This window comes from Meriones unguiculatus, chromosome 15 (assembly GCF_030254825.1).
Source record: "Meriones unguiculatus strain TT.TT164.6M chromosome 15, Bangor_MerUng_6.1, whole genome shotgun sequence".
In the NCBI taxonomy this organism is placed as follows: Eukaryota; Metazoa; Chordata; class Mammalia; order Rodentia; family Muridae; genus Meriones; species Meriones unguiculatus.
This window is the reverse complement of record NC_083362.1, coordinates 45,506,702-45,578,309: the sequence shown is the minus strand read 5'-3', so window position 1 is coordinate 45,578,309 and position 71,608 is coordinate 45,506,702. Positions and strand designations below refer to the sequence as shown.

The window sequence follows — 71,608 nt, the reverse complement described above, 5'->3', positions numbered from 1 at the left end:
AACCAGCTAAGTGTTTTCACATGTGCCCTTGCATTTCATTCCTAACATAATCTTGTGTGCTGCTGTTATGAGGAGGACTGAGAGGGGGTGGCTAAGGCTTAGACAGGAAAGCCGATACCGTCACCTGGTTTACATGGGTTGGGGAGCCCTCTTGCTGCCCAGTCTCTGTACTAGTGGGTGGGTAGGCAAAGAGTCTCACAGCAGTGCGTACTCCAGTCAGCACAGGGTCCTGGGGTCTGTGGCCTGGCTCAAATGCCAAAGTTTACCTAGACAAGTTTGTAAGTCATCCCATGCCTCTGTTTCCCTCTCCGTGAAACGAGGAGGAGGATGAGCCCTCTGGAAGGGTGGTTGGAAATCTAGAAGTCCCTTGAGCACTGTGGGCACTTGGTGAATGCTCACTACGATTATGGCACAATTTTGCTCCCTAGTGCTGGAAAAAGAGAAGTCTCCATGCCACCCAAAGGGGCACAAGGGCAACGCAGAGTCATTCAGCAAAGTAATTTCTCTTTTTAAAAACAGGATGTCACTTTCCTGAGCCGTCTTTCTTCAGTCTAAAGGGACTCAGCCAGTTCTAAAGGAAGAAACGGGGATCTTGAAATACCACTAGCTGGAACATTTGTGTGGTCCGTGTCACCTAAACGTGGCATGCATGGCGTTCAGCTTCTCAAGGGGCAGTATGTGTCGTTCTCTTAGAGAAGGTTGCCCCGGCAGGAGGTGGGGGAGGGGATTATGTTTTAAATAGCACTAGAAATGAGAATAAAAGGATGGAGCTGATGATTTAATTGTTTGAATGAGGGATAAATATTATTTCTAAGCATTTACGTGTTTAGCAAGCCCAACACATTTTCATGTGAAATAGGGAAAGACTTCGATAATAAAAGACCTTGTATGCTAATTAAGGATCAAAGGAACCTGCGCTCTGTCCGCAGATGTTATTTTTCTATTCGGACATCAAGAAAAAAGTGTAACTTCAGACATGGTGATGAGGGAGATAATTATAAAATGGGCACATTTGGCGGAATGGTTAAGCGACTGTAAGAGGGTTAGGAACCAGGCAGTAAAAGGGGGACATGCTTGTTAGGATGGATTCTGAGTAGTGTGCATTTTGAAGATTTGGTTAAAAGGAAATTACTCAATAAGTGGCAATCACAGAGCCAAACAGGAAAAAAAAAAAAAAAAAAAAAAAGGTCTGTGCCAGGATCCAAACCCAGCTAACCAACACACTCAGACAGAATGACTTCTGTCTTTTATCCCTGAAGTAGGCAGTGACTGTCCCATCACATTGGTGAAAACTAGTCTTCACTAAAGCTTCTGGCCAGCTCGAGCATGGCAGACCTTGCCCTCTCTGCCTTGCTAAAAACTGTTAGATTACATTCCTGAAGCTAGCCAACTAGGGTCTATTCCCATATTTGGCCACTTCCTCACCCCAAGGCTGACTACCAAGGTGCAGCTATCAAAGTAATAAAGTCCAGAAGTCTAAAGGCCCCTCTGGCTCACCTCATTAACATGCCCAATTATGATGAAATGCCTCATCCTAACACGGGGCTTCCCATATTTCCTTTGTAAACTGTCATTTGTCTATGGGCCATGTCTGTCTCCTCTCTATCCAGAGATAGTCTTTGTCCTCACTCCAGGACAAATACCCTTTATGCCTCTTCCTTGTTCCTTTCCCCTTCTTCCTCTTCTTCTAGCTCCTTATCCATGCCCTCTGTCTCTCTGGAGCAAATAAATCTCCTTTGTGCTGAGAATTTGGTCTTGGGGTGTCCTGGGTCAATACTTTTTCTCACTTCAGAGTCAGGCATAGTTGTTTAATTGCTGCTAAGAGGAAGGGGGAGGTTGAGGAAATATGGGCCCTTGTTGGGGCCGACTACCTCTGATAGTCTCTCACATCAACACCACAACAACAGCTAACGGTTCAGATACATGCTTCTTAACATTTAGTGTTGTCCTCATGTTTTGGTTGTTCCTAGAAAGGCAAGACTCTAAGGGTCAAAGGCAAGAACACTCTTAAATATTCTACAGTGTACAAGGTTATATTCAGGAATTTCTCTCTTTTCCTTTTTCTATCTTTCTTTCTCAGATAAGGAGAAAAGGGGTTAAAAAGAAAACAGTATACAGTATCTTATAGGAATAAGACAAAAGGTCTTATTCAATAATCTTATTGAATCTACTCAACTTAGGGTTTTATTTGTTATTTTCAAATAAGGTTAATTTTAACTCTGGCATAGGAATTTGCATATTGATGCAAAAATAAGTATTTTTGATACATTGGAATAAGCTTTAGGATATTGATACAAATTCAAGGTTACTTCTAATACTTTTAAACAGATATTAAAAACAGGTTAGGGTATCAGGTAATGCAAATTAATTGCTAGTTATTCAACTCATAGTCATGTCAAACACTAGTCTATTTTATCAGAGGAGTATACATCCTAGGTTTAACAGATAGATATGATTTTGTGGACAGATCAATTACTTAAAGATAGGTAGTCCTCAAAAAATTCAGAGACCTGAGGAATATGGCATTTAAAAGTGTCTTTATTGTTTCAAAGATTCTTTGACAATGTCATCTCCTGCCAGCACCCTGCCTACCTCAAAGAAGATAATGAGCATCAAAGAATCTCCATATGGAGATGGCTTCAAATGTGGTAAACAAGCCACTTGGGTAAAGAAAATACCCTTGCTTCACGACAGACAAATTCTTCCAAAAATGGGCAAACTTAAATGCAGGACAAGTCGACTGCTGAACTCTGCCAAGACAGGGTAAGCAAGTCCTAAAAAGTTCCTGTTTCACATATATGTCTGTCAAATATTCTGAGCCGGAAGGCTAAGATGATGCTCCAATGTTGTAAAGAGTTATGGGTGAACTGTTCAGGCAGCAAACTGTCTCTGTCAAGTTTTTATTTTTTTGGAAGCTGCTAACATGCACTTTCTATTTACTCAAATAACTAATTTATTCCTTCTCAAGTCTCTGATGGGGTTGAAAAACAAATAGTTATACTGTCACAATCAGGCTTGAGTTGTTTAGAAGTTAAGAAATCCTTTCATATAGGTAATACCAATAAGGATAAAAGTTAATTTAGGCATAGAACTTTTAACTTGTCAAGATAGATAGGATAATCAGATACTTTCTCCTAAGTTGCTAAATACACATGGACTGGACATTGTACATGTAGATTTTACCTAACAGTTTTCATAATTTCATAATTATTGTATTGAAAGAAAGGGAGCCTTTTATTGGACTTAAAGAGGGAAATGTTGGTATAATGTTCTTTTGAAATGTATACACCTTACCCTTGTTCATTCAAATGCTGATTTCTCCCCCCAACTCTCTGGTTTCAATTCAGATATTGCATTGTGATACTTATTTTAAGCATCCTGTCTCAACTTTGTGTATACAGGCCAAAATAAAGCAACTAGCCACAATGTTGAGCAATGGGAAGAGCCAGAGGACAGGAAAGAGGGGAGAAGCCAGAGGGCAGAAAATGAGTGGAAGGAGAAAGGGTGAGAGAGAGTGAGGAGAGCCAAGCTGGGAGGAGATCTTGGAACTACATGGAGAATTAACCAGACCTAAGATTTCACAAAAAGCAAGTATAATAGGTAAAATCTATATGTTAGGAAACTATGAGGGCTTGGAGGTTTAAGAGGGAGTAACTATTGCCCAGCATTGTGTTCCAGGTTAACTAAATAAACCCAGTCTCTGTGTGGTAATTTGGTTATACAGCTGTTTAGGATTAACAGCATCTTTACTAAAAGATAATTATTAGTAAATATTAATTAAAGCTTACAACACATCTTTTCATAGTGTCCTTGATTTCTTGAATGTTTTGTGCTAGGATTTTTTTTTTTAGATTTAATTTTTTTTTTAGATTTTTTAATTTTCTTTGATGTATGTATTGATTTCTTCAACTGTATCTTCTACCCTTGAGATTCTTTTCTCCATCTCTTGTATTCTGTTTGCAATGCTTACCTCTGTGGTTCCTGTTTTCCTTCCTAAGTTTTCCATCTCCAGGATTTTCTCAGTTTGTTTTGTTTTGTTTTTCTTTCTTGCTTGCTTTTACTTCTATTTTCAGGTCTTGAACAGTTTTATCCATTTCCTTTACTGTTTAATTGTGTTTCCCTGTATTTAAGGGATTTATTCAGCTCCTCTTTAAAGGTCTCTATCATTTAAGGCCATCCTCCTGTGCTTCAACTGTGTCGGCATACACAGGGCTTGCTGTGGTAGAATAGCTGGGCTGGTGGTGCCGTATTGCTCTGGCCCTTATTGATTGTGTTTTTATGCTGGCCTTTAGCCATCTGGCTGGCCTTGGTATTGGCTGTGCCTCAGGTAAACCTGAATGTTTCTGGGGTCCCAAACACCTCTGCTGGTTATGTTGGGTATGTTCCTCTGCTGGCTCTGGTGGCTGTGCCTAGGGTGGGTCAGGCAGATCAGGAGTTCGTGGAGAGGGCTCTAAGCTGAATGTTGCCGGAGAGGGGGAGACAGGCCTCCTCTGGATGGTGAACAATGGGGGTTGGGCCACCATACAGCTCATCTCTGCTGGCTCTGGTGGCTGTGCCCCAGGTGGGTCAGGCAGATTAGGAGTTGGTGGAAAGGGCTCTAAGCTATACCACTCCCAGGCATATACCCAAAAGACGTTCCACCATACCACGAGGACACTAGATCAACTATATTCACAGTGGCTTTATTTGTAATAGCCAGAAACTGGAAACAATCAATCAGATGTCCCTCAACCAAAAAAAAAAAAAAAAAAAAAAAAAAAAAAAAAAAGATAGAAAAATTGTGGTACATTTACACAATGGAATTCTACTCAACTATTGGAAACAAGGAAATCATACAATTTGCAGGCAAATAGATGGAACTAGAAAAGTGTGGAGAGCCGAGACTCAGACGCCACTAGGTGGCGCTGACATCTCGCCCTCAAAACTGTAAACCTCCAGAGCGCATGCGTAGATTGCATAAGCATGCTAAGAATTGCGTAAGCACGCCGGATAAGAGTGAGCAGCCAATCAGGGTATTGATACGTCACAAGCCCGCTAAGCATGATGGGCCCAAGTCATCAGGCGGGGTAAAAGTAAGCAGCCAGTCAGGGTATTCACACGTCACTCAGGTGCGACCCGGGCTTATATAAACAGCGCCACTTTGGGGCCTGCCCTCTCCTCCGCTCTCCTCCGCTCTCCTCCCCTCTCCTCCCCTCTCCTCCCCTCTCCTCCCCTCTCCTCCCCTCTCCTCCCCTCTCCTCCCCTCTCCTCCCCTCTCCTCCCCTCTCCTCCCCTCTCCTCCCCTCTCCTCCCCTCTCCTCCCCTCTCCTCCCCTCTCCTCCCCTCTCCTCCCCTCTCCTCCCCTCTCCTCCCCTCTCCTCCCCTCTCCTCCCCTCTCCTCTTCTCTCTCCTCCCTCCCCGTTTCCCCGCCCGGGGCCGCGGGCCACGGGAAGCCGCCCGTGGCCAGGCGGCCCCTCTCCTCTCCTTTCATTGTGTGACTAATAAAGGTTTTGTTGCGGAAGAATTCCTGTGGTCGCGTGCGTTTCTGCCGGCGAAACGCTCACGCGGCTCCCAACATCTAGTGCCGAAACCCGGGAACAGTGCTGGGTAAGGAGGGCCCCATTAGCGGGGAGGAATTCAGAACCGCAACATTAAGGTTTGTCCTGAAAGACATGTTCGATCTCGACTTATCCCGTTTCTCATTTCGGCTAGCAGAAGCCCTTATGGCCTTCTCTGCTGTGATAGCCGCCATAGCTTTCCTTTTTTTGGTCTCGTGCAAACTCAAGGGCTGCCTCGGGAGAAAAAGGAGTAGCAAAAGGTTAAGGATAGGGGGGATGCAAGACAACATGCCAGAATCAGGACGTGAGACGAGGTTAGGGGCCCCAATGGATAGAGATAGGGACGTCTCTAAGAAAAAAGACCCTTCTGTGGACGTTAAAACCATGGAAGAGAGAGGTCAGGGGAAGAACACCCTGGGATTTGAGCAGCTATATCCCTCTGGCAAAGAGGATTTGTAGGAGGAAGCAGCCTACTATGAGGAAAACCTATACCATCCGGATGAGCAGCCGTCACTATTATATCAAAAGCAAGGTAGTATGAGAAACAGGAAGGGCGCACTTTCTCAATCGGCCGCTCCCGTTGTCTCTAGTGCTCCCCCATCCTACACCGGGAGGCACTGTCCTGATTCCTTCTTTTCAACAGAAGATAGACACAAGATTTTTCAGACTTTTCCAGTATTTGAAGATGTGGAGGGAGGCCGTGTCCACGTGCCTGTAGATTACCCTCTAGTCAAGGAACTGGCAGAGTCAGTTAATAAGTACGGGGTGGATGCTAATTTCACAATTATGCAGCTTGAGAGGCTAGGCTCTACAGCAATGACCCCAAATGATTGGCAGACTGTAGTGAAAGCTGCCCTCCCTAATATGGGAGTATATTTGGAATGGAAAGCCCTATGGTATGATGCCTGTCAATCCCAAGCTAGGGCTAATGCCAATGCAAAAGACAATCAACGACGCTGGACATTTGAGCTACTAACAGGACAAGGTCCGCATGTCCAGCAACAGACAGATTATGATTGGGGAGTGTATGGCCAAATATCTGCTGCTGCCATTAAAGCATGGAAGGCCCTTTCAAAGAAGGGTGGGACCGAGGGCCATTTAACAAAAATTATCCAGGGTCCTCAGGAGTCATTCCCAGAATTTGTGGCCAAAATGACGGATGCAGCAGGCAGGATATTTGGAGACCCGGAAGGGGTCCGGCCAATGATAAAACAGCTGGTGTATGAAAATGCTTCACCAGAATGCAAGGCAGTCATTATCCCCAGAAGGAACAAAGGACTGACAGATTGGATAAAGGTTTGCCGAGGACTCGGAGGCCCGCTTACCAACACCGGGCTGGCGGCAGCTATATTACAGAGCAATAACCGCCCAAGTTCTAAAAACAATAAAGTTTGTTTTAATTGTGGCAAAATGGGTCATTTTAAGAGAGATTGTCATGTGTCTGTGCAAAAGAAAGTTCCTGGGCTTTGCCCTAAGTGTAAAAAAGGCAATCACTGGGCTAATGAATGCCGTTCAATTAGAGATATTCAGGGAAAGCTTATCCAGCATGAGAACCCCCCTGATGAAAGGAATGAAAATATTCCAAAAAACGGATTTCAGGGCCCCAGAAAAAATGGGACACAGACAGACAACAGGAGGGCTTATCCAGCTATAGAGCAACCAGAGGATCAGCAGGCCTGGACCTCCATTCCACCTCCCAATTCTTATTAATGCCACACATGGGAGTGCAACCTGTCCCAGTGGAGTTTAAAGGTCCCCTGCCTGAAGGAAGTGTCGGTCTTATTCTGGGTCACTACTCTTTCACTTTAAAAGGACTTATGGTCCATCCTGGAATTTTAGATCAGGATTTTACGGGACAGCTCCAGGTGCTTTGTTCCTGCCCCCAAGGTATATTTTCTATTTCCCCTGGAGATAGGATTGCTCAATTAGTCTTCCTCCCAAGTCTTCATGACTGTTTCCCATCTACCGAAACACCAAGGGGCATAAGAGGACTCGGTTCCACAGGAACAGATTTTGCTCATTTGGTAGTTGATCTTAAGACCAGACCTACCTTACAATTACAGATAGAAGGAAAAGGTTTTACTGGTATTTTGGACACAGGGGCTGATAAAAGCATTATTTCTTCCACCTGGTGGCCTAAGGCGTGGCCTGTTACACAATCATCCCACTCCTTACAAGGGTTGGGATATGAGGCCAGCCCTGCAGTTAGTTCACGTTCTTTGAGGTGGCAAGCACCGAAAGGTCAAACAGGAAGTTTCATACCATATGTTCTTCCTCTCCCTGTCAATCTCTGGGGAAGAGATATTTTGCAGGATTTAGGATTAGCATTGACCAACGAATACTCTCAACAGGCAATTGATATAATAAAAAGGATGGGTTATAAGGAAGGAAGAGGCCTTGGAAAACAGGAACAAGGGAGATTGCACCCGATTTCACAGGAAAATAATACAGGGAAACAAGGCCTGGGTTTTCATTAACTGCCATTGAGGGTTCCATGCCCATATCTTGGCTCACAGAGGAAGCCGTATGGGTTCCTCAATGGCCCCTTTCCTCTGAAAAGCTAGAAGCCGCTACAAGGCTGGTTAAAGAACAGGTACAGCTTGGTCATTTGGAACCATCTACTTCCCCCTGGAATACACCCATTTTTGTTATAAAAAAGAAATCAGGAAAGTGGAGGCTTCTCCATGACCTGAGGGCTATTAATGCACAGATGCGATTATTTGGAACAGTGCAACTAGGCTTGCCTCTGCTTTCAGCCCTGCCTAAGCAATGGAGAATTATAATAATAGACATCAAGGATTGTTTTTTCTCCATTCCATTGTGCCCATGAGACAGACAGAGATTTGCCTTTACCCTACCTGCTGTTAATTGCCATGAGCCAGACCAGAGATATAAGTGGACAGTCTTACCTCAAGGCATGGCTAATAGCCCCACCATGTGTCAATTGTATGTGCAGATGGCTCTTAAACCAGTTAGACAGCAATTTCCTTCCTTGTTGCTGATTCATTATATGGATGATATTCTCTTGTGCCATGAGGAGTTAGCCATCTTACAAGATGTGTATCCTTTGTTGCAAAAAGCCCTGCAACAATGGGGATTGCATATTGCCACTAAAAAAGTCCAAATTTCAGAAGTGGGCTCCTTTCTAGGGACTGTTATTTATCCGGAACAAATAGTTCCTCAAAAAATAGAAATTCGCAGGGATCATTTACATACCTTAAATGATTTTCAAAAATTATTAGGTGATATAAATTGGCTTAGGCCGTTTTTAAAAATTCCTTCTGCTGAATTAAAGCCCCTATTTGATATTTTGGAAGGGGATGTTAATATTTCTTCACCCAGAGCCTTAACACCGGCTGCAAGCCACGCCCTGCGAGTGGTAGAAAACGCTTTACAGGATGCCCAATTAAAACGTGTAGATGAAACTAAGGCCTTTGACCTGTGTGTCATTAAAACTAAACATTTACCAACTGCTGTATTATGGCAAGATGGGCCCTTAGTGTGGGTTCATCCCAATGCCTCTCCTACAAAAATTGAATGGTATCCGGATGCAGTCGCTGAACTCGCACTTCGTGGGTTAAAAACAGCCATTACATATTTTGGGAAGGAGCCAAAGTCTTTAATAGTGCCTTATATGGCTCACCAAGTTCAGGTATTAACTGCTACCTCTGATATTTGGGCGGTGCTGGTTACCTCTTTTAGTGGTTCAATTGATAATCATTATCCAAAACATCCTATTTTGCAATTTGCTTTAACTCAGGAGGTAGTCTTCCTGCATGTAACGTCCCAAAAGCCACTTCGGGATGGACTGGTAGTCTATACAGATGGGTCAAAAACAGGAATAGGAGCTTATGTGGTTAATAATAAAGTTATTTCTAAGCAATATCATGAGACCTCGCCTCAAATTGTGGAATGTTTAGTAGTGTTAAAAGTTTTGGAAAAATTTCCAGGTCCCTTAAATATTGTTTCTGATTCTAGTTATGTGGTAAATGCAACCAAAATCTTAGAGGCTGCTGGATTAATTAAAGCGTCTAGCAAGCTTGCAAAAATTTTTCAAAAGATTCAGTTTGCCTTAATTACCAGAAGATCCCCTGTTTTTATTACACACATCAGGGCTCATTCCGGTCTACCGGGGCCCATGTCCCGTGGAAACGACCTGGCAGATCGAGCCACAAAGATGATTGCATTTGCCCTCCTTTCAAATTTAGAATTGGCTAAGGAGTTTCATAAAAGATTTCATGTTACAGCTGAGACATTGTGTAATCGATTTAACATAACTAGAAAGGAAGCCAGAGATATTGTTACCCAATGTCAAAATTGCTGTCAGTTCTTACCTATGCCTCATGTTGGGATTAATCCCAGAGGAATCTGTCCACTACAAGTGTGGCAGATGGATGTTACCCACATTTCATTTTTTGGTAAACTTCAATATTTGCATGTTTCTGTTGATACTTGCTCTGGAGTCATGTTTGCTTCTCCCCTGACTGGAGAAAAGGCAGCCCATGTTATTCAACATTGCCTAGAGGCATGGAGTGCCTGGGGAAAGCCCAAAATTCTAAAAACTGACAATGGGCCAGCCTATACTTCTCAAAAATTTAAACAGTTTTGTCATCAGATGGAAATAACCCATCTGACAGGTCTCCCCGATAACCCCCAGAGTCAGGGCATCATTAAACGTACTCACTGCACCCTAAAATCCTATTTAATAAAACAAAGGGGAGGAGTCCAGGAGGCTCTGCCCTCAGTGCCACGAGTGATGGTTTCACTGGCACTCTTCACTCTCAATTTTTTAAATTTGGACAGTCAAGGCCATTCGGCTGCTGATCGCCACTGTTCAGGGCCTAACAGGCCCAAGGAAATGATTATATGGAAGGATGTCTTAACTGGACAGTGGAAAGGCCTGGATCCTATTTTAATAAGATCCAGGGGAGCTGTCTGTGTTTTTCCACAGGAAGAAAACAATCCATTCTGGGTACCGGAGCGCCTCACGCAAAAGCTCGTGACAGCTAAAGATGATCTTTCAACAGACACACCTGCTACTGCTTAAAGAATCAAGGACAGTGAGGAGGACCACTAATTCTACTCAAGTGGATTCATTGCCCACAGACTGGCTTTACCCTGGGTTTCTTCTGCCTTTTCTTACTTCAGATTGGGTGGGGGTCGGAATGTTTGGTGTAGCATTGTGTTGTGGCTTAGTGTTTTTTACTCTGGTTGTTCTGCAAACTCAATACCCAAAACAAACGTGACTAGGTCGCAATCGCGCAAGCACTAGCACCCTTGGAACAAGGATCGTCTCCCAAAAATTTGGTTATCCATGTTAAAAAATTAAAACAGACTGTGACACTCAGTCGATGCACCTCAGGGGTTTCACCCATTGCACTGAGTCGATGAGTGATCCAGGTTAATGTTGCCTTTGCCTAAACGGTTATGGTACCTAGATAGGAGGGTGACAGCTCTTGCACTCCCTGGAATTTTATTCCATTGCACGGGAATGAGTGTCACCTCCTTTTTAAAATCTTCTCCCCTAGCCCCTGCACCCAGAGGACTCGTTTCCATTGCACCTGGTGGGGTAAGGGAGTAATCTAAAGCTCTTGATCGCTTACTCCCCAAAGAAGGAGTTCGCTTGATCGAGCTTAGGGCCCTCTTGTACCGTGCTTATAGGATTTTAGGCAGTTTTCATTTATTTATAACAAAAAGGGAGATGTGGAGAGCCGAGACTCAGACGCCACTAGGTGGCACTGACATCTCGCCCTCAAAACTGTAAACCTCCAGGGCGCATGCGTAGATTGCATAAGCACGCTAAGAATTGCGTAAGCACGCCGGATAAGAGTGAGCAGCCAATCAGGGTATTGACACGTCACAAGCCCGCTAAGCATGATGGGCCCAAGTCATCAGGCGGGGTAAAAGTAAGCAGCCAGTCAGGGTATTCACACGTCACTCAGGTGCGACCCGGGCTTATATAAACAGCGCCACTTCGGGGCCCGCCCTCTCCTCCGCTCTCCTCCCCTCTCCTCTTCTCTTTCCTCCCTCCCCGTTTCCCCTCTCCTCCCCTCTCCTCCCCTCTCCTCCCCTCTCCTCTTCCCTCTCCTCTTCCCTCTCCTCCTTCCCCGTTTCCCCTCCCGGGGCCGCGGCCCGCGGGAAGCCGCCCGCGCCCACGAGGTGGCCGGGCGGCCCCTCTCCTCTCCTTTCATCACGTGACTAATAAAGGTTTTGTTGCGGAAGAATTCCTGTGGTCGCGTGCGTTTCTGCCGGCGAAACGCTCACGCGGCTCCCAACAGAAAAGATCATCCTGAGTGAGGTAACCCAGACCCAGAAAGACACACATGGTATGTACTCATTTATAAGCAGATATTAGCCATATAATACAGGATGACCATACTACAATCCACAGACCCAAAGAAGCCAAATAACAAGGAGGGCCCACGAGAAGATACTTGACTCCACCCAGAAGGTTAAATAGAATGGAAGTCAAAAGTGGATAAAGAGAGGGAACTAAGTGGGTGATGGCATGGGGAGGGGAACAAGAGTGAGAAGCAGATGTGGGGTGAGAAGGGGTGAGAGGCGAGAGGTCAGGGAAAGAGAAGAGAAACCAAAGGGACAGGACATCTCTGAGACAAGCTGGAGACCAGAGGCAGAGTAGGATCCGGGAGGTCATGGATGTGACTAGCTGAGACTCCTAATGAGGGAAGGGGGTTGGGCCACATGAAGACTGAAGTGACCATGTCCTAGCCAGGCAGGACTGGTGGAAAGTGGAGAACAACAACCTACCAACAAAATCTTTGATCCAAAAATTACCCTGCCTACAAAGTACAGGGATAAAGAGGGCACAAAGACTGAGCAAATGGCTGACCAATGACTGGTCCAGCCTGAGACCCACCCCACGGGAGAGAGCCAACACCTGACACTATTAATGATCCTCTGCTCTGCATGCAGACAGGAACCTAACAAAACCATCCTCTGAGAGGCTCCGCCCAGTAGCAGAACAAAACATGCTGAGACCCACAGCCAAACTTTAGGCAGAGCTAGGGGAGCCTTGTGGAGGAGTGTGGGGAAGGGTTCTTGTCAACTAACCTAGGCTCATAGGGGCTCACAGAGACTGAAGCACCCACCAAATAGCATACATGGACTGGACCTAGGCCCACGACACGTACTTAACTTATGGGCAGCTTGGTCCTCATGTGGGTCTCCTAGCAACAAGAGGGGCATGGGTTTTATCTGACATGGACTCAGTTGCCTGCTTTTGGATCACTTTCTCCTAGCGGGGCTGCCTGGCCTGGCCTCAGTAGAACAGGATGTACTAAGTCCTGATGCAACTTGATAAACTGGGTGGGTTTGTAAGAGGGGGGAAAGGGGAAGAGAACAGGAGGGTGGGACCAGGAGGGAAGGGGCTGTGATAGGGATGTAAAATGAATAATTTTTTTTAAATGTGGACTTGATATAATTTTAAATTTTTGAAAATATTTTTTCATTGTTTTCATTTTGATTGTTTGTTGGTTTTCTTTAAAAGGCAAGAGTTGGAAATGTTTTTCTTAGCAATGAGCAATAAATCGATTGATAAGGTCAGTTATTGGACTTGGTTGATTCTGGTTTGAGATGAAATCACATTGTTGCTGTTGTTTGGAAGGGGGCTATTCAGATGTTGTAGGATAAGAAGAATGTTAAAAAGAGGAAGGCCCAAACACAGTCCCGTTTGCCTCCTAAAAAGACAGCGCTGTTAAAGCTCCCCAGCTGCCAGTCAGATGGAGTGCTGTAGAACACACTGGAGGCACAGCAAGGCCAGAATGGAGGCCAGAGTGTAGGGCCTGCCCGTGTTCTCTTAGACCCGCCTTTCCCACAGCTGCTGAGCAGCACAAAGACGGCCTGTCGCCACCACGATAAACACCTAAACTGAGAGGAATGACTAACTTTGGGTTGTAATTTTGGAGGTTTCTAACCATTGTCAGCTGCCCATTTCTATTGGCTCTGGGATAAGACAGAACTCACGTATAAGCGAGTGAGAGTACCGGTTTGCTAAGCGAGTAAATGCTAACAGGATGTGCAATACACTGCAGAACAAGGTTTCCTTCTCTGACGATGGAATGTATATCCAGGTTTCTCCAGCAGGGGGTGTGCTTGGTGGGAGCAGCAGATTATGAGCCCTCAGAGCTTTGGCTATTACACTGAGAACATTCCAACAGCTCTAGAAGGAAGAGGCTCTCGTTGGGTACTCTACTTTGTTTTCGTTTTACAAATTACTCGGCTATATTCATGGCTCTTCCCAGACTCTAGCTAGCGGAAGTTACAGGAGCTCTGCAGGTTGCTCTTCGGGAAGCAAGCCCGCCAGCCGTCAGGATCGGCACTGGCGTAGAACCAGCCCAAGGTGCCAGCTGTCTATGTGAGCTATCCGATCGCTCTCACTCCTTCCCCCTCCCTCTTTCCCCCTTCTGGGTGGTGGTAGTGATGTGCGAGGTAAGCAGATGTACAATAAAAGACTACATTTCTCATAACCAACACAAGTCTTCTGTATGACTAATCCCTAGTCAGGAAAATTAAGTAGGTTTTTTGGGGGGTGGTTTCCAGACAGCATCTTGAAAGACAGCTGGTACATATGCCCTTTATCCTTTCTTTTCCTGCCTCTGCACTCCCTGAACTACAGAATTCTGTCTGCTGTGTTGTACTTTGAGGACAGGGATCCTTCCATAAGAAAGGCAGCAGTGACTAGAGGGAGACAGGGTCCATGGGGACTTTGGGACTTGCACTCATACCAGAGAATGACTTCTATGTCACTTAAGTCACCATTGTGTGTGTGTGTGTGTGTGTGTGTTAGTGGTGGTAGTGTATTGAGATCAGGTCTTGCAATATAGCCATGACTGGCCCCAACTTCATTATGTAGTCCAGGGAGATCTTGAAGTCATAGCCATGCTCTTGCCTCAGCCTCCCAATCCCTGGGATTCCAGAAATTCCAGGAATGAACTACCAATCCAGTTTCTTTTGCCAGTTTTAAAAGCTACAGTCACAATTAACACCAAGCTTTTGTTTTGTTTTTTCTTGTTTTTTGTTTGTTCTTTTTGTTTGTTTGTTTGTTTGTTTTGAGACAGGGTTGCTCTCTGTAGCCTTGGCTGTCCTGGACTCACATTGTAGAACAGTCTGGCCTCAAAACTCACAAAGAACTGCCTGGCTCTGCCTCCCTGAGTGCTGAGATTCAAGGTGTGTGCCGCCAAGTCCAGCCAACACCAACCATTTTTATTGCCTGCCCATATTGTGAGGTTAAGTAACCAATGAACAATTTATAGTCACACTGACACTATGTGATGTGTTATACGAACAATTTTGGCATCATGTGGCACTCCATAAACCTAAGGGTGTTTTACTGACCTGGGCACATCTCAATAGACAGGACAGGGATTCAAGCTGTCTGCAGCCTTTTCATCACAGCTTCAGAGTCTTGTAGTGTCCATGAATTACCAGCTGGGGTTACCTAACAGATCTAGAAAGCTTCTTTTGTACCTGAGCCTCCTGCTACCTCTGGCACAGTGGTAACTTCTCAGGAATGTGATAAATTGTTCTTCCCGGATCCTCACGGTTAATGGGGCTGTCCTCTGGCCAGCAAACTTCATACACTGTCCAGTTCAACACCTAATTGCTCATGTGAGAGCCTTTGGAGTGGTATGTTTGGTTTACTGTGGTACCGTGCAGTGACTGTCCATTAGCCTGTGTCCACAGTGGCAGACTAAAGTACATGGGCCCAGGTGTGTCCTCCCAGACATACAGTATGGCCCAAAAATAAACATTTACTTTTGTTTTGATGCACTGGTTTAGGGTTGTTATTATTGTGTGTGTACTGTCCTGACACACTTTCGAATCCACAAACAGCCTTCTGAGATAAGGGGCAATAAGAGAGACAGAACATTTTATTAACTTCCAGCCACCACTGCAGAAATATGAAAAAAGCCTCCGAAGGTCAACCTTTTAACATGAAGTTAGCTTTCATTTTAATAAAACAATTTATTACATCTTCGCTACAAATGTATGTAGGCTTAGATTTTTCACCCAACCTACTTTATTTAGGGTTCTTAAATACTTATACCTCCCTTCCACCCACTGACCAGAGGTAGGGGAGAAAGAAGGTTATTAGGTAAAGGGGATTGTAGATCTTTTTAGAAGTAGTTCCTTGGGACGAGTCTACTCTTCGTTGTCCAGATAGTAGCAATCTAGTCCAAAAGCCAACACCAAGCAGCAATAGGAACCACACAATTCAGAAGACTGGGACAAGTAAGAGAAAGCCTCAAGACTCAGCTGGACTGCCCTGAGACGTTCTCCGGAGCATTTCTCTCTGCTGAAGTCACGTGTCGAAGCATGAAGATCAGTGCAGCGGTCCAAAAAGCGGTGTCTCACTGTCTGTGGGTTTCTGTGTATCTCCTCTCCTCAGTCTTCTCAGCTGACCAAAGTCATGCCTCTTGCATGACATCGTGTGCCCTCTCACAAGCCAGCCTCCAACAAACACAGCACATGCCCTCTCACAAGACAGCATACAGTGAAACAGCACATGACCAAACTGAGTCTTCAAGGAAAACAGAAACTGCCACTTCAAAAGTCTATCCATAGGCGAAGCAATCCTCCATTCTTCAGTGACTTTGGATCCTGCCAAACTTCACGCCAATGCTGACATTTAGATTCCACACAGTTAGCTCCACCATGTGGTCATTTGTAATAGTGACATTTCTTACCAATCATAAAAGCAAAGTCACACAGCCAATACCATATACTCCTTGAGAAGTGATTGTACTTAATTAAACAAAAAAAATCATGTATAGCTTGCTAGGACATCAAAGCAAGAAGGAAGTTCTTCCTCTTGTGTGAATTAGGAAGTTCAAGAGAAGTTCGAGTCACAATTTATTCACTCAACTGGGTTCTGTCGTGTAGGGCCTGGAAACACAGCAGTTTACACATTCCTACCTTTCCATTAACTAGACAACGGGATGGTAAAATCCAGGTTTGAGTGCAGGAATGATGAGTGAGGAACGATTCTAAATAGAGCCAACAGAAATAATGTTAGGCTGTCCACGATTTACTCTCCGTGTGAGCATTCTCTTATGGACGTAAAAGACTTAAAGGCATCAAGATACATACATCTTGGTTTTGAAATGTTATCACACTGAGCAGAATCTAGGACTCATTAGAGAAATCACCTATTCCAGGTCTGTGACAGAAGGACTGAAGGAAAAGGAGAAAGTGGGTTGGGTTGAGCACAGGTATTTCATTGCTCTTGGCTTCTTTGCTGTTCGTTATGTGACCAACTACTTCAAGCGCTCAAAATACCCATGGTTGTGACAAAATATCCTGACAAAAGCAACTGAAGGGAGAAAGGTTTCTTCTTTTCTTTCTTTTTTTTGGGGGGGAGGGGGAAGGCTTCAGGCTTCTGGTTACATTGTGTCCACAGTATAGAAACAGAGTTCCCATCTTTTTTCTCTTTATTCCTTCTGGGACCCCAGTCCAGGGAATATGTCTTCCACCTTTTTTTCTAATCTAGGAACTCCCTCACAGGTCTGTTGCCCTGTGAGTCTAGATCCAATCAAGTTCACTGTCAATATTACCACTGACCAATTTTTATGATGAACTGAGTTGATTAGCTGTTGACTTCACAAGCTAGCAAAAACACACTTGTCTCTGGAAGAAACGGGTCTCAAATACTGCTGTGCTGCAATCTACAAAACCCCTGCTTACACCACTACCCATCTTCCCTAGTAGCATTTCAAGTTGGCTTCTTTGTCTTTTGCACATTATTCTAGGTATCTCTGATGGTGTCTTTCTAACACAAGAATATTTCTTGGGCTAATCTTACTTTCCGCACATGAAGAATTTTATTGGTCCTAAAGAATGCTTTACTTCATTAAAATCACAAAGACCATAACCTGGGCATTACACATGCCCCCAACCCTGCCTTTACATTTACTGAAGCAAAACTGAGAAATAGAACTCTGACTGTAACTCACTTTCCTCATCCATTTTAAGGTCTCTGGGAATGTGTCTTGAAACTTGATAGCAAGTGATAATTGGATGCAATTTTTAGTCCTATCCACTTTAGCTATTATCTTTTCCATTCCATCTAGGTGTACTTCATCTATGATGTATTAAGTGAAATTACATGAAGATCAGATCTAAGTATAGAGGGAATATAGATTAGGTTTTTAATACTTTACAAAAATAGAATCACTTCATCTTAATTTTCTAAAAATTTTTCTAAACTTTAGTTTTAATTTGAACAAACAATATATAGCACAATTCTCCCATTTTAGGCTGACTTTGGTAAGTCATAATTGTGTAATCACTACTAGCTGAAATACACCATTTTTATCATACCCCCAAACCTCCTTTGGATATCTTAGCAATCAAAACTCCCCACTACCTCCAGCTCTGATTTCATAATCCCAGGCACCCAGTGAGTTGTTATTATAGACTTTGCTAAAAGTCCTCAGAAATACAACAGTACAGCTGAGCAAGCAGCCCTTCAGTGTGTTTCCCCATTTGTTGTACACTTCAGGCCTTTCCAGTTTGAAGGTAATCAGGGGATGCGGTGGGGGAAACAACCAAAACCCTGCTATATCCATGTACAAATCCTTAGATAGAAGAGAATTTGCTTTCACCTTTCTTGGGTAAGTGTCTGAGAATAGAACTGAGTGATCCTGCATTACCTTTTGTTGTAATTAATCACCATGACCCAAAGAGACTTACACAAGAGTTTATTTTGGTTTGCAGTTGCAGAGGGAGGGTCCATAATGGTGTGAGAGGGCATGGCAGCAGGGAGGCAGAGCAGGAAGCTGAGAGATTATTTTCAGACATAAAGCGGAGTGACCTGGAAGTGGGACGATGTTATAAACTCTCACACCTGATCCAGGTAACGTGCTTCCTCCAACATGACTCAGCACCTCCCTTTGTTCCACACCTTTCCACACCGACTAGGGATCAAGTGTTTAGTATCTGAACCCATAGGGGAGATTTTTCATTCAAAGTACTGAAGAGCCTTGTAGGACGTCTTAATTTTAGTTACGCTTATAATTATATAAACTTATAAAAATAAATTACAACGTACAATTTTATAAGAAGCTGCCAAATTCTTTTCCAAAGTCTCTGCACTATTTTTGCCTTCTTACCAGCAATGTACAAGAACTCTCCATTTCTTCAACAGTTAGTTTCAGCAATTTTGTTGGTTGGCAATTTGAATGCTTTCATGGGCTGGGCTGTATGTATGATAACCTGATCTCTATTCTCCAGTTCATGAACTATTCTCTAGTTCATGAAGAGAGTGAGGAGGGAGGGAGGGCCTTGAATGTCACTGGGGTGGAATCACCATTGCCTGCTGGCTCGTAAATGATCAGATACATACACTCAGGTGCTCCTGTGTCTGATCCTCAAAGAAGGCCCTCACCAGAGGCAGCCACTGGTTCCTGCAGAACTGACCCAAAAATAAAACCAGAGGACTCACCCGGTGTGGTCACTGTCATCAACAAAAGTAAAGACTAAAGCAGCCGTTGGCACAAGCAAACCTGGCGAGTTTGTAGTGGTTTGTGTCTTATTTGTATTCCCAATGACTAGGTACTGCCTTAACTCTTATAATTTACTTCAGATCTCAGCTTAGCACTTCATTGTTGAACTGTAAGAATTATTTACGACTGGTTATGCCCTTGCAAGATACATGTATTTTATAAGCATTTCCTCACCACCTATGAACTGCATTTTGGTGCTTACTGCTGTCTTTCAAAGAGCAATTTCAACTTTATTAAATTCCAGATTAAAAATTTCTTTCCTGGTTATGTTTACTGTCAGAAAAAAGTTCTACCTATCCCAAGACAGCAAAATTTTCTCCTTTCTTTCTGTTTGGCCTTTAAGTTTATTGTCTTTTTTTTTTTTTTAAACTTGAACTTTGCTCCAAAATTGTGTGAGGCAAGAGCTTAAGCCCCTTTCCTGTCTGAATAGCAACTGTTCCATTTGTTGAAGATTTTGTTCCTTACTGAACTACTTTGATACTTTTGTAAAATCAGTTGTCCAGGTTCTCTAAACTCCATTTTGTCCAATGGTCCTCAACAATCTTGAAACATCTATAACAATTTTGTTCATTTTCTCAACTTCATTATAAAGATAGAGCTCTGTGTCTGTGTTCAAGGATGTTATCCTTGATCTTCCACTTGTAATTTGAGAAAAGAAGCATACATTCACTTTTAGCCTGGCTTCCATGTGTGGAATGTCCATTCCCCAATCCCCAGTTCTTGCATTCTAGATGTAATTGCAATACTGCCTAGATTCCAATTAATTTCATTATGATACCCCATATGAGATTTTTAAAATGCACTACCCCCTACACAATGATGCACAGGCAAGTAATGCTGAGTGGGAAACAGTCTTCCCCAAGGAAGAGCATACCAATTGGTTGTCTAATATCAAATGGTCAGTCCTGGAAACACACATACAAGTAACATTTTACAGACTACATGTAATAATCAATGAAAAAAGGTCATGAATTTGAAAGAGAGCAAGGGGGATATGTATATGGGAGAGTTCAAAGGAAGGAAAGGGAAAGGAAAAATGACATAATTAAATTATAATCTTAAAAGAATTTTTAAAATGTGTTATCTCACTTGTTGAATTTCTTGGCTCTGTTGGTATATAGTTTTGATCAATTAGGAAAATCTTTAGCCCATTTTTTTTTTCTTAACATACTGTTTTTGTCTCCCTGACCCAACTTTTAGGACTACAAATCCAAGCATGTAAGAAGAAACTATCTTCATGCAGCTGGCCGAATCACTGTCCCATTCCTGATCCTTTGTGCTTTTCTATGCTTTAAGTTTTCTTTTTAAGACTAATGTCTTAAGTTATCATACCAAATACCGAGTTTCATTAGGCATTTCCACACATACACGTCATTATACTTTATTCATACTCATCTCTGTCGCCCACTACCCTCCTGTCCCGAGTCCTCTCCCCAACTTCCTTTCAATTTCACATCACATGCATTCTGTTATCCACCTCCACCCAACATCTCTTCCTCCCCTCTTTTAGTTCCCTTTCTACTCTAATGGCCTACTGCAACACACACAAATTTAAATCTAGACTCTGAAATATAAAACATGCAATCTTTGTCTGAGTCTGACTTATTTCACCTAACATAATGGTCTCCAGTTCAGTTCATTTTCTTCAAATGTCATGGTTTCATTCTTCTTTAGAGCTGAATAAAATCCCATTGTGTGTATGTGCCACATTTTCTCATGTATTCAAGTATCAATGGACATCTAAGCTGGCTCATTGTGAACAGTGAACAAACATGGATGTCCTACAGAGACCAAGATGCTATTGTTCTATCCAGTCCTTATCTGGAGAGTGAGTAAAATGAACTAGGCTCAGCAGCTTGTAAAAGAAATCTTACAGAAATGTGGACTGTTAGAGATATATAGTGGTTTCAATAATTCACATCTATATAATTAGTCTGTGACATATATACATATAATCTTGGAATGGACCTATGCAGGGTACCAATGTGGTGCTATAGTTTTGTGTTTTACATATATATATATATATATATGTAGCATTAGAGTGACACAAATATGACACCAATGTGGTGTTGTGGTTTTGTACTTTACCTTGACCTCCTTTAAAGACCACTAGCAATCTGTGGAAAATGCTTTATTGTATCATGTCCATATACTACTGCAAGGAGTATTTCCAAATAATACAATGTAATCCAAAGACTTAATTAAGTGAAAATCAAATCATCCAGAAACTTTTCTTCCTTAGTTTTTCACAGCAATTATTAAGAGTTCACACCCTGATTTTTTTCCAAGTAAGATTATTCTAGTAGTTTTGAGTGTTCAATCCGTGCAATAGTCCAGTCAGGTTTTACTCCTTGTGTAAATTCCCTCTGAAATCTAGGAAAAATATTATAAATAGTGTGATCGTCCATCAACTCAAATATTCTCAGAAAACTGTAACTAGCAAGCATGAATTAAAGCAGTACTAACAAGAATAACAATGGTTAATGGTAGGTCAAAATAAAATGTTTACTCTTTTAATCAGAACAGTATCACAAACACTAAAGAATGCTCAACTCCAGCACTTTTAGTGCCCTGATCTACAGTCAACACCACTAGCCCCTGGCAGAAATTTGGATCTTGTTATTAAACAGTCACTAAAGCACATGTCTAATATGAGCACAAATAAACTGGACTCTGGAAATACAAACAGCACTTTAAATATATACACCAGCATAGAGGAAAGTCTGTTTAACAAATCACACAGTTGCCAATGCAGTGAAAAATAATAAATTTGGTTGAGTTCATATATTAAATCAATTTTTAAAGTATAAGGTTTTAAAAAAGATTTATTTTGTTTTAATTATGTATGCATGTGTGTATGTGTAAATACGTGAGTATGCGCATGTGTATATATGTACATGTGTGTATAAGTATGTGCGTGTGTGTAAATGTGCATGTATAAGTGTGTGTGTGCGTGTGTGCGTACATGCTCATGTGCACATGGATTTGGGTGCTCATGGAGGTCAGAGACTTTAGCTCTCCCTGCAGCTGATCTCAGGTGGTTGTGGGGCCTAGGAACAGAACCTGGATGTCCTGTAAGAGCAGTATGTTCCCTTATCCACTGAACCACCTCCCAGCTCCCAGTATTTTTGAGTTGCCTTGGTCTCATCAGGAATATTAAGAGACAAAATTTATTATAAAGATCTTGCTATAAACAGACATTTTAAAAGAGGCAATTAATAGATTTAAACAAGCATTTAATGTTTAGAGAAAAATTTGGATAATTATAGTCAAAGCATAAAAACAGAACAACAACAAAAACCTTTTTTCAGGCCAGGCACGGTGGCATATTACTTTAATCACACACTCAGGAGACAAAGACAACTGCAGCTCTGTGAGTGGTAGATCAGTCTGGTCTACACAGTAAGCTCTGGACTAGTCACAGTGAGAGTAAATACTGTGAAAACACAGCGAGACCCTGTCTCAAACTAACAAACAAAAAGTCCATGTACACACAAACAAAAAAACTGACACAAGTGAAAAAAAATGAATATACGATTTTTATATAACTTAGTGAAACAGAATATATTTTCTCCTTAGGATATTTTTGTCATTTGTTTTGTTACTTTAAAGCAAAGTTGTATATTATTGACAAAGTAACAGCAGTATTCTCTTAAAGTGTGTCTCTACTAACTTGTTTCAGCTGCCCATCTTTCCAAAAAATTACAAAAAAAAAAAAAAAAAGTCTGTTTTAAATCTCTTTAGATGCAGGCAGTGCCCCTTCTGATCTGTTTTCTGACCTTGCATCTGACCTGGCGTGGTTAGATTCACACACTTTGTGAATGAGGACTGCCTAGGACAATGGCAGATATGAAGTTTTGAAGATGGAGGCACCTTATGTTTTATCCCCCACATACCTCTGCAATGTGACCTCGCTATTTATTGTTCTTCAAAATGGGGAACAGAGGTCTCTAGACACCTTTAAAATCATACAAATTCTGAGACTATCTTGACAGCAAACTATAGCAAAATAATGTTGCTTCACTTCTCTTTACGGGCCCATCAGTTTCCCAGCATCCAGCTGCCTGGCAAATGGTGTCACGAGTTAAACAAGGCTGCAAGCCAAGCTGCAAAAGTCCTAGAGAAAGAGATGCCAGAGATGGCCACAATACCCCACGTGACATCTGAAGCCACTGTGGGAATGACTCCTCCTGTCCCTGAGACCCTAGCTGATGGCAGGTGGGGCAGAGAAGGCCCCGCCGAGCTTCCTGACTCATCAAGCAGTGAACCACAGGCAAAAGCAACCACTACTGAAGCCACTCATGTGGGTTTTTTCTTCATTTGTTTTCTTTCAAAACAGTCTCTAGCCCTGACTGGCCTGGAACTCACTGTGTAGAAGGGGTTGGCTTTGGAATCACAGATCTGCCTGCCTTAAGGGCCACCATGCCCAGGAGAAATTGAAATTTAAATAATCCTATTTCATATTCAGTGTATTTTGTGAAGACTTTTTCCCTTCACAAATAGCTTGTCAAATTTCAATTCTTTTCTTTCTAAAGTTCTCGTTAGTTTTCATACTTTTACACTACCTTCATTTGCTGGACGAGGGAAATGAAATGCAGTCATACTTACTCATAACTTGCACTAAGCAGTTGTTTAGTTTCCACATTCTGATCTCCTAGCTTCACCTGAAACACACTGGCTCCACTTAGAGATTCATTGGGAATGTTGGCACTGGTCAGATACCAAAAGCACATCAGGATGTTAACGAACTTCCTTCCTTAGAGAGAACACACACAAAAGCAAATCAGAATCATCTATCAGCCATGGGCCCAGAATACAATCAGAAACAGGCAGTAACTTGTTACAGATCAGACTATGCACCTCTCCACTGTAGCCTAAACTCCATAAATTAAGGCTGTCTTCTTTTCTGAAAATTCTCTTAGGACTTCTGCCCTCTTTGTAACTCCCTAACCAATCTACTGTGTTGAACATATATTTTACTGAGTGTACCACATGGATTATTCTCAACTTACAACATTTTCTAAAATGAAAATAATCTTAAGGCAAATACCTGTTGCAAAAACAAAAAACAAACAAACAAAAACAACCAACGAAACCAAACCAAAAAGCCATATCTACATTTTGCCCCTACTTCAACTGTCCAAAAGAAAAGCCTTTGTTCTTCTACCCTAATTTACTCTGCTGTGTCTTAAGTCTCATAATGTAACTCAGTTAATAGCCATGGTGCCAAGACAGAATCTGAAATGTTAGACAATATCACCCAAGATACTGCTGAAATATTTTAAGTTAAGTTGCATGTGAAATTATCTATTAAAAGTCCACTACTGTCACTGCCTTAAAGGACGTAAGTAGAGGCTGTCCCCCATGTGCCTGCCTTGTGATACATGCATACAAAAATCTGTAAGCAGATTAATTAATGAATGAACTTCCAGGTGTGCTATTGGAAAATCCATGCACTGGAAAAGAACCAGATAACCACCAAAGTTCCTTCCGTTACTAATTCAACCTGAGCATTTCGTAATCTTTTTTTTTTTTTTTTTTATCTGTCTTTATCTGATACTCTCTGTTCTGGTTTTATTTTGTACTTTTCCTATACTTTAGGAAATTTGAAACACAAATATTTTTATTTAATACATGGGAGTCACCTGTCCTAAACAGCAACATATGTTAGGAATTTCCTTCCTCCCTCCCTCCCTCCTTCCTTCCTTCCTTTTGTGATAGGGTTTCCCCATATAATTCTGGTTGGCCTTGAACTCAGACTTCTTCCCGCCTCTGCTGGGATTAAAGGCCTGAGCCACTGCACCTGAGCTTGAATTTTCCTATTGTATAGTGAACAGTAACTAGGTCAAGATCTAACAAGAATCTACTACCAGGCACCAACTCTTTCAGAATTAGCTCTTTAAACAGCAAATACAATACAGTGTTTTTTTTTCTTTTCAAATTCTTATTTTTTATTTATTATGTATACTGGGATGGTTTTGCAAAGTGATACACACTTTGAAGGGCTATAGACATTTGCTCACAGACGTAAGTAAGTCCTCTATTCTGTGGTACTCACTGCTTTGGTTTATTTCAACAATTATGGGTCATGAAAAGTCGCCTCTGCCAGTGTTACCTTTCTCATCATAGTAAATAGAGATGTCGCCTGTTGATGTGTAGACAATTTCATCTATGTCTGCAGCAAGTGCATTTTTGTGGTTATCAGACAGTGAAGTGACCTTTTCTTTTAATACCTGCAGCACCTGAGTTGGGAAAAGAAAAGCAGCAGTTTATTTAAAGTATTTTAAAAAGTGATTTTTATCATGGAATTTTTTTCAAGACCTATTTTAAAAATACTTTATCTTATTAACTAATCCTCAAAAATAAAACTGAAAGGCACCCAGTTTTTCAACTAGGTAATTCCTAATAGAACATTACATATAAGAACAACTGGAATGCATAACAATTACCTATCTACGCTGTTAAGCGGCAGGAGTCATTTCAACTTTTATGACCCAAAGCACCATAGGACAGGCACTCTCTGATGCCACATATACTATTTGAAAGCGTAAGTGAAACTATGCATGGATCATTCTATTGTAAGAACTACATACTTTTTAAATTAAAAGAACACTTTACCTCCTTGGCTACAAGTTCTTCCAATAGATCAAATTTACACTGTGACAGCAACTTGGATACGTGAGCAAAAGCCTTGAAAAAAACAGGAGGGTAAAGATGACAGTTATTTCAAAAGATCATATAAAATACCACACAACATTCACAGTTAAATGGTTAGTGTAGCATAGATTTGCTTTATGGTAAAACGTGTAATATCAAAAACTATTACAATAATGTCGGGCATGGCTGTTAAGTTGATTAACTTTTCTCTGATGGCTTGGCCACATATGTAGTTGCAAATGAGCCAACTAATAACTATGAATTCATTTTCAGGTCCTGGGAATGACAGCATGTGACATATATACTAGATACCTCAATAAAAAAAATACCTTACATTTTATTTCAAAATGATCATGTAGACAAATGTGATATAGCTCTTAATCATTTACAATTAGAATGTAAGACACTCTAAAGTCTCGACTATACTTACAGTTTGGAGATCTGGATTATGGGCAGAACCTCTCTAAGATATGCAAGTTAGGTTTAGGAAAGTGGGAGAAAAGAGAAATCGTTTATAATCTACAACGGTGACTCTCAACCTGAAGTAGGAGATCTTATTTTAAGGTGTGGGGAGAAACCACAAGCCTCCACACCCAGCAATGAGAAAGAAGTTGGTACATTCAGATCCCACTTGTATTTCAGGAGCTTTCAGTCTGCTGAGAAAAGACAAGTTAAGCAGCAAGCTCAAGACTTGGTAGAGGGTAAGAACAGTAGAACAAAAGCAGCACATAGAAAAGCCATCTACTCTAATGTTCGAGGACCACAGAGGGCTCCCTAAAGAAGTAGCTGAAACTGACTGCCCGGAGAAAGGAGATACACAGGCACGTGAGACAGAGAACCCTACACATTATTATCAGTTGACCTGCTTCTCTGCCATTCTCATGTTGAAGCCTTAAACTCTAAGACTTTAGAATGTGACTCCATTTGGAGAGGTGGTCAGTGTAGGTCCTAATCCAGTTATCACTAGTACCTTTGTGACAGGAGGAAATGTGTAGTGATGCCAGACATAAACAAATGCAGAGGCCTCAGGAGAAAGCAAAGCTTCTGATACTAAGATATTGAAATACTTCTCTTGAAGCTATTCAGTCTGAAGCCCTCTGCTACAATAGCCCTAGCAAACTTTACAATACAATGCAGATATCTTTTGAGAAAATGCACATATCCAAATGGATTCAAAGTCTCCCTGAACACTACAGAATACTATAGGTGCTCAGGATCAGGGATCTTGTATGTTTGGTAGGTTCATGCAGTATGAGTGATAATTATGCCAAAAGCAACTCTAACCACTATGTGGAAACCTCACCTCTAGTTTGTGTGGTTGAGATCATACCTGAGCAAACTGACTTAAAAAGTAATGAATCATAATGAGGCTACCCGGGTAAGATCCTGTAACATATGAAATGTCCATCTCAAGACACTGCTATAAACGCCCTTTTTTTTTTTTTTTTTTTTTTTTTTTTTACAGAAAATGGACTTTACAAGAAAGCTCTAAGAAACAGTACATGGCTCAATGTGATTCCGTGAGGACTAAGAATACAGTTATACATACCAATGGCAAATGGGAGTCTGTGGTGCATCAGAACATGTTTTCTTAACTTGTGAGAAACACTTGCTGAGATTTTATGTACCCATTTCAACTGCTGGTGACTCTGGAGAATTCGGGCTGCTTTTATTATTCTTTAGTGGTTTATTTATTTTTTATGTGTATGAGTGTTTTGCTCGCATGTATGTCTGTGTACCACATGATCACAGTATACCTTCTGAGGTCAGAAGACAGCATGAGATTCTCTGGAACTAGAGTGAGTTATAAACTGTCATGCGGGTGCTAGGAATTGAACTTAGGACCTCTGGAAGAGGAGCCCATGTTGTTTAGCCATTGAGCCATCTCTCCAGCACCAAGACTACCTTTGGACAGTGTGGTTAGTACCACACTAAGTTTAACCTTTCTAAAACTTGACTTCATCATGTCTAAACAAGGACTGAACAAGGGGCCCCTTCAATTTTATGTTCTATGATGATTTCCATTCCTGACACATAAATGAACTAATGTAGCCATGTATGGATGATGAGGTAGACTCACACGTGGGCACTGCAGAGTAAGTAATATGACTGCACCAACTTACCTCTGTGCACAACTGACACAGAGAACAAACACTAGCAAATTTGTACACTTTTATCATGATACTGAGGTAGGCTTTATCACTCAAGCTTGCTCCTTTTTGCTTCTGTGTAAACATATGTACTAGCGAAGAGCTGACTCAAGGAAACAGTAGTTAATATTAACACTGATTACATGAAGTTGAAAACACTACTATATATATATATATATATATATATATATATATATATATATATATATAACTAATAGGCCACATGAGTTGTGTATACAAGTTGGGGGAAATCTGAATAAATCAGGAGTATAATTATAAATTCCAGCATATAGTCAACATTGTTAAATTATTATGCTGATGGTCTATAGCAATATAAATTTGAGAATAAACTATGACTTCTACCTATCAATCAATAGTTCTGAAATAATAGGATTGACAAACTAAAAAAATTGAAGGGAAAATTCAAATAGCCTTTCATCCTAGAAAAACCCATGTACACTCAAAGGCTGTAAATAATCTCAGGATTCAAAGAGACCATTCTAAGGCAACATCATTTGCCCTTCTGAAAGGTCGTGATGGGCAAAGTCAGAGCTACGAATCACCGAAGCCTAGGCAGTCCCAGTTTGCTGGGTGTGGACACTTAGCAGACCAGCAGACTAAGCAAACTCTATGAACGGCAGAACTGTTCATTCCCATCTCTGTCCTCATGATCCTTGAAGGGATACACAGGTAGAGACAGATAAGGGCAATAAAGCTCAAACTGCTGGTAGCACGTGCTGTCTTTGTACCTGAAATAATATCCTGGTTCTTTGGCAATGTTATCTTATTCCTCACCATAACCTTATCCACTCAATTTACTTAACAAATACTTATGAAGTGCCTACTCTGTGTGCCAGGCACTATCTTCTCTAATTTTCTAATTCTGGAAAAATCATACCCAGAAAAAGGCTAACTAGCTTCAAAATGGCAGGAATAAATAGGTTTTGAACTTAGGCCTTCACCCTATTTTCTTAATTGAATTCCTCCTACTTGAGGACCAAGCAAACAAACCTAGATGCTTACTAAAGTCAAGAGGTGCCTGAAAGATTCAGTGTCTATGTCACTACCATCGTTGGATAAGTTGGATCGCAATGAAGAAACTTCACATCTAAACACTTGCGCATATAAGAGCTGAAGGCACGAGGCGGACAGGTCAGTTAGGGAAGCGAACAAACCTGCTTCGCCCCCTCAGAGAACTCAGCGATACTGAACTCCTTGTCGAAATAGGCCCAGATAAGGAAGGCGTAAATTCGAGTCCGGACCCAGTTGATGGGGTTGGAAAATCCCAGAATGATCATTCTGGTTTTCTGGCGTTGCTGAGGTTGCTCGTCGGTGCTGTAGTTGCGGCTGGGACCAGCGGGTAAGGAAGTGAGGGCTGGAAACAGTTCTGCCCGGCCGAGTAGGGGTCGCCTGGAGCCCCAGGGACGCAGCGCCGGGTTTGCCCAGACCCCAGAGCAGCGAGGGGCCGGGGCCGCACTTGAACCTAGGCGGCGGCGGCACATGCAGCAAAATTCAGCCAGCGACAACCTCACCTCGGTGGAACCAAGAGTCCGGAGCCGGGTGGCTCGGCCGAGCAGCGGCCGAGGAAGCAGGGACAGGGGCAGGGGCAGGGGCAGAAGACGGGCGGCCAGCGCCATCTTTGTGACCTTTCACCTCTGCATGCCGGTGCAGTCCCGAAAGGAGGCCGACGGGAAACCAGTTCGACTGCGTTGGAGAGGCGGAGCTAAGAGCGCCTGCTGCCGCCACCTCTGGTGAGCACGCCCATGCCGGCGGTGCAGCAGGCTGCCGAGGCAGAGGGCCTTTTGCTGGGCGTCCCTGCGCTTCCAACCAACCGCCTGTAGCGTCCGTCACCTTCGCGGACCTTTTCTCCCGGGATGGTGTTTGCGGAGGTGGGGGAATCATGAGTGGACGGACTGTGCCAAGTTCTCAGGCCTGTGAAAACTAACCTGAGCCACCATGGCGGAGCAGCGCCTTCCGGTACCCCGGCATCGCTTCGTGTCGCGGGAGCAGTTCATGGAGCATCTTTACCCACAGGTGAGGAGGCCCCCCGCGGGAAGCGGACACCCCGAAATCTCCTGGCGGTCCCATCTGCTCTCTGGCGACCCAGAGAGTGGGGAAAAGGGACGGCGGACAGCTGCTGCACACTGGGCGGCTTGCTGCCGGGGGAGAAGGCTGAAGGGACCTGTAAACCGGCTCCGGAATTAGAGCCCCGGAAAAAACGGCCCCACGGGTCTGGGGAACAGGATGACCGAGGAAGCTGGGTGGCATGGAGCATTTGACAAAGCTCACTGAGAAGGCGGCCTGGGCGGGAGTCTTATTAAGACGCACTTGGCTTTTCTGGCCTTGCGTGCTCCTCTTCGATGGGGTTTCCTAAAGATTAGTTCAGGATCCCTCGCCCCTCTCTTGGTCCTGCCAATCCCTGACTATTCCAAGATACTAGATTTTTGAAGTTCAATATTTCAGTCCAAAGAGGGATTACAACAGGGAAACCAATGGGAATCTTTCCGTATGTCTCCTCTGGTATAGGTCTTTTATTTAAACCTGGACTATAATACAGGCTTACAAGCTCTTTAGTTTTTTAAAGGAAAAAAAAAAAAAACTATCAGAAAGTAGTTAAATTTAGGAAAAGGAAAAAAATTTGCTTTTAAGAGAGTCTAAGCTTCAGATTTGCAGGGCAGTGGTGGCACATGCGTTGTGCCTCAACATTCGGGAGGCAGAGGCATGTGCATCTCTGTGAGTTCGACGTCAGCCTGGTCTATAGAGCAAGTCCAAGGACAGCCAAGGCTACACAGGGAAACCTTGTCTCAAAAAGTATTAAAAAAAAAAATGTAAAAAGACCTGTCTTTTACTACAAGTAGAGCTTTAGTCTTACTCATGAGAATCCTAGAAAATAACTGGTTTACAGGTTCAGGAAAGGAGAAAAGCCGTACCTGGTCATACATGCTTTGGCCTTAGACATGCTTTGTTGCTTATTATAATATTCTTATTTGAAGTATTTCCTTCTAAAATGGAATATTATCTCCATGTAGGCAACCTCCCAGCAAATTTTGTTAATTGTACTGAAATTTTTTTGGGCGGGGGGGGGGGGGGTATTGCCAGACAGGGTATCTCTGTGTAGTCCTGGCTGTCCTCTAAGACCCAACCGCCTCTGCCTCCCTAGTGCTGGGATTAAAGGTGTGCAACCACCCTATCCTGACTAGTTGTGTCGCACTCTTTAACTCTCAGCTGGTGAGAGACTTCAGACTGCAGGGTGGGACTCTTCCCTTCCCATGTCCTTCATTTTCCCCGCCTTTCCGCCTACTGTTTGAGATAGAACAAATCAATAAAAAAACCAGAGCAGTTTTTATCAGGAGTCATGTCTATGAACCAGGCAGGCTTGCTCACTCCTGCACTGAGGTACTTATTCTTGCCGCATGTATAGTGCCTGCGGTTAAGAAGCTTTGGTGATTCGCCCTTGGTGAGGGTGTGTTGATAGAGCAGCCAACTGCTCTATACCAAGTGGTTCAGTTCTTGGCATAGCTCACAAACTCTCTGTGTTTACTTTATAACTGAGCAATTTTTAAGTCATTGACAGTTTCATACATAATATAATGCATTCTGCTCATTTTCACTCCCATTATGCCCTCTGGGTTTAATTAACATCTAGCAATTTCATACTTAAGAATTTACTTTGCAGATGTTTCTCTAAATATATGACAGATATTTATAGGATTCTGTAATAGTAGTAATTATTAGAAGCAAACTAAGTGTCTATACATGGGAAGGAAATTAGATAAATTATTGCTTATTTATTCTTTGATATACTAAGCTATAAAAGAGAACAACGTGGGAAGTGATAACAATAATTTTCAAAGTATGTTTTTAAACTGGTAAAAAGAAAATATGTAGTTTTTTGTTTGTTTGGGGGCTCTTTGAATAAAAGAAATACAAGAACAGTAGTTAAACAATTAACTGGCTTTCTCTAGAGGATGAGTGGTATGAGCTGGAAGAAGGTGGTGAGATAGCTGACCTTTGGAGGAATCAGATTAATACTTTACATTCTAAAGTAATAATTTTAAAAAAGGGTTGGGAAGAGGCAGTTGGATGTCTGTGAGTGTGTGGCCAACTTTGTCTACATAGTGAGTTCTAGGCCAGCCAGGGCTATATAGTGAGACTGTCTCAAACAAAAGAAACACAGACATTCAAAAGAAATGAGAAACTATTTAAAAACAAAAGAACCCTAAAAATAGAAATTAAATAACAAGTGAGCCTATCTGGGGTTGTGGAAGTCCATATCTTCAGTATAAAGATGAAAAGGACTGAAACAATTGTAGTTACCAGATTTGTGTTTTATAGACTTGTGACCTAGCAGTTCTGAAATTCTAGAATTTTGCAGATGATTAAATATTGATGGTGGGAAATAAGTTTTTCACTGTTGAACCAAAACATTTGTAAAAAATTAAAGGCTGGATTTAACCTTGACATGTATTTTCATGATGCATTACATTTATGTATACGTATGTATGGTACATATATGGTAAGAGATAAAGATATGTGATTACATATCTAGATCTGTCTATTTTAGGGGTTATATACATGCCCTTATATTGTTTCTTGCTCTTACCATTAAGGCAGAAGTTATGATACAGCACTAAAAGAGCTCCTTTAGGTTAGATGAATATAATAAAAAAGACATTATACACATACATTAAAATGTCAGAAGAAAATTTTCCTAGGTTTTTTTGTTTTTTAAAGAAATGATGGATTACAGGGTTGTGCAGAGAAAATAAAAAAGCTAACCGGATTATTTTATTTTGCTATAAAATAGGGAAATGTTTAGTTTTAAAAGTTACAAAAACCAGCCCAAAGAGACCTACTGGTCTAATCGGTGGTAATTTGAGCATTAAAATTACACCAGTAAAGTTGGAGGCAGAGAGATTAAGTATATGTTAGGGCAGAATATCATGTGCTACCTGGTATGTCCATTCCTTTTCTGTGGAACATTCCTTACTCAAATCGCACAACCCAAAACCTAATTATGAAGAAACGAGGTGAACCCAAATCCAAGGGCATTCAATAAAATAATTGGTCTATGTGCTCAGAAATATTAAGGTCATAGAAGACAAAGAAAGCTGATAAACCTTTCCAGATGGAGGAGCTGTGATCACCAAATCTGATGTGGCATCTCAGCTTGAATTCTGGGTCAGGGAAGGAATTTTAAAGGAAATTATTGGGATAATTAGTGAAATTCAAATGTGCATGGTGGGTTACATAATAGTATGTCCATTGAAATACAGCTTTATATTTGCTCTGTAAGAGAGTAGCTTTGTTTTCAGAAGATATACTTAAGTTTTAGAGATGGGAGGACATGATGTTACCAGTTTAACTTTGAAATGTTCCAGACAAATTGGGTTTAATAATATATCTATCTTTATCTGCTGAGTTTGTGAGCAAGTGATAACAGTGGGGGTACATACTGAAAACTTGGTGAGTCAAGTAGAGAGCATACGGAAATTCTTACGTTCTCACATTTTTTTTAGAAAGCTTAAAATGATAACCAAATCAAAAGTAACAAAAAATTAAATTTAATTGTATTTTTGCCATAAATAACATGACAATACTTTCACCTGTTGATGAGGCTGTTTTGTTTTCCTAATTTTAAGTTTGTTCAAGATATATGATATGGGTCATCTATATGTTTTAGTAATAATAGCACAAACTGTTAGATGCTTTAATTTGGAACATCTTAGGCTCAGATTAAAGCCACACTCTGATACCAAGATAGCATTTGATGGAGTACTGGTTTTCACAGTTGTGATTTCTACCTTTATTATAGAGAAAGCCCCTTGTGTTAGAAGGACTCGACTTGGGACCTTGTACAAGCAAGTGGACAGTGGACTACCTGAGCCAAGTTGGAGGGACGAAGGAAGTGAAGATTCATGTTGCTGCGGTTGCACAGATGGACTTCATCAGTAAGAACTTTGTGTATAGGTATTTTCTTCTGAGGTTACTCTGGGGTACAAGGAACTTTTTCAAACCTGTCAAGAACATTTTACATCATTATATAAAGACCGCACCGCATTTCATCTTTAGTTTATGTGATCATGGAATAGCTTACTCCTTTTTAACGAGTGGCTTAACAGGCAAGAATTCTGAGTTTATATAATTGTACAGAGACCTTTCCACAGACTTATTTTATAAATATGGGGTGCACCCTGTATTCTGTGGAGTATGGAACAGAGAGTTTCTATTCTTGGAGTTAGGTTACCTCTAAAGTTCTGTGCTGTGCTCACTCAGTCTTTACTGGCCCATTTTTGCTGCTATTACCTAGTGCAGGAAGTTTTTTTTAAAGGCTGATGTTTCTTTCTGCCTCTCAGAAAGCACAGGGCCGCCTGTATTTGGTGTACTTTGGTTTTGTAGCATTTGAAACCATGCTGAGTTTTCTCCTGATGAAATGACCTTGAATGCTGATAGCTTCTTTCATGCTTTTTTTTTGTGCTGAGCAATCTCTGATGGGTAAATCAGCTGCTGAACATGTGAGCTTGAAACCTTTAAACTTCATCTTGCATATTTCAAGTGTTGTTTATTCCCACGCACTTGATTAACATGTTAGATTAAAAAACAAACGATTTCCACATTCAGAGCATGTTCAAGTCCAGCAAATTAAATCTATTGAAAGACCCTGTTGTTCACAGAAGATTTCAGTTAGAGATGAGCTAAATGGTTTCTGTTGTCTGGGCCCTTCTCCCTTCACTGCTTTCCCAGTTTGTGCCATAGTTGCCACAGCACTTCACAGTTTCCAACTGAGTAGTTGCCATTGTGGCTCTGGGTTACTTCACAGGCCACAGATTGAATTTAATTGCCATAAGTTTTTCCAAGGCTAAGAACTTGGCACTTTTTATTCAATCAAAAGAGTGGAAGAAAGTACTGGAGTGATGAATGTTCTTCAGCCTGTGGTTAATATTACTTATTTTCCAGAGTCTAATGCCATACAAGTGGGTACTGAAACTCCATCTTGAATGGTTTTCAACTTTTCAAAACTTGCTTTTTAAACTCCTCCGTTATGTAATAGTTTCTATTCCAGCTTCTTCAAAGTTTGCGCTGGAGCTACTAAAAACATGGAAAATTATTTTTGTTCAAGGAAAAAGGAGTAGATTGAGGGTTTTTTGTTTTCATTTCTTTTCTTTTTCTTTTTTTTTTTTTTTAAGCAATTACTAGGCAGTAGGAAAGAAGGAAGGGAGGAATTTAATCTAGAGAAATTGAAACACAATTAATCCTCTAGCTACATAGGATGCATTGCTATGGACTCACTTCAATTTGAGTTGCTCTTATCCTCTCAGGTGTCTAGAGATCTGTGAAGTCACAAGTGTTAGTGTGCACATTTCTCTTATTTGCTACTGTCCTTCCACAGCCGGCCTTCCCTAGGCAGGAGCACCCTGGGTGGGGAGAGTTGTCACGAATACGCCTGGCTCTGTGGTTATCTAGTTCTGTTTTCACCCTGCTCTTCTCGTCTCATCAAACCTACTGTTGCTCTTGTAAAGCAGCCATTTCAAAAACAGAACTGGGTGATGATTTGAGGGTTTTGTTTTGTTTTGTTTTTATTGTTAAATACTTGTCTGTTGCTAAAGGTACATTACCGCTGTTGTCACAGTGTTTTAGGTACAATGCTGACACTAGATTATATTTCCTGTTTCAACTATAAGATAGTGTATAATATAGATAATGTTTATGGTGATTTTAAAGATGAGAAAATGAATATTTAATAAAAGTAACTTTGGGGCTCATGAGATGGCTCAGAGGATAAAGTACATGTTGCCACTTTGATGACCTAAGGTTGATGCCCTGGACACACATGATAGAAGAACTGCCTCCTGCCAGTTGTCTTGTGACCTCCACACCATCCCATGTGTGAACACACCATCCACATCCAACCCCTCACACACAAATATGTGTAAAATTTTTTAATTAAAATTAAACAATTTGTCTAAGATCATGTCATTTAAAATAGTTAAACCTAGTGTACATATTCAGATTTGCCTGTCGCAGACTTCATGAGAAGTTTTCTCTGATAGTCTCAGTTACTGTTCTGTGTGCTGATCCTGAGAAAAGCTACTATAAGACCTGCTTAGAGCACTGTGGGCAGAGAAAGCCTAGGCTGGGACACTTCCTTGCTGCTGTGTGTAGACAAGGTTGTAGACAGACTGAGCTTCTACTTCTGTATCCAGCTACTTTATCTTGCTCTTGCAGAGTCACTGGTCAGCCCAGCCTTTGTGAAAAAGTTAGATGCATTTCTTTTTTCTCCCTCATAAGTTAGACCATTTCTTTGTTCTCCCTCATAAGAAACTGCGTGGGCAGTTTCACAGGTAGCTGTGGGTTACATCAGCCTCCCCAGATCTCAAAAGATGCATTGGCAGAGATGAGTGTGCACAGCGTGAGGTGTTTGGTAGGAAGCGCTGACTAGGAGAGTGCTAAGTAAGTCTGCTAGTAGAGCAGAGCAGAAGCTGTAGAAGGAGCCAGGGCCCTGCGTTGGTCTGGGCACATAGTAGACTCCTTTCTTTCTGCAGAGCTTACTCTGCACCATTCCCTGCAGGAGCTTCAGTTAGATTGACAGTCACACTCACAGGTCCATACTCCATCATGTGACAGAAAATGGACTTAGGTTTTCAGATGAATACAAGGCTGGAAACAGCATACTAGCAGAGTGTCATCAGCAATTTGTGTGAATCCAAGAGTTATTTTTGACCAACCAGTGACAACTTGGTCATAATAGAGCAAATATGGAGGTGGTATTGAGACATACCCCAGCTTAGGTCCTCCAAAGCCAGTGGCTTGAAATAGGCCAAACAGCTTATAGAGTTCTTTAAGGGCCATATTCACATACTGTACACAGGAAAACCACGTTCTTATAAGCAGTGTCTGGTAGCATAGCTGACGTTAAACCTTTCCTATGTTCCCAGGAAAATAACAATATTAAGAAAAAGTAAGCCAGCCCAAGGTCATGATCTCATAGAGGAGAGTTTATAACTCTTCCTCCTCACCCACCCCTTACACATATGTGGTGATGAGACTGACAGATTTCCAGTGGGGGATTGGAGAACAAACCTCAGGATGTTCTTGTCTTACTGTTAATGTGGTGGTATCTTCATGGTTGGGAAATGTGTTTTCTTTTTTTTCTTTTTTTTTTTCTTTTTTTTGGGAATAGGGTTAGGAGCCAGGGCCTGGGAAAGCTAGGAAGCCCTCTGCTGCCCAGCTACAGAAAATGCTTTTGATTCTGGAAGTTGCTAGGACAACTGGAGCAAAGATAACTCTCTAACGTGGTGTAATGGAAACACACATTGTTTCTAAAATGTCTAACCATTTTTTCTAGAAGCCATAATGGGTGAGGGCAGTACTGCTGCCTTCTGTGCTGAGGTGGTGCCAACAGTGAGGGGCTGGAGTAGCCTCACTAGGAACCTCAGTAGGAGTGTTACATAATGGTTTGTCTAAGTCACAAGATCTGCTTGGCCATGGCACATGAAGACAGTCAGCGCCCCAGAGTTTGTATACTGTACTTGTTAAGCTTTACTTTGATTTTATGTGTCTGACTTACTTGCATGTGCGTCTGGTACCCATGAAGGCCAGAAGAGGGCATTGGATCCTCTGAAAGTGGAGTTGCAGATAGTTGTGAGCCACACATGGGAGCTGGGAACGGAGCACACATCGTCCCCAAGAGCAAAACTAAGTGCTCTTAAACACTCAGCCTCTCTCCAGCGGCAGTTTGTGTATCTTCACAGTAACTTGATACCATGGAACCATCTTTAAGTCTAAAAATTCAGGTAACAGGTCAGATTTATATACTGCTAAGTGAATTTTTAATATTCAGAATTGCATCCACATGGATTGTACTGAAAACTAGATAATTCAAAGTATGTGACACTCAACTATGCCACGGTGATGGTGTTACCAGTTGGTATGTTGTTTTTACATCTAAGGATTCTGTGCTGTTTATTTCAGAACTTTACCTTTTAACAAGTTGGTCCAGAGAGCAGCCGAAGAAATGCATAAGGAATTCTTCATCTCAGAGGTAATTTTTTAAGAAATAATTAAGAGCCATGTTAGATGAATTTAAATATGTGTTGAGGCCAGAGATTTGCATCGAGTGTCTTCCTCAGTCACTCTTTACCTTGTTTTTTTTTTTCTTGGAACAGGCTCCAGGGAATCTCCTGTCTGTGTCCCAAGTACTGGGATTATAAGCAGCTGTTTTTACATGGTGCTGGGTATTGAACTCAGATCCTCATGTTTACACAGCAGGCATTTTATTCATTGAGCCATCTCCCCAGATCTCTCTGAATGGACTTCTTTATAAGGAACCACTAAGTTTTGTACAAAAGATCAAAAATGATATATTTATAAGCTCTAATCCCTGGTTGCCAGCCCTGGCTGTCCTGTACTTGCTTTGTAGACCATTCTGGCCTCAAACTTGGAGAACTGTCTGCCTTTGCCTCCCAAGTCTGAGATTAAAGGTATGAACTACTACTACCCCATGTGATAACCATTCTTAAAGTTTGGTTGGATATTCTACAGGCTATAGCTCTGCTATTTGTCAGCTCTCAAAACTTCGCCAAATTGTTTTTTTTTTTTTTTTTTTTTTTGCTTAAATATACTTATTTCACATGAAGGTTAAAAACTACTTATTTCGTAAAGTTTTTGTAAGGACCAACCGAATAAAATAATCTATACTTAGCAGTGTTCATGACACAGAAAATACTCATCAACCCTTAATCATTAATCCTATTTCCTCTGAAAATAGGCTGATGTCATACACCAGATTCAAATGTTAATACAAACTTTTTTGATCTTTCATTAAATTGTCTGTATTTTATTGTTACTAGTACTATTAAAGATTAAAGCAGGATTCTGACATTATAGCATAGCTCTGAGTAATTTATATATTTAAATACCTTGATCAGGGCGTTAATTAAGGCTTACCCATAATACAGTTTTCAGTTATGTTGGATTTGGAGTGATACCTCAGTACAGCAAGCATGAAGATGTAAGTTTGATACCCAGCACATATGTCTAACTGATGGGCATCCTGGCATAACTTGTAATAATTCTAGTACTGGGGAGGCAGAGACAAGAGGATTCTGAGGCTCACTGGCCTGCCAGCATAGCCAAGTTGGTGAGCTGTCATAGAAAATAAGGTGTGGACTTCCGACCTGACCATGATTAAAATGTCTTTTAAAACCAACCTTTATTAGTTGCTTCTATATAGTGTAGCCATTCTTTGGATATATGTATATATTCATTGCTCTTAGGGATTTTTTTCCCCCATCAAAAATTAATGAATGGCACAGATTTAAATAGCTCTGAAATGTAGGGACCAAGTAAAGGTTTAAGTCTAAAAGCTATGGAATGTACATAAACGATCAACATGGATTCTCAGTTAAGTCACATGGGAAGTTGGCACTGAGATGGAATCAGAGCATCAGGGGGTAATGCTCGTGCACAAGATGAAGAGGAAGCAGGAGAGGATTAGGTGTGTGTGTGTGATGGCATAGTCTAGTGCAATGCAATCTCCTGGTTTTTAATGTGCTAAAAGATAAGGCTTTTATTTATCTCGTTGTATTAAGAAGGTTGGTTGGGGCTTATTTTGCTTAGCGTAAGTGAAGCACAAGTTAATCAGGTGGCTGCAGGTGTGCTTCTGTTGCTTTTAGAATTTCTTTTTAATTAATTACATTTTTTTCTGTTTGTATCCCACCTGTAGCTCCCTCCCTCTTCCCTTCCCAATCCCACCCTCCCTCTTCTCTACCCATGCCCCTCCTCCAGTCCACTGATAAGAGAGGTCCCCTTCCATCTGATCTAGTCTATCAGGTCTCATCAGGGCTGGCTGCATTGTCTTCCTCTGTGGCCTGGTAAGGCTGAGGTGGATGTGATCAAAGAGCAGGCTAATCAGTTTATGTCAGAGATAGTCCCTGATCCCATTACTAGGGAATCCACTTGAACACTGGGCTACACTTGAAACATGGGCTACATCTGTGCCCATGAATGGTCCTTGGTTGGAGAATCAGTCTCAGAAAAGACCCCTGTGCCCAGAATTTTTTGGTTCTGTTGCTCTCCTTGTGGAGTTCCTGTCCCCTCCAGGTCTTTCTATCTCCCCCTTCTTTCATAAGATCCCTTGCACTCTGCCCAAAGTTTGGCTACGAGTCTCAGCATCTGCTTTGATACTCTGTAGGGTAGAGTCTTTCACAGTCTCTCTGTGGTAGGCTCAACAAGGACATTAGCTCAACCATGTTCATAGCAGCTTTATTTGTAATAACCAGAAGCTGGAAACAACCCAGATGTCCCTCAACTGAGGAATGGATACAGAAATTGTGCTACATTTACACAGTAGAATGCCACTCAGCAATTAAAAACAAGGAAATAATGAAATTTGCAGGCAAATGATGGGGAACTAGAAAAGATCATCCTGAGTGAGGTATCCCAGAAGCAGAAAGACACACAGGGTGTATACTCACTCATAAGTAGATATTAGACATGTAATATAGGATAAACATACACCTAAAGAAGTTAATCAAGAAGGAGGACTCTGGGTAAGATGCTCAATCCCCATTCAGAAAGGCAAAGAGGATGGACATCAATCAGAACAGGGAAAGCAGGGAACAGGATTTCTTTTATTTAGCTGTTTTGTGGATCCTGAGCAACATATGAAGACATTTCTTTATGTGGCCACCAGGGGGCATCAGTAGCAAGGGTAAGATAATTGAACTTTTTAGATGACTTAACTAGGTCATATTTTAAGATTTACTCCTTTCTTATTTCTTTTTATTTTTTTATTGAGTGCTGATGGTATTTTTCTTTGGTGTGTTTAAGGATGAGAAATACTACTTACGGTCACTTGGAGAAGACCCGAGGAAGGTAAGAATTGTGGATTTAAAGCAGTTACTTAACATGTCAGTTAGCGTTTTCACATAGTGACTGTAAATTTTATATTATTGTTAGACATATAACCCATTTCGTTGTCTTCTGTTTCTTTCAGTGATTTGTGCCACAGAATGAGAAAGCTTTAAAAGTTTATTATTTAGTTTCTCAGAACTGTAGAATATTGGAGTTGTGTAATTTATACACAGTAAGAATCCCTATTGCTAAGAACTTTACAGATGGTAGTTCAGCTAATGAATATTTATCTAAAAGCACTGGAGATTTATTAGATAAGCCTTTATGCATATTTAAGGCTAAATTATTAAGGCTAGACTGGAAAAAAATTTATACGAATCTTGCTGAAAGTAGAAAGAACCTCTGTGTTAGTGAGTATTAAGGTTGGCAGTAGTTATTCCTTCACTGGAAAGGTTAGGTGTTTCTGGAGGCTTTCACGTCTTCAGGCTTCAAAGCACTGAACAAAGACTCGCCTCTTTCGTCCCTACTACTCCATGTGTTGGCACCTTACAGTGATCATTATGCTAGTGTTGTGTTTGTTATTGAAGTTCTTCCCAGATACCATTTTAATCTAAGTATTTTGTCTGTCAATTCAGGATGTTGCAGATATCAGACAACAGTTTCCATCATTAGGAGAAGATATTAAGTTTCCAATATTCTTCAAAGAGGAGCAGTTCTTTTCCAGTGTATTTCGAATTAGTTCACCTGGATTGCAACTCTGGACTCACTATGATGTATGTTACAAAATAAGAAATGTAAAGGTTCAGAACTCTTGCTTGAACAGATCTCACGTTCATAGCTTGAGCTTTATAGGCTAGTTTCAGATTGTGCTTTGTCACTGGCTGAAATGCGCTGTAACCATTTGTAGGGCAGGGGCAGTAGTGTTAGGAGTCGGCCGATTGTAAAGCCTGTTTTCTTACGTTTCTCTGGTTTTAATTCATCACCACATACATAAATCATAGCTAAAAGAGAGTTAATGGTTTTGGCCTGTGAAAAAGGGTTGGTCACCAGGTTAGCGGGAAGAGTGGGAGCACAAAACAGAATGATAAGAAGGTGTCTAATGAGACAGTTGACTGGCTGTCATGTTATGTAGGTACAGGATTTGCAAGAATAAGAATATGGGGTATCTGAACGTCTTAGGAGATATGTCCCTTAAGAACATCAGATGTTTGCTGATTTGTACACAAGCAGGATGGGTAGACTTTGATCTTGATTCTGTGTTCTCATTGGCTTTATTTGCTGAAATATATATGTAAGCATAGTAAGCAGATTTTAAATGGTGTTGTGCATAGTTTTGCGTTGGCCTCTGGAGAAACAAGCTAATGTAATACCTAGTATATTTCCAGAGCCTTTTGTAGGGCTCTGATGGATAAGGTTGAAGTCTGACATCTCTGAATAGCCATTTATTTGCCCTTGGTCTATGATGACAGGTTTCCTTTTCTCAGAGAGAGAGAAATAGAACCCTGTTCCCCATCTGGAAGCCAGTTCCAGACCTCTGACAAAATCCAGGACCCCACCAGAGAACAATATCTTTTGGTGTTTTGAAATGGGAGTCTTGTTTTAAATCCATGGTTGGACTTGACCTTAGATCTTTCTTTCTTTGCCTCCCAGCTGGCAGGAATTCAAGCCTGTGGCAGCACGCCAACCCATTACGCCATGTGTGTGGATCTTCTCGTACATCCTAACATTTCTAGGGGAGTCCAGCACACTAACTATAATTAGATGAGACAGACGAGAAATCTTAGCATATTTTCAAAGTTGTATTTGAATGATTGGTGAGAAAATGATGTGCTTCATACGTTTTTAACTGTATAGATTATGCTTTAAGTATTTCCTTTGACCTTGGACTACAATAGAATATATAATGCTTTTCTTAAAAATAGTCAGTCAAGGTTTGCTGAGGAGAGGGTTAGTGCTAAAAGACGAATGTGTTGGTAGTGCTGTGATAGGAGGGACTGCATTCATCTCGTTCACTGTATGTCTTTACCCAAAGGTTGTGCCTTCACAATCTGTGTACACAAGGAAAATTAACAGTGATTCATTGAAAAGCACTCTATGGGGACTTCCTGAGTGTAGTGCTTTGCACTACAGTTTTTATGACCATGTGTGGGTGACGAGTTTGTAGTGTTTAACAGTGGCTGCCCTGGCGCTTTCTCTTTGGCTCAGGCTATCCCTCAACAACATAGTAAGAGAAATGTTGACCAAGGGCAGCCTCAGGTACTTATACTGTATTTCCTGTTTTCCTAATTCGCTAGTACTTCCCATGTTAAGAAACATGAGAAAAAAATGTCTTCTATACATTTGTATATGGAATACAAACTTTTTGTTGTTTGGTTTGAATTATGACTGTAAGAGTTTTGTGTAAGTCAAATCTCACAAAAGGAATAGGGCTTAAGGAACATGTAGTTACACATGCCTATGATCACTGCTGCTCTGAACCTGAGCCAAAAGCATCAGAAGGCCAATGTGGGCAACACAGTGAGACCCTGTGAGCACCACACCCCCGAAAGAGAGAGGGAGATAGAGAAAATAGGGTTTGAATTGAATTGAATTTTACATACTGCTTACACATACTTATTGATTTTTAGGTAATGGATAACTTTTTACTGCAAGTGACAGGAAAGAAGCGAGTTACACTGTTTAATCCTCAAGATGCACATTATTTATATTTATCAGGTATGATTTAATTTTATGTTTCTAGAGTTTATTATTAAATAATATAGGAAGACCATGATGTAGGATACTTTTAATTATGTACTGTATTTTCCATTATGTGTATGTAGTGATGATAGGCAGTATAAAGAATGAGTTTTCAAGGCCAGGTGTAGTGGCGTATTCCTTTAATCCTAGCACAGGGCGTCGGGGAGGGTGGCAGGCTGAGGCAGGTAGATCTCTGAGTTCAAGGCCAGCCAGGGCTGCACAAAGAAACCCTGTCTCAAAAAACAACCACAAAAAGAAACAACAATAAAAAAACCACACACACAAAGAGGATCAGAAGTTTAAGGCCAGTCCATCCTCAGCTGCAGAGTTTAAGGTCAGCCTGGGATATGTGAGAAGCTGTCTCTAAACACCGAAACCCAGCAACAACAATAAGCCAACCAAGCAAAAACAAAAACCATTTTGAGATTATCTTATTGCATTGCATGGGTGGTGGATGTCAGTTGTCATGTTTAAAGAATGGTCATTGAAAATTATCTTTGGTTTCAGAAGGATGGCTTTCACAGTGTGGATACAGTAATTGAAAAGAATTAAATTTCAGGTTTATATTTGTGATTACGTTTTAAAATGTGAACTTGGTTCAGTGTGTGTGATCTCTCTTGGGAACTTTTCAGGTTCTAAATCAGAAGTGCTGAATATCGACAGCCCAGACCTGGATAAGTACCCGCTCTTTCCCAAGGCGAGGAGGTACGAGTGCTCCCTTGAAGCTGGAGATGTTCTGTTCATCCCTGGTGAGGTTTCTAAACCACTCTAACTTTCCTTCTGGATTCATTTGTTGTCCAAGTGTCCAGGTGCTTAGAGTTTTCAGAACAGTACAGTGGGGTACAGTTTATACCCACCTAGCAATAGGCTGTGCCATCTAGTCTAGGCATGTAGGCCACTCCATCTGCGTTATTGATAGTCAGGGTATTCTCAAAATATATCCCTGCCGTAAAGCCATCCATAACTCGTTAAGAGAGTATTTTGAGTCATTTTACTAAGTAACATGAAGCAGTATCCTCATATCTGGAAAATGATTATACCTGGTTGTTTTCTAAAAATTACTTTATTCTAAAATATATAAGCATTTTAGAAATGGCAAAGAAGATTATAGATGTTTATTAAATATCAAAATATTATAATAACATCTGAAAACCTTTTTCTGTATACAGTTTCTGTGTTCAATAAATAAACATTAGTTTGGATGCTCATAAAATTTCCATGTTGTGAGTAACTATTATGATAGGATTAATATCTGTAATTAATACTTAAGTGAATACTTCAAGATTAAAAGACCAAAAGTAAATTGTGGTATTTTTACACAATGGAATGCTACTCAGCAATCAAAAAGGAGGAAATCATGAAATTTGCAGGCAAATGGTGGGATCTAGAAAAGATCTTTCTGAGTGAAATATCCCAGAAGGAGAAAAACAAACACGGTATATACTCACTTATATAGACCTATAAGATATGATAAACATAATGAAATCTATATACCTAAAAAAGATAATCAAGAGAGCGGACATGGGGTAAGATGATCAATCCTCGTTTAGAAAGACAGATGGGATTTGCATTGAACGTATGACAAGAGTCTACTGAGCGCATCTGAAGGACTCTAACTAGCAGTGTTTTCAAAGCAGATACAAAGACACATGACCAAACCTTCGGCAGAGTACAGGGAATCATATGAAAGAAGGGGAGTTAGTATGATGGGGAAAGGATAGGAGCTCCACAAGGACCAAATATATCTGGGCACAGGGTCTTTTCTGAGACTGACATTCAACCAAGGACCATGTATGGATATAACCTAGAACCTCTGCTCAGATGTAGCCTGTGGTAGTGCAGTAACCAGCTGATTTCCCATAGTGAGGGGAATAAGGACTATTTCTAACAGGAACTCAATGACTGGCTCTTTGGTCTCCCCACCCCCCAAGGGAAGAGCAGTCCTGTTAGGCCACAGAGGAGGGCTTTGCAACCAGTCCTGAAGATACCTGATAAAACAGGATCGGATGAATGGGGAGGAGGTCCCCCCCATCAGTGGACTTGGAAAGGGGCACGGTGGAGATGAGGGAGGGAGGGTGGGATTGGGAGGGAATGAGGGAGCGGGACATGGCTGGGATACAGAGTTAATAAAATGTAACTGATAAGAAAAAAATAAAATTAAAAAAAAGAAAAAAAACTCATGTATTAAATATATCTATGCAATATGTATAGATATCTCCAGCAAGACATAACACACTTACATTCAAATAAATTGTGTTTATTAAGAGAGAGAAAAAAAAAAGACCAAAAGTAGTGGGGCTTATTGACCAGTTTATAAACTGTTGATACCTTTATTCAGTGCTAGAATTAACTTCTGAAACATCTATATACAATAAAAATCAGGTGATATACTTGAGGTTAGACTGTAAATTAGTTGAGCAAAAGAAACCATATTCTTGCTAATTTCTATATTCTCAAAGAGCAGCTCTCTTCATACAGCTGATTCAAAACCATGATGCTTTGACTTATTACTATATTTCTTAAAGCAACTATTCCTTTATGTTAAATCAATTGCCATTTTGTAAATTAATGTTTGTTTGTTTGTTTTTGAGACAGGGTTTCTCTGTGTAATGGCCCTGGCTGTCCTGGACTCACTTTGTAGACCAGGCTGGCCTCAAACTCACAGAGATCCTCCTGCCACTGTCTCTGGATACTGGGATTAAAGGCGTGTACCATCACACCTAGCCTTGTAAATTAAAGTTTTCATATTTTTTGTTTTTATATTTTTAGAACATGATTAAAGCTACGTAGTTTTCTCTTACCTGCATTCATTCAGTTTATCTGGAAGTTATTTGCACATATTTTAATACAAAAGCAAGATTCACATCTTTAAATTTAATGATCAGACTAATTGGCTTGTTCTGTTAAATTAATAAGTGAAAAAAGATTCTGAAAGATGAAAGATCTTATAATTAAAACCAAACTTTTGATGATACTTTTACAAAGAAAAGCACTGTTTTTCCATGAGCATCCTTAGAAAGTGTGTCTCTAAGACTTAAACCCTCCTTTCACAAGACTAAACATTTTTTGGCATGGTTAGCATTCCATCTGTTACACTGAGGTGTTCTTTAATATTCTTCTAGCACTTACATTTTGAAAATGTTAGTTGAAAACAGTAAACTTTCGAGTGAAAATGAAAAAATAGCTAAATAATGTTATCAAGTTTCTTCTTTACCACCACTACCACCAATTTGCTGTCATTTTTGATAGTCATGGTAAAGGAGCCGAGAAGAATAGAGGATGGAGCAATGTGCCTTAAAAATAAAAATAAAAAAACTGAAGTGAATGCTAGCTCAAGTTAGGGAACCAGATTGTCATTGGAATAGGAAGTGTTTGAACAAGTACCGTATTGAATCACAAAGGACCAGGCATATAGTCTTCAAAAATTAAAGTTTTCTGGGTACAAAATGTTCCATATTCTGATGTAGTTGTGTGTCAGGAAGCGCAAATATGTAACACAAAAGACTGTCCCGAATCAGAGGATCACAAAGCAAATACCGCTTTCCTGTGTCTTTCAAGCTGGATGGAAAGTGACAAATCCTATTTAGAACAAGGGCTGTGCTCCTGACACTGAGTGGGCAGTTCTTAAGTGAGTGACTGTGGAAAGCAGGGGATATGCAAGGACAGGAGCTTGCTACAAAGACTGAGTCTTACATTGGCTTTATGCAACTCAGGATATCTCACTGACATTTGTTTTTTGTTTTTTCCTTTTCTCTAACAGTAGGTTTATTTTTAACTTTTTTTTTTTAAAACTTTCTTCAGCTTTATGGTTCCATAATGTAATTTCTGAAGAGTTTGGAGTGGGAGTGAATATCTTTTGGAAGCACCTTCCATCGGAATACTATGACAAAACAGATACCTATGGCAACAAAGATCCTGTAGCAGCATCCAGAGCTATGCAGATCTTGGACAGAGCTTTGAAAACACTGGCTGAATTACCAGATGAATACAAGGACTTCTATGCACGCCAAATGGTCTTACGTATTCAAGACAAAGCCTACAGCAAGAACTCTGAGTAAAAAATGAATGGAATGTAGTAAAATTTAAAAATAAAAATCAGCTCAAGTATTTGAAAACTATAACAAGATATAAATATGTAAAGATGCTTTTTAAAAATAGGAAAGTATCAGGCTTGTGGTCTACAAGGAGATGCATATCTGATTTCTATGTGGTGCAGATTGAGAATGCTTAGTGGAGCCATTCTTTAGCTCTAAGATGTAACTAAAATTCATACTTAATAAAAAATATACTGAATCACTACATAAGGTCTATTAATGGAATGGCCTTCTTTGGTCTTTCCAGTGATTCAGTAGTGCCACCAAAAACTTGTTCACCCCACCCCCACCCCACTCTTTCAGACACAGGATTGGCATTATTCTAGGTCTAGCTAACCTCGTGGTCATGGGATGATTGCCAGGAGCAGCTGGGGCCTTGTGTGTCTTCATTTGTATGCAGTGGAGAAGTCTGGCTAGAGTCCACAGGCACGGTCTTCATGAAGCAGCTTTCCAGAGTCCCCTTAGTTTAACACTCGGAAATGGCTCAGCCCTGTCCATCAGGGAACCAATTGTCATCGCATGCTATAACATCACACAGGAGTGGGTGCTCTTCCTTGAGGCACAGGAAGTGTATGAAGAGCAGAATGGTTATGTTACAGGGTGCTTTGCATTATCAGGACTAAGAATAAGTAGATTTGTTGCTGTGATAGACCATGAGTTGACAAATGTCTCTTCTGATCCTGACTTTTCCTGCTATCCAAATGTCTTCCTTTTAGTTAATAATAACTCTAAACTTATTGTTTTCCCATCAAATACTTCTCTAGTATTTCTTTTAGTTTTGTCAAATACTCTTTTAAAGATGAAAAATCCCATTACTGTAATCTTTGAAGACAATAAACTGTATTCTCTATACCTAATCACACTCAGTGCCATTGAAAAACAACTTTCTTTTACTGAACATGTGTTGATCAATTTAATACATTTTAATTACAGGGGAAATATTTACTCTTGAAGGTAGAAACTTATTTACTGTTTAGAGTTGGCTTAATTTAACCCTGTTTAGTTAAATTAACCCTTTATAGAGTTGGATTAATTTCAGGCATTGAAAGGAAATTATAGTAGACAAGTATATAAAAATTGTGACTTTTCCTAGATATTCTTCAGACTGAAATTACTGAGATGAGCAATAGTTAAATGTTTATTGAGGAAAATGTTTTAATATGCTATTTAGGTCTAATTATCAGAATTTAAAAAAAATCTTTACTTCTTAGCTTGAGCAAAGCACTTAATGATTTTTCTCTCAGAAAGGAAAAAGTTGGAAATCCTTAGTTTATATAGTAGTTAGCTTTGAATAAACTAAATCCAGTCACATAGAGGGCTGGGAACACACATGGGTAACTGGGTTCAGACCAAGCACCAAAAGAGAGGGTCACATGGAAAAGCTAGAATCAGAACCAAGTTGACCTAACAATCCTTTTGTTTGGTAGCACAGAAGGAAACTAGAGGATCTGTTTATTTTCTCCGTCTTGAAAACAGGACTGCTACATTACAACACAGTACAAAGCCAGTTAAGGAACATGCACATAATGGCAGGGGACTGTTACTCTGCATTTCTTCTCCAAGTCTTGTTAACTCTTGTGTATCTGCAGCACTGCAGTGAATCCTTTTGAAATGTTTTTAATCTTAGTTTAAGGCCAGATGAATAAAATACACATTAACTCATGGATTAAAAATAGTTCATTGTTGAGTGAATGAATCTGAGGAATTATCTAATCAGCCTTGGTTGCATAGATGGTTCTCGTTAACCAAGCTGCTATAGAAATGGAATTACAGTACTAGTGACCATTAGTCATTAGACCCCATTCTTTCAGCTAATTCAGGACAACTTAGTTTTCTCCCAGCAAAACTTACCATAAACCAACATGGATGAAAATTGAAACTAACAGTCAATGAGAAGATGATGACGAAATATGATACTAAATATGAAACTGAGGACTCAGGCAGTTATGCGAGTTGGCATAGAATTTGTCCAATTACATAAAAACCTCAATGCTGCCATTTGTATAATGTATATTCTATGTGAATGCTTACATAGAATTAGCTCTTAGGTACACAACCAACCCAGTGACTGTAACTGCCTGAGATCAGGCTGAGTAGTCACAGGGGAGACAGAGCTGTAGCTTGGTACATTGTGTTCCAAACACTATTAGCTTTTCATGACAATATGTCTTGGCATATCTGTGGAGTATTCTATAATTTCAGAATGTAGGAAATACCAAAGACAGTACAAAGCTAAATGTCCTTCCTTTATAGCAGCTATATGAACATTTGCATAGAAACTAGTAACACGTTTATCTCATGCCTCTAAAAAGTTAAATCTGTGGAGTTGTGGAGTAGGAGAGGCGAAAGGCAGGTTGTGATAGAATTTGGACTTGGGGTAAGATGATCAGTCCTCACTTAGAAAGACAAATGGGATTGACATTGGAAGTAGGAGAAAACAAGTAACAGGACAGAGGGCCTCTGAAATTCTCTACCTAGCATTGTATCAAAGCAGATGCTGAGACTCATAACCAAACCTTGGGCAGAGTGCAGGGAAATCATGAAAGAAGGGGGAGTTAGTATGACCTGGAGAGGACAGGAGATCCACAGGACCAGGGGTCTTTTTCTGAGACCATTCCTCCCACCAACGACAATGCATGGATATAACCTAGAACCCCTGCTTGGATGTAGCCCATGGCAGCTCAGAAACCAAATGCGTTTCCCTAGTAAGGGGAACACTTCTGACATGAACTCAGTGGCTGGCTCTTTGACCTCCCCTTCTCCCCCTAAGGAAGGAGCAGCCTTGCTAGGCCACAGAGGACATTGCAGCCAGTCCTGAAGAGACCTGATAAGCTAGGGTCAGATGGAAGGGGAGGAGGACCTCCCCTATCAGTGGACTTAGAGAGGGCAGGGAGGAGTTGGGGGGGGGGTTGAGAGGGAATGATGGAGGGGGCCACAGCTGGGATACAAAGTAAACTAATATAAAAAATATATAATTAATAAAAAAAGAAGTTGGACTGTGCCAACTTTTTAAGGTTTCCTATAGGAACCCAACAAAAGAAGTTGTTATAATGCAGATGGTTACGGAACAACTAACAAGAGGTGTACTCAATGAAAAGGAAAGTTGCCAGGCACTGTGGTGCACACCTGTAATCCCTGCACTCGAAGAGGCAGAGGCAGGTGAACTCTGTGAGTTCAAGGCCAGCCCGGTCTAAAAGGGAGTCCAGAACAGCCAAGGCTATACAGAGAAACCCTGTCTTGAAAAACCAATAACTAAATAATAAATAAATAAATGAAAAGTTGTTCATTGAAAAAAGTACAGAGAAACCCTGTCTTGAAAAACCAATAAATAAATAAATAGATAAATGAATAAATGTAAAGTTGTTCACTGAAAAAGACAGGAAAGTAAAAACAGACATGCAAAATGACAAGGTGAAGGCAGAGTTTTCCTTTCAAATGACCTGAATGAACAGACAAACACATCCAAATATTCCTGTGGATTATTTTTAATCTAATTATACATTCATGTTGTAGTGGTAACAGCATTCACACATTTGTAGGACCACTTCTCTCAGTGACTTTACAAAGGCACAATCAAGTAGGACACATGTTTACAAGAACAAGTTTAACAAAGTTTTTAAACAGATGTGGGAATGGACCAATATGAAGTATTAAACAGAAATACCTATGTGTGGGTTAACACAATCATTTCCATTCCAGAGTATTTGTCTATTCAACACTGTCTCCAGAGGTGATGGCAGTTCTAGTGTCCATCGGATCAACAGCCACGTTAACATATAACAACTGGACATTCACATGAGTGGAGAGATGAAGAACTTATTCAGACTTTTAAAATGAATTCTTAAAAATAAAACAGAAAGCCTCTTTCCACTTCAGTCAACCTTGTGAAAACTAAAGCCCTCTGTATGGCCATTCAGTAATGCAGCTATTTCCAATTATATGATTCATTTCAGGATTATTAAACAAATTGAAGGCAGCCATCTAATTACAGGGCTTAAAGTTAAGGAAATATGTAGTAAGTTAGAAACCAGATGAGTTGTTTCAACAATGGGAGATGCTGATCTCAAAAGAACAGATATTCAAAGAAAGTGGAACAACATAAAACTCCTTACAAAATGTACACTCATCAGTAGTTGATGGAATCATGTTCATTTTTAAATATCTAGTGTAAGAGTCCTTTATCATGAGTGAGTATTTGGAATATATCTGTAGGCTGATTAAAATGTAATTTTGGGAGAAACCCAAAAAATTAACACTTTCCATATTGTTCAATAAATATTCTCTGGGCCCTTAAGATACTAATCATTTTCTTTTCAATCCCAAAGCAGAGTGATATTTACCTGTTTGGTTATTTCATGCCCTACAAAGCTTTATTCATAAATAAAAAGTGCCTGACCACTTTTTATAACCACAGCTATGTTCCAATATTGTTTGAAATTCGTTAGATCTAGGTTTCTCAAAATGCATTTATTTAGTAAAGAAAAATGGGCAGAAGGAAGCTTCACCCAAATTATGTAGCAGTGTTAAGCAAATTCAGTTTCTGGGCCAAAATTTAAATTATTTGTATCTTCAAACTTTCCTTTGTAACCTTTCTTATCTCAATGTAATTTTACATTTGGCCAAAGAAAGCTATTTTCTCTTGGCAGACAAAACCATGCTGCTGAAGAGACGCTGATTTAGGTCTGTGGAATCTGTCTCCCTTTGAGAGCACACTAACAGATAATTAAAAACTGTCAATTAAGAATTAAGTTACAGTGCTTAGCATAGTATCTTCTAAAAAACCCAACTATATAATTCTGTGATCCTGGATATGAGGGAATAAATATATTTTGATTTTAAAAAAACCAAACAGAACACTTGGTGGAACACTGACAATGAGACCAGGGGGTTACAAAACATGAGTCAGAATGCAGGGTGCAGATGTCCCCCAATCTCCTAGAGCCTTGGACACACACAAGTGAAATGTTTCTAGTCAAGGGCTGAAGGTTGTTATTACCAAAGCTAGTTTAAAACAGGTCTCAGAATGTCAGCTATTTCCAACACCAATTTTGTTAGCTTTTTAAAAAACGAACATCAAGCTTCTTTCATTTTAAAGGTCACAGAATTATCACAAACTACCCTTTTAGATTTCAAATTAATTCTAGTCCAATCAAAATTTAAAATTGCCCACATTCACAAGCAAGGAATCTTACTGTATTTGACACTCAAGACTTTTGGAATGTGCATCTTCTTAGCCCACAAACTGATGATGCATCTAATTAATCTTGCATCTCATCATCCGTACTTATAACAAAGTACTTAAGTTCCATTAAGCAAGCACATTGGTAGTCTCAGAATACTTCATGAACCCTGAAGTGATTCTCTATGGAAGGCGTTTCTGTTGCAAAATGAATTTGGCTAGTCACCTGCATACCCAAATCCCTGAGGATCTGAACAAATTTTTTGTGCTCCTTTCCAATCCAGGATCTCATTGGATCATGTACTTGATAAGGTGTGACATGCGTGTGAACAGTAATCCCTGTTTGAGCAAATTCTTTCAGGACTTCTGGATATGTGATCCAAGTATTGCTTCCTCCAGAATGACCACCATCCAGCCAATACATTGTTCTTATGCTTTTGATGAAAGTATCTATGTTTTTGTCTTTCTTGGCCTCCTTCAACTCAAACAACAACTGATTCAAAACCACACAGCCTTTACTGAATCCAATCAAAGTAAACGATGCAGCATTCAATGACGGTAGAGCAAAGCTCATGGCAGACTCATCCACGTTTTCACAGGTCCTCTCCTTTTCTTCCTGGCCACCATTGCTAGCAGTAGAAGAGTTAGACTCGCGGTTAGATGCTTTACAATCCTTATTCCAAGCATTCCTGTTCTTGGACAGCAAACCATTCTGACTTAAGTTAAAAGCATTAACTAATAACATATACAAGTGCTTAAAGGCGCCAAAGTCCGGACTGTGTTCTGGTGCCCCAAACATGTTGCTTTTCACAAAATTGTCATAGCAGCTGAATTTGTGCAAATGCATTCGGGAACACTTTATTACCCAAATATAACTATTGGGAAAACGGTGGGCTAAAATGGTGGCAATATTTTCTAGACTCCAATTTTCCCATTGATAATTCTCAGGATGACGAGTCATAATTTCATGGTAATTCTGAAAAGAAAGATGAAATGGTCATTAAATGTTTATTTACCTATAGCTTTACATTATTATTGAGACAGTTTTGATGACCTATGGTGAATATACTAAAAAACAAACAAACAAACAAACAAAAAAAACAAAACTAAAAACCTGTTATCACTTTTTGGCTATAAGATTATGAATGAAACACTTTGCTCTCAGCCAAAACTTCATTAAGAGATAAGATAATGAAATATACTTACACTAAATTGAGAATTTCTGACTAAAACCACCTACAAAGATAAATTTTAGTTTTACAAATTATAATTTTTATTCCGTTAGTACACATGTAACTAAGTTCCTTAATTCAACTGAAAATATAAATTTGCTTCATTATAGACCTTTTGATCAAGACATAATTTAAAAACATGTCCAAGTCAATGAGCTGTCATCCTGCGTATGGAATAGAACCCATCACGGGTGTGGCGATTCTGCTAACAACCCGCTACCCCAGCTTCAGCTTCCTTGCTGCAAAGCTGCAGTGACATCACAGAAAATCTTGGTATACATCTGTAACTGCATTCTAAAATGCCTAGAGGTAGAGAAGCTGGGCTTGAAACATTCCTAATTTAAAGTTGTTGATAGACTACCCAATTGCCTTCCATGATTTTCTTTTTAATTTGTTCGGTTTCATAGGCCTGGGATAGCTCACATTTATTATTAAAAATTAGGATGATGTTGAAATTTAGTTCATTTACTTATTAATGCGTAGATTTTTGCTCTTGTCTGTCCATACCCTTTGCATTTTTTTATAGATTTTATTTGTTTAGATGCATTCTATATAAGGTAATATATTTTTGTTTTGGTTATATAATGCATTTTACTTCTATTTTTTATTAATGGCAATGTTTGTTCTTTTTTGAGACAGGGTCTCACTGTATAGTCCAGGCTGTGATTCTCCTGTCTCAGCTCACTGGGAGCTCAGGTAATGGGAGTATTAGGAGGCTGGACATAATGAGGTAAGAAACTTTTTCACTTTAAAACCATTTGCAGTTTGAATATTAAGTGATATGTACATTTTTTCCTATTGAAAAAATAGACTACAAAACCAAATCTACAAAGATATAAAGAAAAAGTTCTAAGTTCACCAGTATTAGAAATAATTAAAATTTAGGTGGCTAACACCTCAGTGTTCTCTAGTGTGTGCACACATATGTAATTACATACATAAAAATACTCTTTCTTTCTCTATTAAGCAACCATAAACTTAGTTATAATTTTCCATTAATATATGCTAAAAGGGCGTGGAGAGATGGCTCAATGGTTAAGAGCACTAGATAGTCTTTCAATGGACCCAAGTTCAAATCCCAGCACTCACATGGCAATTCACAACTGTCTGTAATTCCAGTTCTAGGGGATCTGACATTCTCACACAGACATACATGGAGGCAGACAGCAATATAAATAAAATAAAATAAATTGTTTAAAATATGCTAAAAAGCATGACTCTATATCAATAAAATTTGCTTAATAGTTTTTAGACATCAGTAAAAGACCAATGGTAGTAACAGTAAAACCTGTACTAGAAATGTACAAGAACGCACTGTTTTCCACACCATTACTTAGCTTCAATGGTAATGGTTAAATTAACTAGAGAATTTAAAGAAATCTAGGTAGGATAAGATTATGCAGTACTCTTGATTTAATTGCATATTTGCTTCCAAATCAAATCAAACATTTTTCTGTCTGCTGACAATTTTATTTTTATTTATTTTATTTTACTTTTGTTAACTATGCTTGTGTCCTTTGATAATTTTCTCACTACAATGTTCAATTCCTTAACAGTTCTATTTAATTAACAGTGTTTCATATATGTCTATGAGTAGCTTGGTATGTATGTTTTAAATATATTCCAAGATCTTAAGTTGACTTTTTATGGATTTTGCCATTACCTTCTGCACATCCAGGTTTATCATACAAAAACTGTCATAGAATGATAGGAGTTTAGATGTGGGAAGGCTTGTCTATTACTGTTGGTTATTGTGTTTAAACATTACCTTTCATGTGCCAGCGTGTGTGGAGGTCAGGATAACCTGCCAGAGCGGTTCTGTCCTCCCACCATGTGCATCTTGGGAACTGACCTCGGGTTTTCCAGTGTGGCAGAAGCACCTTTACCCACTAAACCATCTTGTTGGCTTTTTAAATTTTTTGTTTCTTTGAGACAAGGCCTCATGTAACCTAGTCTGGCCTTGAACTCACTATATTGCTGAGATTAGCACTGTACTGCTTCTCCTGATTCCTTCTCCATTCATTTTTATAATCTAGGTAATGGTAGCACATGCCTGTAATCTTAGCAGTTAGGAGGCTGCACCAAAAGGATTCAGAATTCAACAGCAGCCTGGCTATATATATAGTAAAACCACTCAGAAATAATAAATAAGCAAACTTATTATAATTGAGAACCCCAAAGTCCTAAAGCTATACAAATGCTTACATTAATTATTTAATGAACCCAAGCAATGCAGATTTTATGACTCTCAGTTTAGTTGTGCCTCACAGAAGGTGCTATAAATCTAAACATCATTCCCACCCCCCACATACACACCCCGTTAGGAAAGGGAATGTTAATACTGAGGAACCGAGCAGCAAAATGGAAACTGGGATTGTTACTGTTATATCAAAGCTCAGAGCCAAGAACCCATGGACGAGCATTTCCACACCCTGAGATGAGGACCAGATGCCACCATAGTCAAACTGATTCGGCAACCCAGGCTATTGACAGTAACTAACCTACTGAAAGGGGTTTTCTTCTTCAGAGTTTTCATCTTACTGGGGACAGAATGCACTATGCTTGTGGGAGGTAAGGGATGGAGACAAAATCTCTCCTCTTCCAGAGAGAGATGGGCAACAAGAGAATAGTATCTCTTGCAGAGATAAGGAGTACGTAGCCAAGTTAAATGCTTGCTGACCTGCAGAAACTTAGAGGGCCATCCCACACTGCACTGAACTCGGGTCAAAAGAATCTTTCTCAGAAAACGTCATGTTTGCAAGAGTTTAGAAACATTAGTGATAAGGATGTGAAGTAGATGGACTAAGGAGGAGAGCTACACTGGGCGAGAGCTACACTTCCCTCAAAAATGCACCAAGGCGAAATCTCTACGGAGCCTGACTCAGCAGTGAGAAGGGAACTGAAGAGAACTACCTACGAAAGTGCTCAAAAGCCCAGAGAAAGACCAAGACATGACCCTCGTGGTCATTTCCTCTCAGGAAAGCAAGATGTGCTGTCATGTGGAATCCTAGCGCCTGAGAGGACTCTGGCTCTTACTGGTGAGCACCATGGAAGCCTCTAGATGGTTTGGGAGAGCTTCACTTTAAGCCACTGTGCCATCATTTTAGATGCACAGAGAGGCGCTGCATGTTGCTGGATTAGAGGTGAGGTATGAAAGACACCTATAGGACTTCAGATTTCTAAGTCAAGTGACTAAATAGGTATTTTCATTAAAGTGAATGAGGAAGGCTGCTTAGGAGTAAATAGATTTTCAGTTTTAGAGGCTGCTGAATAGCCAAAAGAAGTAATGAGCAGGCAATGGTGAATCCTTAGACATCCATCTTATGTCTATACTAAATAATGTCAAGGGTCATCAGGGGATAGATAGTATGTAAAGCCACAAGATGGAAAGAGATCACTCAAAGAGCAAAGAAAAAAGTCCAACAATGGAGCACCAGCATACTAGAAGGTGAGAAGGGGCTGGAACTCACTGAGTTATTCCTGTATTTAAACTTGATTGATGCCCTTTCAACTATTAGCCCCATTTTATATCTGAGGTACTGCAATAGGAAGATTGAACATCTGCACAAATTTCATAGCGTAAAAGTACAAAATGGAGTGTTAAATCTAGGCAATTTGACCTTGAAGGTTTGTATGCACTTCCTTCCATTTCTTTTCCAGAAGACCTAGCACTCTATAAAACTCCACACTTGGCACAAATTACTGCTCTCTCGCTGTCCCAAAAAGCTAATGGAATAGATGTCAGTGAAAGGAAAGACGATACCCAAACTATATCGATAGCACTTTCGGCCCCAGGTGAAGTCAGGTTTGTGTGGCACACTTTTACAGCAGAAAGTTCTCCGCTGCCACACCACCACCGCTGGAAGGTGTGAGGGAGATGGTCCCAAGTCTCTCAGAGTTAGTGTCAGGCTTGTTTTCCATCTGGGTACAACCAAAGCACCAAGTGAGTAGATTTTCTTGAATTTTTTTTTTCCAGTTTCCATTAGCGGTCAACTAATCAAGTCACCTAACTGGATTGAGAGCAAGAGAAAATATTACATACGTACCACTATGATTTTTAAGTATATCCTTTTAGAGTGCCAATTTCAGAGCAATAAACTGATAGTTTCCTAACTTGCTTGACTACCCTAGCGCTAACAGACCATTCTGGGATGACTGATTTTCTACAAAAGTGCTGTCTGTATCTGAGCTGTCTGACACCTGTATCTGAGCTGTCACCTGTGGTGGTGGCGGCTCACCACTTTGGCAACACAACCAGCGAGAAAGAGAACGCTGCCTTTTCACATTAACTCAGATACTCTCACGTGGCTAATGTATCCATTATAGGATGCAGTTTTAGATTAAGACGCAGCTGCCAGGACAGCTTCAGCGCGGGCGTTTGTCTGCGGCTATAAAACCAGTAAAACGGAGCACACGGGCGTGCTCTATTCAAACGGGCCTCAGGACCACGAACATTCCCGGCAACTGCAGTCCTTCCAGTACAGTGTTTCGGGGTTCCCGGAAAGGTCACACGTTAGCAAGGGATGTATTTTAGCTAGTCAGCGTTTTCTCAACAGAGTCCTGAGAGACCAGGCTGGGGCTGTGCACGCGTGCTGCGTTCCCCGTCGTGCCTCTCCTTCCACCCAGCAACACCTTGATTGACAGACAGCTGCTCTGCGGAGACGGCGGCCACCCAAGGCCCCTTCCCCGGGCGGGGCTGCGGCAGTAACGCGAGCGCCCCTCACCCCCCAAGGGAGAACCCGCGTGGGCGTGTCGGGGAGGCCGACCCCGCGTTACCTGCACGTCCCCGGGGAAGTAGAGGACGTGGTGCCGCGGCTCCGCGGCGGCTCCCTCCCCGGCCATCAGCAGGAGCAGCTCGTTGCGGCGCTGCGGGTCGGAGCCCGGCACGGTGGTGCGCAGCAAACCGTGGCTGTCCTCCGGGGAGCCCCGCGCGCAGCCTCCCGGGTTCATGGCTCGGGCCTGCGGGCGAGACGCGGAGTCTCCGGAGGCGAGCAGCGGCCGCAGGAGCAGCAGCACCAGCGCCGGGGACCGCGGCCGCCTGAACCCCTTCATGGGGTCCAGCCGCGAGGGCCGCGCACCGGGCGGCGAGGGCGGGGCCTCGGTCGCCAACGGCCCTGGATCGCCGTGACGTCAGCGCGCAGCGTGCGTCAGGGGGGCGGGGGCGAGCGGAAGGCGCGGCCCGAGGAAGGACGTCTGCGGTTGGCGGGCTCGGCCTAAGCCGGGAAGTTCGAACGCAAGTCTGAGCTCCTGGGGACTAGCTTGGGCGGCAGTTTGCGCCCAAGCACAGCGTAGTCCCTGCTCAGCATCGTGCTTTCACCAGGTTTTGTAGCAAAGCTTCGGTGGGTTCCTCTTCACGGCGAGGTTTATCCAGTCGGAGACAAAGCAGAGTAATTCAGGAGGTCTTGTGCTTGGCCTGAATGGAAGGAATCTCCTTTCTCCTGAGCTTACCCAGTTAGGGAATTCTTGGTTCCACAGCAAATCTAGAGCATGTCTAGTTGGTAGAGAGAGCAGGGCACATGGCCTAGAGAAGATGGAGGATCGCCCTACTTGTTCACACATTTACTGTAGACGGAGTTTACAGCTTATAAAATTTTCCATGTAGGGTTTTCAAACCAGTTTGAAAAGTATAGAAAAATCATGAGGATAGCAACTTATGTCTGATTGTGTAGGAATAGGATGGGGACAAATTTATGCTAAAGGTGGTGAAAATAAACGTTAATTTAACATTGTGTATGTGTGTGCATACTGCGGACACGCACATGCGTTTGTTTGCTGGTGTGGGCTTGATGTGGACTTTGCGTGTGATGAACGAGATCCCTGGAAAAAGGCAAAACCTGAAGTTTGTGCAGGAGTGAGGAACTGATTAGAACTTCAGTGGTTGGGGAGGAATTATAATGTTGCAAGTCCAGAGCCTACTTTCACTGAGCTGTCTTTAGCCCCTTTAATTAATACCTTTCCTAGCCAACCTGTGTGCCTGAACAGACAGCATCCTAGTGAATATCAGATGAAACCTTTGAAATGTGTTAACTTAGCTTCCTTCATTCCAGAAGCTAAAAATGTTATCAGATCACATCTGGGGCCTATAGCAGAGTTTCTTCCATTTGCTATTTCCATCAATGTATTTGAAAGGTCTTTAATTTATATAATTTATTTTAGTGCTGTAAAACATTAGCTCACTCCTATTTGGTTCATCTTTGAGGTGAAAGCATTTTCTTATGTCAACAGTATATTTCTCACTCTCCATCTTTTTAATTTTTTTTTTATTTATTGATTAACTCTTTGACAGCATCTTGTTGAACCTGGAGCTCATGATTTAGGCTAGACTGGGGTAGCCGAGAAGCCCCCTGGATTTGCCTGTCTCTTCATTCCCAGCTCTGGGATTACAAATACAGGCTGCTGGGCTCTTCGTATTTTAGGGATGCTGAGGATTCAATTCAGGCTCTGATGCTTTGGGGAAAGAGGCCTTACCAAACAAGCCATATCCCCAGCCTTATTCTAACTTAAAAATTCTTGCAAGTTTTAGCAAATAATAAAATATAATTGCTTTGTACTTTCTTAGTGGCTTCATAGAGGGCTAATTGCCAGTCTACTTTGCCATAAACTATTGGATTCCATCTGATAGAATAAATCTAAGTTGTTAGATTATTGACTTATATGTGAATACTTAGTCCCCAGTTTGTGGAGTGTTTGAGAAGGATTATGCTGTGAACTTGCTGGAGGTGGTTTTGAGATGGTTTTGAGGTTTCCAAAGCCCACACCATTCTCAGTTTGCCCTCCGCTGTGGATCAAGATGTAAATTCTCAGCTACTACACTAACAGCATGCCTGCCTGCTGCCATGTTCCCTGCCATGATGGTCATAGAATCTAACCCTCTAGAGCCTCGAGCCCCAAACTAAATGCTTTTTTATAAGTTGCCTTAGTCATGGTATTTTATCACAGCAATAGAAAGGTAAGATAGAAACCAAGAAGAGATTATTTCATTCCTACCACAAAGTATATCGATTGTTTTATTAAAATAACTAGTTAAGACATAGAGGTTAATTGAACAATAATCGGTATATAATCACAACCATGAAGCCGGTCTTCTTTTTTGTTTTGTAAATCACATTTAACTTTCACTAAGCCAGGACCATTGTTAAACTGTAGTCTGCAAGTCCAAGTACGGATAGATATTGCTAATGTAGCTTTTGATTCTTGCCATTTTGTTTTTCAGGTTGACCGATTAATGGAATAATCATATGTTGAAGGGAACAGGAAGTACTTGTGTTTAGAAAGAAGGTTAATTTAGCAAACACTAAATATTTCAAAGTAATCTCTATTTCTAAAATAATTGAGGTCTTTGGGAAATACAAAGGAAGAGCTGAAGAGCAAAGAAACTGAAGTAAGTAGAACTACCTGCTCTATAGTCAAAGATTTCCTAAACCCTACAGGAGATATTTTTCTGGGAAAGTAGCTGCTCTCTCTTAGTTCCTCATTAGAGGTATGTGTGTTGTTTATATGCTATGTCATAGACTTTGAAGTTTCTTCTTATGTGTCTCCTTGTTGTTACTGTACTATTTTCTTTCATCTCCTCCATCTTCTCCCACAAAACCAGTGGTGCTAATTCTGATTTTCCTACAACCATCCATATAAATGGACTCTACGTTCTTTTATTCTTTCTCAGAACTAGACTTTTGATCTTATAAGAACAAAGTTCTCTCCTCAGTTGAGTGAATTTTTCTCTTTCTAGCTACTTGGTGATCTTCAGTAGGCATTTTATTGTTTATAATGTGCAAACTGCTACAGCCCATGTCTGGCTTTTTCTCATTTCTCAGTGTTCTAAGGAGTCCTCAGAACTTCTGTTATGCTACTCAATATAATAAAAGAAAATTTAAACTTTTAGAAGGAATCTGAGAAAGACTACCTTGTAAAGAACAATATTGAGAGCACGGACCCAGATACCAACAGAAGCCATATGTGGTTATCAGTAGTAAATCTGGCCATGTCTCATGCAACAGGAAGTGGTGAAAACCTAAAGGGATGTGTTGCCATTAAAGAAGAATGTCATTCTTCTTTATGAGTCAGCTAGAAGATGAAGGCAATGCATTTCAAGTTTTTAACTGGAGAAATAAGATACACAGATGCTTATCACTTGCTAACCTATAAATCTTGAAATTTAATAAGACTTATTTTGTATCAAATTAAATATAGGAACAGATCAGATTTGGCCAGTAGGCTACAAATATTCAACTTCTCTGCTAAAAGGTTTCAAATGGATATGTAAGACCAGGCGATGGAGAAAAAGAGACAAGATCTTTAAATGTGGCTTCCTCTGAGAGACAGAGAAGGAAAAATTGGGGAAGGTAAACCAATGGGATTTAACTGAATTCCAGTTGATGTTCTACAAAATACTTATTTTTTTTCAATTACCTTTTCTTTTGAATGGTGGTTGTGGTGGTGATCTCTCTCTCTCTCTCTCTCTCTCTCTCTCTCTCTGTGTGTGTGTGTGTGTGAGAGAGTGTGATAAAAAGCCACTATGCTGAAACTAGACCTTGAGAAAGACAGTAAATAAAATATACCACTGTAGCATATGCATTTGCCCCAAACATTCTAGAAGTAAAGTTAGAGAATGAGCCCATATAGGGATGTGGAAGCTTGTTTTGGCAAGTTCCACTAGCTAAAATGGTATATTTTACACCTTGCTTTCCTCTAGCATGAGCTGAACACACAGTTTAGCAAAACACAAATCATGCATATTAAGATTATATAGATTAGCACTCAGTGAAACCTCCTACATAACGGGTAACTAACAGCATTTGCATATATTAGCCTTTACTTGCTGTTAAAGGATAAGAAAAATCTAATCAATTAAAAACTTAAGTTGTCAACAAAATACTATCACGAGGTGAAATCCAATGATCTGTAAAGAGAGTTCTGCATCATAATCAAATGGGATTTATAGCTAGGCATGATGGCACACACCTGAAATCCCAGTGCCCAGGAGGCTGAGGAAGGAAGATTATGAGTTTGAGACCAGCCAGGCTACAAAGTAAGACCCTGTCTCAAGAGGGCAGAAAAAAACAGACTGCTTCCTAGGTTCCTGAGATTTATTCCAGAAATCTAAAATTAGTTTTACAACTGAAAACCAGCATTCTATGCCATATGAATATCATAAAAGTAAAAGTGCCATAGACATCTTAATTGACACACAGAAAATATTAGCAAAAAGTAGCATACTTTCATGATGAAAACCATTCAGCAAACTAGGGCTAGAAGAGAATTTCCTCAGTGTAATAAAAGTCATTATAAAAATCCTACAACTAATGTAAAAATTCATGGTTCAAAGATTGAGTATTTTCACCCTAAGAACAGAACAAGATAAAATGCCTGTTCTTTCAACTTCTAATCAGTATTGTGCTAGAAGTTTTAGCCAGAACAGTAAGAAAAGGAAAAAGGCATCCACATTGAAAAGGAATACATAAATCTGTGCAGATGCTTTGATACTATGTATGAACCTACTGAACCTACTAAAAATAGTAAATGAGTTGACCAATGTTGCAAAATCAATATGTAAGAATCAAGTGCTTTTCAGTTCATTGGTAATGGAAACCCCAAAAATAAAGTAATAAAAATTGTATTTATTCTAGTAAAAATATATTTATGAATACATTTAATGAAAGAACTATAGAATGTGCATGCTACAAAGCTATATAAAAATCAAAGAAAATATAAAGAGAAAGTAATCCAATGTCCATCAGCCAGAAAATGTTATATTGTTAAAGCTGCTACTTCTTTCAAAATTGATCTCTTAGTTTATGGCAACCCACATTAGATTATCATCAGCTTTATTTTACTTTTCCTAAGATACACATTAAAGGCTAGGAATTCAAAATACAAATCCTTCTTGAGAAAGATAATAAAAGAAGATTCACAATTTTCCATTTCAAAACTGCAGTGCTGTGTTGATCAGAGTGGTGTGTCTACAGTAATAATGGTGGAAACACACAACAGTAAAATGGAATTCAAAGTCTAGAAACCAACCTTACATCAATGGTTAACTCATTTTCAACAAAGGTGGCAAGATAATTCAGTGTGTAAGAAAAGTTTTTTTTAATGACTGGTGTTGGGACACCTGAACAGACACATGCAAAATAGGAAAGTCCTGCCCATTCTGTACCATATACAAAACAATGACTAAAAATTAGGCTTAAATGTATGAGCTAAAAAAAGTTCCTCGATGAAAAGGTAGGAATAATCTTCATGGAATAATAATCATGTCCATTATTGTTTAAGTGCTTTTTAAACAATACAAAAAAAAAAGTCAAAATTTTAGCTAAATAAAACAGCTTGTTATTTCAAAGGATACCACCGGTTGTACATGAAAAAACACAATCCCCAGAATTAATGAAAATATAGTCTTGGGAAATCACATACCTGATAAGAAACATATCAAAAATGCATTAGAAATTCATGGTACTCAATAAAGCTAAGGCAGGCTTAAAAATAAGCAAAACATCTACAGAGACATTTCACAGAAGATATACAAATGGACAAGAATCATATTAACAGGCACTCAACATTGGTCATTAGGGAAATGCAATTCAAAACCATTCCAAGTTTCACTTCACTTTTATGAGTAAGACCATAGTTGAAAACAACATATAATAACAAGTGTGGACAATGATGTGGAAAAGTTGGGACGCTCATGCGTTGCTGACAAGAGTGATAGAAGCGCTTTTGATGACATTCGATAGTTTTTCAAAATCTTAAACAGATTTTTCCATGTATTGTAATGACAGAATACCTGACAAAAGAAACTTAAGACTGAAAGGTTATTCTGGCTCACAGTTTTAAGAGAGGTACAGTTCCCCAAGGTGATGTAGGCTTGGCAGCAGAAGTATGATCCAGATGGTTGCCTTGTGTCTGCAGTAAAGAAAAGTAATGCATAGGAAGAGGGGCCAGCGTACAAAGTCTCCTGGACTGGCTCACGTTGTCCACCAAGGCTCAGACCTCCTAAAAGTTCCATAAGCTTTTAAAACAGCACCACTAGTTGGGATCTCAGTGTTCAAGGATGGGATTCAACGCAGACATTTCACTATTGTAGAAAATTAAAAAATGACTAATGTTTATTATTAAAAGCCTATAATTATTACAATCAATTATTATAATATTATATCACAGTATATTATAATCAATAAAAGATACAGATGCCTGGTAGATTTTAGATAAGCCTTATATCATGAGGAGCAGGGAAGATACTAACCCCCTAAACTACCCTTATCTCTCAGTCCCACATCCTGTGCCAGTTGCTGTAATCATTCCTATCTGGGCTACTTCCCATCCATAATCCATAAATACTTGCACATGCTTCCTATCTGGGCTGCTTCTTCCATCCACGCTGATCCTGCCATGTGCTTCTCTCCACACTAACCCATGGCCGCTCTACTTCCTCCCTCCTGATGTACCTGCCTCCTCCTTCCCATGATCCTCTACTCCTCCAAGCTCTCGAACCTTGGCCATGCCTTCCCAGCTTCTGCCCTGCCCAGGTGTGTTGGCATTTATTCAGCCAACCGGGGATATTTTGGAGGCAAGTATTACAAATGTCATTTTGGAGTACATGAGTTTCTGCTCATAAAAGAAAGCCAGCACAACTCGGAGGCAAAATAATTAACAATTAAATACAAAGCACCAGACCATGATGTTACATTTCACTTTTAAACTAGAGCATTCTAGCCCTGGACCCCAGTGGTGTGTAGCCATCTGATAACATAAAATGGATTCATTACAACTTCAAAAGTATGCATGGTCTCCCAACCTCAATTCTGTCCAAAAGCCCAAAGTCTCTCATGAGACTCAGGCACTGTCTGTGAGTCATGTTTTAAACGTGACATACTCCCAATGTACACTGGCACGACATAAACCTTCCCATTCCAAAAGGGAGCAGTAGAGGCATAGCAAAGAAATAATCAGATCAAAGCAAGACTGACATGAAACACGGCAAGTACCGTACTCTGCAGTTCCATTTCTGACATCTGGGGCTTGTGACGGAATCATCTGGGCAGCAGTGACCGTGTGAAGTCACACCCCCCAGCTCTGCCACCCACGGCATAAGGAAGCTCTCTCAGTCTAGCTCCATGCCATGCGTGCATACTTCCTCAACAGACATACCAGTTCCTGGCATTGCAAATATCCTGGAGTCTGCATTACAGCTTAGGTTTCTTCTTCCTGGCTTCGTGCAATTGGTTCTCAGGGTCCTCTTGCAGGGAATCTGACCCTGACACATATTGCATGCTCTCATTTGCTTCCTGGAACCTTTGTGATGGCCTCTTACTTTCTCACTCTTGCTTCTTTTCTGTCTGCAGAACACAGCCAAAACTACTGTGTTCTGCCAGCTGGAAATGTTGCCCGACCTCCTTGAGCCACAGCTCCACCAGCATCTCTGTGCCTTCTAGGATGATCTGAGGAAACACATCTCTGGAGAATTATCTTTGAACAAGGAGCCCATTCAGCAGCATTCTCAGTTTAGTCTCTCTGAAATGGTGCCTGTCCTCACAGCATTTTTCCTATTGTCCTAGTCAAGAGCAGAGGGGTTCTAATTCCCTTAACAATTACAAGTGCTTTTGACCCCAGCCCATCTGTGACCTTAAACTTGCCATGTTCCTTTCCTCACTAGACTGTAGTTTCCTATCTCTGTTCTTATTGTAAACCTGGGTAAGAGCAATGATTAGTAACCATGACCCCACCTGAATACTGTACTGTCCCAAAACGTTCTCTATCAAAAAATTAGTATATTAGCTTAAAACTATCATGGTGTTTATGTGTGGGGTGTGCGTGGGGGGGTGTATGTTATGTGTGTGTATGTATGTATGTGATTTATGTGGATAGGCACAGTTGCACATACGATATTTATATGAGTAGAGCTCAGAGGACAGCATCTAGGAGTTGTTTTCTTCTTCCTCCAAATATAACAGGGATTGAACTCATGTTATCAGCCTCATCCAACAACCATTGTTGCTCACTGGGTCATCTTACATCTCTGGTCCATTACTTCTGAGCTGAGCTTCCCTCGCATTCTAGGGATAACAGGCAGAATGCAGCCCTTTGGCCAAAATGTAACACAGATAACTTCTAGCCCACTTCCCTAGCTGGCTGTTCTAGATACATCTGTGGGAGCAAAGACTATTCTCTGGCTTTATATTACACTCTATTTTATACAGTCAGTACTAGAGCCTAAACTATTCTCTAACTATTGAAATCCCACTTGTTAGTTTTCTTGATTGTCATGTTTTTCTTTGTTTTTTTTCTCAATTGTGTGCCCCTATTGTATCCTAAAATTGGAATTAAGCATTCTTTCTATAAAATAACAACAAAGAGCCCCAAAGTTCTTTAGGGCTTATCCTGTGCCTTATATTTTGGTTATATGCATTTGGTCTATCCAGGCTGTCTTCTCCTCAATAGATGTACCACATGGAACCTGGCATTATTAAAAAAGAAAAAAATGTTGATCATATAATATTTTACACCAGACATTTTGTTAAGTGTTGGAGTTTCAAAGATAAAAGACACAGCCAGTGTCTTAATAATAGCTTACAAGCTAGTGGCTCAGATAAGAGAGCCTGTACTTCCTCTTGTTCTAGAAAACAAAACAGAGCACAGCATACTTAATGCTGTTTGTATGTTGGAAAGGGAAGTGAGTATGTTGTGCCCAGTTCGTGAACCCCAAAAGACCAGGAATAGACTCCGCTGTAAATACATGAGGGTTTTATTTTATTTTTTTATTGCATACGTGTGGAACACAGGACACAAACTTCCTGGAGAAACAAGAGAGGAATGCGGCCCTACGGTCTAGGGGAACAAGGTTTTTAAAGGGAAATAAACAAACAAACAAACGCACGCAGGGACTTATATGCTTTGGCATTACATGATTGGGTAAGGGAGACTGACTTTTGAGATGATTGGTTTACTTTAGGTGCCAAGACCACAAACAGTTCTGGCCTGGCCATCTGGGCTGGTTTCCTAGCAACTGTATCTCTGGTGGGTGGGGAAAGAATGCAGCAAAGCTAGTTTCTTTTCCCAGGTGGCTGGAGCTTTAAACTTTAAAACAATACCACTGATTCTTAATTCTTTGGTCTCTCAAGTATAGGCTAGCCAACTCAGGTAGATGTATGTGCACTATCAAGAAAGTCTACGGGAGGACTACAGCTTAAACCTCCAGTGTTTACAGGGCTTTGGCGCTGAGGCTTGAAAACATAAGGGATGCACCTGGAAAGGAAGGGTGGCGCCACTTCTTTGCTGGCAGAGGAGTTTGCAGTTCTTAAGCAAGTAAATTTCATAATGGCCGTAATAGTTTTATAATTGCTAAAAATCCTGGTGAGCCTGTGTTAATCGTGGGATTCACCAGAAAAACCAACTCTACTATTTGAGGCCAAATTTAAAGCAAGCTTTATTAAATAGTAAATATAGACCAAATGATGGACTCTGGAAAGGACCATTGCCTGGAATTTCCCGTCTGAGAATGAATTCAAACCACCTGTTACAGGGGCTTATAAAGACAAACCCTATAGACCACCTTACTTCCCCAGGAGACTTTGTTATTTCCCAAGAACTACAATTTTCAGTATTCCAGGAAGTTACTTGGTTCCTGGACAGGTAGGGCCTATGGATTAATTTGGGGCAGTTTAGCTAAATTCCTAATGCAGCAGTGGCCTGCTGGACAATGAGAGTAGCCTCAACCATGGTGTTGGTAGGTCAGTGAGCTGCTCTCACTGGCCAGATCTAGGGAGACTTTTAAGCATTAAGATGATCAAGCTTGTTTCATCACTGTTGTCTAGCTTCCCAGGAATTCTCTGGGTTTCCCTATCTTTCATTTGGTCAAAAGAGTTCACATTGCAGTGTTATACCCAGTTCGAGAGCCCCCAAAAGATCTCCAGGAATCGACTCTGTTGCAAAACACATGAGGGTCTTTTTATTGTAAATTACAAGCTACAGCTTGGGCCTACACAGCCCCACCGCCGAAGTGGTGGGAGCTGAGCATGCCGCCCCCAGGTTAATTGGGTGATATATAGATTCTGGTCCATCCCAGCATGCCCAAGGCAGGGGCAATTCCTGCCTGGCAAGCATCTATTGGTCAAGATGTTACATTTTGAATCGATTGGCTATAGGAAGGTTCCCAGACCATTGATCATGACCAGGTGTCCCTCCCTAGGGGAAGGGTCCAGTTTCCTAGCAACTGTATCTCTAGTGGGTGGGGAAAGAACGCACGAGACGCAGCGAGATAGCTCTCCCCTCAGGGCATTTACTAACTTCTATATCGCACCTACTCTAGGTCTTAACGATAGCTGCTACTTTATCTTTTGGTCTCTAAGCAGATCTTAAGTAAATTTTCTAATGTCTTGCTTGAATGACCAGCAGCTCAGGGACAATGAATTACAATTAACTCAGATTGACAGCAGAAAAGGAGAGCAGCTAGCATTATGTAAAGGTAGTCTAAGAAAATGGGATTAGGGTTTGAATAGGCCAAAAAGGAAAAAAAAACATATTTCAAAGATATTTAGGAAATAAAATATCTAAGACACTGTGTCTTATTCATTATGAAAAAGATGAATTTTGACTGGCACACAGGTTTGCATTATTGTCAAAGCCACTATTTTCAGTAACAGAAACCAGTAGGGGAACTATCTTGATTACAAGTCAGTTATTTCTCTTTTGGAATTTTAAATAAAATTGTCAAACAGAAAGGTGGGATAGTGTTGTTCGTGAGGCAGTGCAATAAAGAAACTGCTGGCAATGATCCACTGTTGGGGGTAGGGGAGTCAGCGTGCATAACAGGAAGAAACTATCCAGAGGCAAATGGAAGAGTTCAAAGCTGAGAGAAAAGAAAAACAACTGGACATGGCCAGGGCTAGGAAAGCCAGAGAGTGAGAGAAAGTAGTGGCAATAAAGAGAGATAGACTAGAGCATCCAAGAGAACAAGAGGATAGCAAGAGATAGATGGAAGGAAAGAGGGAGGGTAGCAAGCAAGAGATAGAGAATGCGGGTGGGCAACTCATACAGATGATAAAGAATATGAGTATCTGGGAGAGGGAAGAGCCAGGATGCTAGTGTGGACTTTGACATGTGTAACAGACACTACTGATTTGAGGGAGTTGGAGGTCAGCGTGGGCTTTGATATTCTGATAGGTGCCACAGGTAGCCATATGTCCCTTCTGCCAGAGGTGAGAGGAAAGATTCCTTTTGGCAGCTGGGAACCAACTTCACAAGCTTCTGAGGAATGCTGGCTTTTATCTGTAAGAAATCCTTCTGTAGTCTAGCTTGAGCTCATTTCTAGATATATGGATTGCCTGTGAGATCTAACGAGTGTAATAGCTCTCTTCCTTTTTATATTAATTATGAGTCTCTGTGCTTTTCAGATTTTTGCCACATTTGCATCACTTGTTCCAACTATTCCTCTTTTCTTTATCTTCAGGTTTTTTTTTCTTCCATTTTTGGAGTTCAAAGTAAGCCCAGACATCACATCTTATATCCTTTGTGTACTTCAAAGGCTAGCTCTATTAACACGTTCTATATTTGCCTGCTTGCTTCCTTGTAAGGTCATTTAGTTTGTCCTGTGTTCTTCCACATGTGAACTGTAAGAACAGTCTGTATAGCCCCTTGCATTCATATGACCTATTAAAACATTTTCCAGTGTATAGGTGTTGAGCTGACAGAACCGCGGGGTATTGGCAAAGCATCTTTTGGAATGCGTCTGTGAGGTTGTTTCTGGATGAGACTGACACTTGTATTGGTAACTGAGAGAAACAGGTTGTTTTTCCCTATGTGGGTGGCTGTCATCTAGTCTTTTGCTCTCTCTACCTGTGTGTGAGCTAGCACATTGGTCTCCTGTCTTCAGACATAGACCTAGACTAGAATTTGCACCATTAGTCATCCTGTCTTTCAGACCTTCAGACTTGGACTGGGACTGTCAGCTCTTGATCACACATATGGCCAGATCCAGATCGTGGCATTTCTTGGCTTGCTTGATTGTGTAAGCCAGTTCTTTATCATTTCCATCTCCCTCTTTCCCCTCTCCATATACATGTAAATGCGTATATATTACATACATGTACACATGTATATCCTATTAGGTTTTTTGTAAATTCTAATATAAACGGCTGTTGTCATTAGTTCAGGAAGTACGAGTACAACATGCCAGATAATCATTTATGCCTTCTTTTTAGATATTTTCTTATGCATATGCCATATAATTTCTTAATTGATGTTACACTAAAGTTCTGCTATTTGTACAATTTTCTTACTCATTCAGAAGTTTTATTTGAAAAAAAAAATCTTAAGAACAGAAATAATATTCCTTACTTTCCATATAGAGAAATGCTGAAAGTTAAGTGTTCTTCTAGGCATAGTGCTACAGGTCTGTAACCCCAGCACTCAAAGGGTAGAGGCAGGATGATTGAGTTCAAGTCCAGCCTGGGCTAGATAGTGAGTTTAAGGTTATTCTTGGAAATAGAAGGAACTCATGTGCCCCAAAACAATGTGAAACTTTTTCAAAAGGTTCGCTCAGCACCAGATTTATGAACTCAACATGCAAAGTGATGATAACACAAAGCACATCTTCAACATTTCAGGTTCTCTGTAGCTGGAAATGAGCCTAGGCTGCTACTTCCTGT

General features: G+C 40.6%; 3 protein-coding genes across 5 annotated transcripts; 1 reads left to right on the top strand and 2 right to left on the bottom strand.

The window, feature by feature from the left end:
* Positions 1-21,176: 21,176 nt before the first annotated feature.
* On the bottom strand, positions 21,177-29,583 carry Maip1 (matrix AAA peptidase interacting protein 1). Its single transcript, XM_021662639.2, has 5 exons — positions 29,043-29,583; positions 25,679-25,750; positions 25,176-25,302; positions 23,669-23,816; positions 21,177-21,433 (listed from the first exon to the last, which is right to left on the bottom strand). Exons 1-5 carry the CDS (start codon positions 29,502-29,504, stop codon positions 21,355-21,357), a joined length of 888 nt encoding a protein of 295 aa, XP_021518314.1. The 5' UTR covers positions 29,505-29,583; the 3' UTR covers positions 21,177-21,354.
* A 178-nt stretch (positions 29,584-29,761) lies between these two features.
* On the top strand, positions 29,762-48,412 carry Tyw5 (tRNA-yW synthesizing protein 5). 3 transcript variants are annotated; one of them, XM_021662638.2, is made up of 9 exons: positions 29,762-29,901; positions 33,683-33,818; positions 37,840-37,909; positions 40,699-40,743; positions 41,153-41,174; positions 41,358-41,495; positions 43,350-43,437; positions 44,094-44,210; positions 47,263-48,412. In XM_021662638.2, the coding sequence occupies exons 1-9, from the start codon at positions 29,824-29,826 to the stop codon at positions 47,517-47,519; spliced, it is 951 nt and encodes a 316-aa protein (XP_021518313.2). In that variant the 5' UTR covers positions 29,762-29,823; the 3' UTR covers positions 47,520-48,412. The 3 variants fall into 3 exon arrangements, with proteins under 3 accessions (XP_021518313.2, XP_021518312.2, XP_060224359.1); XM_021662637.2 differs by lacking the exon at positions 41,153-41,174 and having other exon boundaries at positions 33,683-33,837; XM_060368376.1 differs by lacking the exons at positions 29,762-29,901; positions 41,153-41,174.
* Positions 48,413-51,024: 2,612 nt separating this feature from the next.
* Positions 51,025-59,074, bottom strand: C15H2orf69 (chromosome 15 C2orf69 homolog). The gene is made up of 2 exons (XM_021662641.2): positions 58,743-59,074; positions 51,025-53,710 (listed from the first exon to the last, which is right to left on the bottom strand). Exons 1-2 carry the CDS (start codon positions 59,016-59,018, stop codon positions 52,886-52,888), a joined length of 1,101 nt encoding a protein of 366 aa, XP_021518316.1. The 5' UTR covers positions 59,019-59,074; the 3' UTR covers positions 51,025-52,885.
* Positions 59,075-71,608: the final 12,534 nt, after the last annotated feature.

Bases quoted from the DNA above. Each gene is read 5' to 3' on its own strand.
- Tyw5 (XM_021662638.2), top strand. From the start codon at position 29,824: ATGGCGGAGCAGCGCCTTCCGGTACCCCGGCATCGCTTCGTGTCGCGG. The intron at 41,175-41,357 runs GTTAGGTGTTTC...CTGTCAATTCAG, and splicing joins GTTATTCCTTCACTGGAAAG to GATGTTGCAGATATCAGACA. The intron at 41,496-43,349 runs GTATGTTACAAA...ATTGATTTTTAG, and splicing joins AACTCTGGACTCACTATGAT to GTAATGGATAACTTTTTACT.
- C15H2orf69 (XM_021662641.2), bottom strand. From the start codon at position 59,018: ATGAAGGGGTTCAGGCGGCCGCGGTCCCCGGCGCTGGTGCTGCTGCTC. The intron at 53,711-58,742 runs GTAACGCGGGGT...CTTTCTTTTCAG, and splicing joins ACTTCCCCGGGGACGTGCAG to AATTACCATGAAATTATGAC.
- Maip1 (XM_021662639.2), bottom strand. From the start codon at position 29,504: ATGGCGCTGGCCGCCCGTCTTCTGCCCCTGCCCCTGCCCCTGTCCCTG. The intron at 25,751-29,042 runs GTTTGTTCGCTT...GTTTTTTTCAAG, and splicing joins TCTCTGAGGGGGCGAAGCAG to GCTTTTGCTCACGTATCCAA. The intron at 21,434-23,668 runs GTAAGTATGACT...TATTTTTCCTAG, and splicing joins CTGCTTAGTGCAAGTTATGA to ATTTCAGAGGGAATTTACAC.